The sequence below is a fragment of the Mustela putorius genome, unplaced genomic scaffold, assembly GCF_011764305.1.
Source record: "Mustela putorius furo isolate JIRA1106 unplaced genomic scaffold, ASM1176430v1.1 tig00000874_pilon_pilon_pilon, whole genome shotgun sequence".
Taxonomy (NCBI): domain Eukaryota; kingdom Metazoa; phylum Chordata; class Mammalia; order Carnivora; family Mustelidae; genus Mustela; species Mustela putorius.
Window position 1 is genome coordinate 8784372 of NW_025421505.1, and position 63403 is coordinate 8847774.

Here is a 63403-nt window from a genome sequence, read left to right on the forward strand (position 1 = left end):
ACAAGGACACTAGTTCTGTCAGACTAAACTAAACCTTATTTAACCTTAATCATCTCCTTAGAGGTCCTAGGTCCAAAAACACCACATGGAGGGAGGGGTTAGGGCTTAGTGTATGAATTGTTTCATCCAAAGCCAGCATTTAGTCACTGATTTAGTCCTGCCTTCTGCGCACTAGGGGGTGGGCAGTGTTGAGTTGGATGGTGGTCTGAGGACAGTTTTGAGATCTTTGAAACAGATCTCACATCCTATTTCTATCAACTGTGCACCTGACCCACCCCAGGGACCAGAGTGTGACCACAACCCAGATACCCCCTGCATCCAGGACATATTATAGCTCTTTGGGTGTTTAGCCTGGGCGGGCCCTGGGCTATGGGAATCGCTTGGAGCCTGTGTGTGGAGCAGGGCGTGGGCTGGCGGGCTCTGGGACTCTGCAACATGGATTAGAAGCAAGAACAGAGGGGGAGGCTAGGGGAGCACGGAGATGAATGGAAGCCTCTCCTGGTCATGGGCCCCCAGTGAGCTGAATCCCCAGGTATTGACCAAGAACATAAGAGAAAGCAGTGGAGGCCTCTGAAGGGCATGAGCAGCCCATCTGCCTTGGCAAGTGTATTTTGTCCAGAGGACCCCAGGGCATATGGTCATGGGCTGTGGAGCTTCTGGAAGCCAGAGCCAAAGAGGACCACCAGGAAGAGAGTAAGCCTGAGGCCTGGAGCTGGATGCTAGGCTCCCTGGACAGTGGGTCAAAAGAGTGGCTTCCAGAGTCAGCCAGCAGACCTTTGAGATCTGGGAGATACATCTCAGGGGACGGCAGGAATTCATTCCAGAAGGGGGATGGGGTAAATGAGCCTATTTACTTTACTACCTCTTTACTACCTTTCCTCCCAAACTTTGAGACAGGAGAGACAAAGGTGCCTAGGCCTGGGGGCAGAGGTGGTGGAGATGTGCTCAAACAGGCAACCTTAGGGCCAAAAGCCTACCCTGACCTACCTTGGCCCCATGACCTTCGTTCAGAGTGGATCTCTTTTCTGAGCCTCTGTGTAACCGAGTGGCGCTTTGTTTGTGCCGTTCTTGTTCCTGGGCAGTCTTCTGACAATCCCTGCCTTGGCCTGGCCAGACAGCAGCTGGGGGATGGAGTCTTCTGTGGCCAGACTATGCTCCCAGTCTAAGCTCCTGGGGTGGAGCCCACGTCCTGGGACCCCAGGCCTGCTAGCTTGCCCACCACCCGCAATGGTCCTTGCGAGCAGATGTGGGGCAAGTAATCCTTGCTCAGCTGAACTCTGGGGCTGTTGAAAAAGCCTGATGTGTGAGAAGGCCACCCAGGGGCATGACTGGGAGGGGCCCCAGGAGAACAGCAGAACCACTGAGAAAAGAAGACCCACGCCAAGGAAGCAGGCCAGAGAGGCCAGGTGGCCACCTGCAGCTGTGTTTATTGTTCTGTTTTCTCCAACCTCAGCAGAGCAGAATGTGAGGCCAGTGGCAGCTAGGCCAATTCCATGGTACTATGGGGCCAGCCAGAGTCATATGTGAGTGGGGCCAGAGTCCATAAGATAGCCATTGGGAGGAAGACCCACCATTTAGGGGCCTTGGCACTCCCTCTTCTGCACACTCCATGCCCAAAGCCCCTGGTGGGATTCATATGTGGGAAGCATGAGTGTGCGGGCCTCGGAGGGGGCAGCCACAGGGATCGAGCAGCCATTGGAAGCTCCATGGGAGCCTGGGCAGGCCTTGGGAGGCTGCTGGGCACTACCTCTTGCCCTGGAGCAAGGTCGGGATGCTGGGCCAGCTGAGATGGGTCAGATACAAACAGGACCTCCCCAGGCCACTTCTCCCTGAGCTGTCCTCTTCCCCATGGTCCCCATCCCCTGCTCCTGTCGCCTGATGGTCCGGTCTGCACAAGGTCCATCTCTTCCAGAGGAACTGACCCAGTGAGGAAAACCCAGCATCCCGGGACCCCCCTGGGATGCTCTCCTGCTGAGAGCATCAGCACAGTGCTAAGGCTTCCGACCAGCCCCGAGGAAGGGAGGTGAGAGAAGCCTGTGGGACTGGAGGCCTCAAGCACAGGGTGGCCTGTTCAGGCCTTTGGGTGGATGTCCGCCCGAAGCCCTGGCTCAGCGTCTGTCTGTGCTGCCATCCAGGACGTGAGTGTGTATCCCAGAGGAACCTCCAGTCCGGGTTCAGTGGGGGCAACACTGGCAGACCTGGTGGGGAGAGGGAGACAAGAAAGTTCTGGAAAAAGGCTGGCTGTAAGGGGACAGGAAACCCCTTCTCTCTGCCTGTTCAGCTTGGGCCACTGGGGTGGGGAGGGGGAGCTGGCTGTGTGGCCCTTACAGCTGTCTAGACAAGCCCTGGAGAGAGAGAATTGGACCCCAGGGCCCCACCCTGGGTAACGTCTTCCGCAGAGTCTCCTGCAGAGTCTCCGCAGGGCCAGGGGAGGAAGCAAGGCCCAGCTGGAGACCTACCATGATTAGGAGTATGCCAGGCCCTGAAGCCCCCGGGCTGAAGAGTGGAACTTGTCGGAATCCTCAAAAGGCTGGTCTGTGGTAAGCAAAGACAGGAACCATAAGCTCCGTGCAGCCTGGGGACCTTCTCTGCCTGTGTGCCTCTGGGCGGGAGACAGCACGCAGAGCTACAGGGAGCCTGGCAGGTGCTGGGCTGTTCCTGTTCCTGGCAGACAGTTAGGTGAGGCGAACCCCTCGGACCTCTTAGGTGCAGCCCCAGGCCCTTGCCTGCCTAACTCCCTCACTGAAAAGAGGTGACTCTGGGCTCCACTTTCCAGCCCTGCTTCCTCCGCAGGGAGAGGAAACAGAGTACCAAGTCAGAAAAAAGGTCAGCATCTTGGAGAATGGACCCCCCTCATGCAGCAGGGGCATGTCTCCTTCCCAGACATCCACAAAATTCATCACTTCCATCCTCCCCTCCCCTGCCGAAACCTCTGCCCCGCACCGGTTTTCTCTGCTGGTGGGAGACATCAGTGGCTCCCTGCTCCCCAAAACTCATATTTGAAGCTCCAGACACACTCAGGTTAAGAATAATTATCCAGGGCTCCTGGGTGGCTCAGTGGGTTAAGCCGCTGCCTTCGGCTCAGGTCATGATCTCAGGGTCCTGGGATTGAGTCCCGCATCGGGCTCTCTGCTCAGGGAGAGCCTGCTTCCTCCTCTCTCTCTCTCTGCCTGCCTCTCTGCCTACTTGTGATGTCTCTCTGTCAAATAAAAAAAATAAAAAATCTTAAAAAAAAAAAGAATAACTATCAAAACTTGGAAACAAGGCAAAAAAAAAAAAAAAAAAAACCCAAACAAATCCAAAGACCAAAAGACTGTGCGTCCTTTGAAATCACCTAATGAACCCACCCTAAGAGTCATCTTATTCGAGGGCAGGTGACTCCCTGACTCACTCTATACCCCTGGTATAGGGCCCAGGCTTTGCTAAGTTGGATGTGGACCTGAAAGAGATCAATAACTGACACATGACCACCATTTCACTAATGGCATGTGGCTGGGGTAACATCGTCTCAGTTCTACACCCATAAGTGGGGAAGTGGGAGCTGGGTTACACCTCATCTAAAGTCAGTCCCCTTCCACCCGCTCAGTGATCCAGACCCCCACAAGGGTGCCTACTACCTTCCCACACATGCTGGGAGGCCCAGGTCAAAGGCCTGCAGCCTGTGTGGGGTCTCTCGAGCTCTGAGTGGAGGATCTTTGCTCTGGGCTCAACCAGGTGGGGATGGGGCCTTGGAGTGCTTTCCAGCCCTTCTCTAACAGGATTCCAGTCTTCTCCTTGGTCAAGGGGCCAATGGACAGTCTCTGGAGTGGTGATCACCCAAAGCGATGGGGACCAGGGAGGTAGGAGCCAGATGGACACCCCGGGACTCCCGCAGAGCTCCCTGCTCTACATCCTCCAGAGACACCTGGCCAACCAGCCTGAGGCTCTGGTGACATGTGAATGGAGTGAGCCCCTGAAGCCTAGCTGCTCCACCGGACCATAGCAGGGCAGCACAGGTCACCCACCTGGAAGTCCCTCTCCGTGGGCTCTCGGGCAGGCCTGGGGTGGGGAGCTGGGTGGGCGCAGCACAGGGGCGAAGGCGCTCCTCTGTTTGACAGCGGAGATCATGTTGACAGGCGAGAAGGAGAAGACGCTGGTGGTGGGGGCAGCGGCCGGGAGGGACATGGAGGAGGCAGCGGCCAGCGGGGGGCTAGAGGGCATGACTCCGGGGCGGGGCAGGGAGGGGCAGGCGCAGCAGGGAAGGCGATGGGAGACACAACAGGGAGACAGCACCAGAGTGAGCAGCTCAGTTGGAGCCCTGGCTTGGGCACTGGGCCCCAGGGGGGCTGCTGACCCAGGCACCAGGCTCAGACCTCACTAGGGGGCTGCAGTGAGGGTCCTGGAGAGACCAGTATTGGGCAGGGTATAGAGGCAGACTAGGAGGCCCTGGGGTCCTGGGCCGGTAACTGCCTTCTGGGGGCAGACCCTTTCTTGGGGCTGCAAACACCAGGGCCAGACTAGGTCAAAATCAAAGCAATAGCAGAACACGCAACAAAACCAAATATTGGGAGGTGCCCTGAAAAGTGAACGACATGGAATAGATGGAATAGAACAGGTCAGGGTTCCTGCTGAAAGCAGCTGGGATTCCAAGATGCTAAGGAACATTCTGGGTGTTGGGGTAACAATGTTAGAGTCAAAGATCAGTGTTCATAGCAGAGCAGGGGCAAGGGATCAGGGATGTTTGGGGGGATACGCACAGCTTCCTGTTATATGGTGTTGTTGCCCAGGATCTTAACTCACACAAGTACCCTAACTTCCTCCACACATATGTTTCCCTTACCAACCTTCCCCACACACCGCACTGGGCACTCTGTTCTCTGCCAGCTTAACACAGGTCCTTGTCACCCCTAGCCAGGGCCTGGAGGCCTCCTATATCTCCCTCCTCCAGCCAGTCAAGTTTAAGCAAAAACACAGAAATCCACATCCTTGCATCTTCCTATTTGAGACCTCCTGGGCACCTAGGGCTGTTCACCGCTCCTCTGAGAATAGCCAGGGAGCCTCCTGCAACCAGGCTCTGGCTGCCCTTCCTTCCTGCGGCCTCCTCTTCTAGGGCTTTGGGCCCTTCTGGATCCTCCTTTCTACATTCTCATCGAAACCCTTTTCCCTGTCTTTCTCTTCTGAATACAAATAAGGCTGTGATTTGAGTGCTGTCCAAGCAGCTGGCATGAGGTGGGCGATTTCTGAAAGAAACCAATGGCTCGAGAAGGCTGCCTTTGGCATCAGAGCACACCACCTCCAATTCCCCTTGGATAAAGTGATGCCTTCAACAGCTACCCCTTTTCCAAATTAATGTTCTCAGCCTCATGGAGCACCCACTCCCAAAGACAGTGCTCACAGCTAATGGATGAGGATCATGGAGCTCTGAGGAGGGCTGGAGACGAATGTCAGAAAGTGTACTGTATCTTTCAAAGCTGGGAGCTCACAGCCACATATTGTAGCTTGGGTAGTACTGGGATTTGTGGGTCCAACTGGGAGTTGCTGGTGGCCAAAGCAGAAAACCAAAAGGAGGCCCAAGCAGACAGATGTCATTTCAGGCATCTCCTGGCCAACTCAATGAGAAGAACACAGGGAATGGATGGGGACGTGGGTAAGACCTGGTTATGAGATGGGACTGACACTTAGGTAAGTGCAGGGTTCCCAACTGATGCTGGAAGCAGGGCTCAAGCCACTTTAGAATTCTTGATTCTCTGGCTGAACAGGGAGATCCCAGATGGGGTGGCTGTGTAGGTTCCCCACTTCTGACTGCACTGTGTGTGTGATGGAAGAGAGGGGTTAGTAGTCTAGACCCCACCAGTTTAGAATTCAAGGGGCACTCAGAATCTTTAAGAATGCTGTTCCAATCTGATGGAAGTGGAAGAAGAGGAGTCTGGCCTGAGCAGAGAGCCAGGAGACACAGGGGTTTAGGTAGAGACAGCAGAGGTTCATGGCCTGTGTAAACACGGGAATATGGGGTTTTGGGTCCCAGAAGCTGAGCCCAGACCACCAGGAGAGAGTCAGGCTCAAGCCCACAGCCAGGAAGAGCAGTACCCAGGATGTGAAATCATGCACCCTTTCTAAGTCTGGGCATTTCACGCACAGTGGCGCATTCAGATCTGAGAACACCCTAGGCAGGGGGACACTGATCTAATTTTACAGACAAGAAACTGAAGCTGAAAGAAATAAAGTAACTTGCTAAATGACAGCTCCTGACTTGGGCTTTCAAATCCTGAATCCAGCTGTCCGACCACACGTACTTCCTTTGCTCTTCCCTAGCTGACTGCAGGGGGCCACATCTTCCCACCAGTCCTGTTTCCCCACCCGTCCCCCAGACAGGTAGAAACCCATTTGGTCTGAGCCATTAGTTCCCTAGGGCCTCCGGCAGGGGGCGCCAGCCTCCCCCCAAAGTCCTGGCGTAAGACGGAAAGGTGGCGATCCACCAGGTTTCATCTGGATACCCCGGCGCCCGGTTAAGGCCCCTTTCAGAAGGAGAGGAGGGCTAGAAACTAGGTATGCAGCTGAAATCGGCAAAGAGACTAAAGGTGCGAGAACTGTCCCGGCCCCAGGGTCCGGGATACTGCCGAAGGGTGGGCTTGAGGGACAGGCCTCCAACAGCAGAGGCAGGTCACACGACTGTGGTGAGAAAGTCGCCGGAAGCCCCCCACCCACCCTGGGCTGGGAGGGGGCAGGACCGAGCCCCATGCAGCTCTCCGGGCCGGGGACACTCACTGGCGAAGGGCGAGGTGGCCGTGGAGCCATTGAGGAAGCTAGGGGACCCGGGCACGCCTAGGCCGGCCACGCCCGGTGTCCCGTAGCCGCCGAGGCCCGCACCGAGGCCGCTGCCGTAGCTGCTCTGCTGAGAGCCGGGGCTGGGCGCGAACCCGCGCGGGGACGCGCTGCCACAGCTGCGCGCGTAGCCTGCGGGAGAGGGTGGTCAGGCGCGCAGCAAGGGCGGGCGCGGGGTGGGGAGCCGCGCGCTGGGGCAGCGGGACGCACCCGGCTCCGGGCCCGGCGTGGCGTCCCCGACGGCGATGGCCAGCGGGCTGCTAAAGGCGTTGATGCCCACGACGGCGGGGTGCGGGTGGCTCGGGGCCAGGGGTCCGAGCGGCGCAGGCGCGCGTGGGGCGCTGTACAGAGCCTCGGCCACGTCGGCCGCGCGCTTCAGGAGGAGCTCCTGCGAAGACAAGAGCGGGGCATGGCCGGGGCAGCCGCAGGCGCCGGGAGGGGGACAGTCCCCGGCCTGGCGGCGCGAGGAGGCAGGCGGAGGCGCCATACCTGGTTGCTGCTGGGCACTCCGTACAGGGCCTCCGCCAAGTCGGCCGCCCGCTTCAACAGCACTTCCTGGGGGCGGGGGAGGAGACAGCAGGACGGAGGGCCAGCCCCGCGGGGCGGCCGAGGGGCCCGGGGTCCCCTCTGCCTCTTCACCCCCGCCAACACCCCCCCGCCGGGGACCACAGGTCACCCTCATCCCCGTCCCCACGCTCCTCTGAGTACCTTGGGCAGCCTCTCGGGATCTCCGGGGTGTCTGGGGATGGCTTTCTGTAGCCTCTGGAATCCATAGTCAATGGTGGGCTCATTCAGGGCTGGGGGAAAGGGCGCCGTTTGGAGGACCCCCTCCCAGCGCCTGCTGCAGGGCCAAGCCCGCCAGCAACCAATCTGGGAGCCTCGCTACAGACCCCCTTCAACCAGCCCAGCCCCAAACTCTCGGCACGCACGGGTCAGCGAGATTCGGTTCGCTGCGTGTTCTCTGTTCCTTTCTTTGCTCATTGATTCAACAGATATTTACTGAGCCGGGCCCTGTGCCAGGTGCTTGGCATTAACACACAAGCACTATACCATCCCATCTGTGGTTCGAAAAAAGGGCAACCATATAGACATATTAGTTTCTATATTCCTAGGGGTAGGACTGGAGGGAGAGCTTTCTGTCTGCATGATCAGGAGTAACATATTAATTACAAAAGTTAAAAACTCCAACAGTCTCCATTTATCACCAATCAGGTGGGCTCCCAGCAGTATCTGGCCGTTAGAAGTGTGTGTGGGCCCCTGGGAAGGGACTGTGGCCCACATCCAGGGCTCTGCGGGCCAGGGGGCAGACTCCTGACTAGGCATCCCCATGACCTCCTTCTCCAGGAGGGTCTGGACCAACTCACCAAGCCTCAAAGCCCTACCCATTTTCTTCACAACCAACTCCAGATTTAGTGAATTTCCTTCTGTTTCCCAGGACAGGGAAAGCACTCATTCCCAGGTCTTTGCATTTGCCATTCCTTCTCCAGGACTGCCTTTTCTTTCCCAGCTCTACCTCCGTATTCATCACTGCAGTCTCAGCTTAGCTCTGTTAAGCCCACACTGCCTCCTAGAGGTCCTTCCCTCCCCTCCACCTGTAACTTCACCCACCTCACGCTTTGTTCCCAGCTCCAGCCACCCCACCCACACCCCCTTAGACTGCAACTCCCTACCAGTAAGTTAGGATCGCTACCGATTGTCTGGTGCGGTGCAGGGAAGGGCTAGGAGATTATCTGTGGAGAGTAGGATGGGGACAAGTGGGTGGCTGGGGCAGGGCAGGAGAAGGAAGGTGGAGAGGGTCCTGGCCAGTGGTCACAGAGGGGATGGGGTATTCTATACTCCAGTCTCTATTAACTTCTCGCCCTGGCTTTCTGCAGGGGCTGTGTGTGTGTGCGCGCGCATGTGTGTGTATGTGTACACACGTGTGCGTGCCCGCGCAAGTGCCCGCTCACCTGTTTATGCCCATACAGAGGGAAGACTGGGGTGGCTTGGGAAACCAAGAGACCGAGGGTAGATTAGGGAGCATCGAGCCCATTTTGGAGAATCTTTGAAACAGATGTGCCGCCGCTGGGAGATATTCTAGACCCTGGGGAGTGTGTGTGTGTGCGGTGGGGGGGATTTGTGAGGGTGAAGAGTGAAGAGTGCCCTGGCGAGGAGGACCATAGGCAAGGAGGAAGTCCGGCAGGGTGGAGACTCGAGCCTGGGAGGGGACTGAGGAGTCAGGCCGAAAAGAGAGAAACGGAGAAGCTCAGCGAAGGAGGAGAGGTCAAGGGATCCAGCGGCCAACTTGAGATACTGGCTAACTCAGAGACCCAGGTTCTGGGGCACCGGGTGGGGCTCCTTCCAGCAACCCTAGGCCTCTCTGCCCCCAACCCCTGTCCCCCGCCTGACTCCTTACCTGTGTAGACAAAACGGCCGGGGGCTCCCTTGCAAAATTGCTTGGACTTGTAGGACAGGGTCACCTCCACCACCCCGGGAATGTGCCGCGGGGGCGTCTGAACCCGTATGGCGTGGGGCGTGATGAGCTGCGAGGGGAGAGGGGAGGCCTGCGGGTTCCAGCCCGGGGCGAGGGGAGGGCCCAGCCGCGAGGCCCCAAGGGAGACTGACGGGGGTGGCCCACCTCGCTCCACACGAGCACGTTCCCGAACACGACCTGCAATCCGTCGAAGAAATTGTCACCGATGACAATGACGGTGGCGCCTCCTGTGGTCCAGCCCTCCCCGGGGCTGATGGCCTTGATACAGGGGGTGGCAGCTGCCAGGCAGGAGAAGAGACAGGTCAGGGGCCTGTACCAAGGATGGGACTGGGGGCTGGCTGGGCCCAAGGGCCGGGGGTCCTGACCTTCAGAGGGGTCCAGCCGGCGTGCCCTGCGACCATGCTTGGAGTTGTTGTGCACAAACATGTTGTCGGACACGGCCAGCACGTGTCCGTCCACACTCACTGTCGTGGATACCACCACCTGCAAGGAGAGCGGAAGCCCGCCTGGCTTAGGCCCTCAGGGGCCCCCTGCAGGCTGCCAAGGCCAGCAGAATTCTGGGCAATTCTGAAGAACTTGGCCAGGGTGGCTGGCGGTTGGAGCTCAGAATCATGGGTGTGGGAAAGAGATTCCCCCAGGGGCTGAACTCATAGAAGGGGAGGTTGGGGGGGACAGGCAGCTAGGTCAAGTGACAGCCCAGATGCACTGTCTAGGGCTGCCCAGGGGAAGTGATCGCCAGGAACTAGAAAAATCCAGAGTCCTGAAAAAATTGCTGGCTCCTTGGGCAGAATGGCTACTATTTTGGGGACATACCTGCATCCTGCACTGTATCCTCAAGGCTCCAAGGCAGGAATGTGTCTTAGGCAAGTAGGAGTGAGAGTGGGGGGAGGCAGCCTCAGCCTGAGAAACCATCAGCGGGAGCCCCCGCCCTTGGGAGGAAACTGGGGCTGCCTCCTTCTCTCCCTCCCACCCTTCCCTGAGAGGGGTGTGCAGGTTGGGGATGTACTAAGGGCAGCTGCTCTCTGCTTCACGCTATGCAAATTAGCTGGGTCGTTAATCATGTAAAAATGTCACAATTAGCATCTCCTTAAGTGGGACTCTAATGAAGCCTCCCTTGGCAGCCAGCATAAGCTGAGATGGAACTGCCCCACCCCCAGCAGGCACTGGGCCCTAAAGCACAGGGTTGGGCAGAGAGCTGCCCTGGGGCTTTCCCCGGGGTGGCAGGACCACAGCCTTCCCCACTCACCCCATCAGGAAGGGCTGGGTTTGCAAGGGGACCCCTCTCCCAGGCCCACCTGGAAGCGGCGCATGTCTCGGGGATTCCCTGCATTCTTTAGGCAGTTCTGGTTGCACTTGAGGAAGAACTTGAGGAAGAACCTGAAACAGTGTGGTAGGAGAGTTCAAGGGCTGGGGTAGGGGGTCTGGAAACGGACGAAGATCTAATGGCTTGCGTCCATGCCCCTCCCCAGCAATGGCGACTCCCCTCTGCCTGCTCACACCAGTTGCACGCCTCCTATTCCCACAACCTGCTGTCTCTGCACAGGATGCCTGATACACACCAGGGAGGCCCTTCCCAACAACTATCCCACACCATGTGGCATACTATGTGTGCATCACACGTGCTGTGCACCCACATCACACAGCATACCCCTCCTCCCGAGTATACGATCTTCCACACAGTGTATACTCCCACAGCCCTCTTGTGCACAAATCTTGCTCACACATAGCTCCCACACAGTGTATACTCGTAATAATACATCCATCCTATATACCGTATATGCCTTATATATGATCACTCACAAAATACAGCCATCACGCACTGTGTATACCCTTCACAGAGCATACACAATACATAGTCCACATAGAGGCTATAGTCATCGTACCCATATGGTATACTACCCCCACACAGAGTCTATACCCATATGTGCAGCGTATGCCCATCTCATACAGTATATGCACAGAAAGAGTATATCTATTAATATACCACTTTATGTTGTATATGATTACCCAAAATACAGTCATGGCAAATGCCGTCCAGTCATCACAAATAGCAAGTAGATCGCCTTTCCTCCTTCTCAGCAGATTCCACCCGTCCCCCGCCCCACACCCCAACACAGCCCTCTTGTGCACAAATCTTGCTCACACATAGCAGGCTCCCTGCCACGGCACATCCTGCCCAAACAGATCTCCCATGCATGTACTGTACACCCCAATATACACACAGTGATAACCTCATCAGACAGAGCCTATGCCCATCACACACACGCGGTGTACCCGTCAGACACACTGGACAGATGCACAAGGAATACCTTCTTTTCACATATGGTAATTGGAAAAAAGCACAGTATGTGCAGTGATGAGACTGGTTTTTAGACAAGCACATGAGCAGTTGGTCCTCTGGTCCTTGCAGTTGGCTGGGGGGCGGGGCTCGGCCTTGCCAGCCACCAGGGAGGCAACCAAGCGTAATACTTCGGATCTGTGCTCTTAGTGAGCTCAAAATACTATCACTCTCTGCCTTTGCGCCCCTGGGACCCCACATGCATCCGGGGAGATGCCCTTTACAAACTGCGGCATGCAGGGCAAACATCTGCAGGTGCTGGGGGCCCGGCACGTGGCCTGCCTCCTGGGCCATTCCATGAGCTCTGCCAGTGCATGTCCTCATTTTACAACCACCCCCTAGTTTTGAACCCCAAATCTGAATATCCAGCTTAAATCCCTAAAGTGGCCTCCAAAGCCCACAAGCATGAACTTCACATTCAGAGGAAGATTTGTCACTGGTTTTAAAAGCAAATTCCCAAAGAGGAGGTCCCCAAGGGCTGGCTCGGGTGTCCAAAAGGACCGTCCCTCCTGAGAGTCAGAACCAGTCATTTTCCTTGAGATGTGCCTCCGCCCAGGCCCGGCCTCTTGTCCTCCACAATGCTGACACCTGACCGCCTGTCATATCCCCCCACGGAGTGAATACGCTTCTGGGAACCCACTTTGTTTTCCTTTTTATAGGGATGCTACATCTGCACACATTTACATCCACAGCCCGCCAAAATACTCGTACGAAGTGTAGACCTTCTATACACCCCTACAGAGAAGGATTGTGAGATGCGGTTAACTTATAAGACCCCAAACAGGGCACACCCACCATGTAGACCCTCCACACTCACCCTTACTGGGTACAATGCAGTGCAGACAGCTTACATGCCCCCAAACAGTAGCCAGTCCAGTGTAGATGCCCTGCATACCCATAAGGTCACCCCAAAGTGCAGTCACCTCAAGTGCTCCCCAACAGCACACCTGTTCAGTACAGACAGCCCATTTATCTCTCATAATCTGCCACAGTACTGGTTTCCAGTATCCATGCGAGACACCTCATGGTGTCACCCGTGTCTACATTAACTGTTTTATGTGTACCCCGCATTTACATGACATAAAATGTAGACACCCCCATCACACGTGGTGCAGACCACTTCGCTTAAACGTTCATCGGCTCAGTCCTTTACAAGGTGCTAGAAGGAGGAGGGCAAACATCAGGAGAGGAACAGTCCCTGTCCTCAGGGGCATTCATGCCAGCCCTTGGATATCACAGATGATGCAAGCGTATGAGTGTCCCAAAGGTGACATACACTTCCCTTACATCCACACACATGGCCACTGCACCCAATCCCACTCCCAAACCTCCAGGGTCCAGAAGAAGGGTTCCTGAGATAGGGCCCGAAATGTGGACTTTGGCCCGCGTGCTGACTCACTTTGTGACATCTCTAACCTCCATCTCCAGCCACCAGGAGAACCAGGAGAGTAGCAGCTGATATCCTGAGGCGTCTTCCGGGGACAGCCTCTGGGACATCCTCTATTTCTGACCTCCCACGGCCTCACTGCTGTTTTCTTGCTGCAGCTTGTCCCCCCACCTGCCTCCCGGGAGCCCCCTCAACCTTTCCTCAGCAGGTCTTCCCATCCTTTCTCTTTCCAGTATCATTCACTTCCAGAAATAAGTCACAGGTGGTATTTATTCTGGGTCTGTATCAGTTCCACTCCCTGTCTGACCGGCCTTTTCTGGCCATTCTCGACTTCAGGAAGTGCCCCCACTTAGAGCCCCAGGGTCCAGCCTGTGCCTCCATCTCTGCAGACCTGCCCCAGGACATCTCTGCCTGGTGCACAGCGGTGCTGAGGAAGAATTAGCCACACGAGGCCTGGGCCCTCCCTGGTGGTGTCGAAGGTGAGTCTTTCCCCCTGAACTTTTAGCTCAGAGCTGCACTCAGTCAACACCAGCGATGGTAGAGCAGCTGTCTTAGTCACTGCCCACTGATGGGCCGTGAGGCTGCTCCCAGCCAGATGGGGATGAGCCAATGCCAACAGTCCCCAGGGCCCCCGCTGCTACTGTGGTGTACTCCCTGAATCTGCACCAGCCTCAGGGGTGTTAAGAAAAATTACCCACAAGAGGAAAATAAGGCACAAAGATGAGGAGTCCTTTCCGAGTCATCCTGGAACAGTGGTTTTCAAAGTGTGCCTCCTGGCTCAGCAGCCATGGTAGCACCTGGGAACTTGCTAGAAATGCAGAATTTCAGGTCCTACCCCTAACCCAGCTGAAATGCTTCCAGTGGGGCCCAGCCATCTGTGTTTTCATGAGGCTTCCAGGTGATTCTGATGCCTCCTAAATTTGAGATTCTGATGCCTCCTAGAGCTACACTATCCAGTACATCAGCCACTAGCTCCGTGTGGCATTGAGCCCTTGCAGTGTGGTTTGAATTGAGATGTGAGTATAAAATACACACCAAATTACAATGACTTACTTAGAAAAAAAAAAAAACCCACAGACTATAAAATAGTGACTAGGAACATTGTTGTATTGGTTACATGTTGAAATAATATTTTAGATATACTGAGTTAAATAAAATATATTGTCACAATTAATGCTACCGCTACCAATTCCTTTTCTTGTTTTTAAAATGTGGCTACTAGTGAAAATTTAAAATTACACTTGTGGCTTGCGTATTTATATTGGACAGTGCTGCTCAAGAGTATTATGTTCCCAAAGCCACCTAAGTCTTGTCTAATTCTCTAGGGGGATGTAACTTTGACTTGTATTTGGTATTGATTGGGTCTAGATTCTGTAAAGGTGGTGCTAATTTGCAGGAAAATGATATGATGCAAATGGTTTTCATGGGGAGAAGTAAATACTTTCTATTTGGTAGAAAAATTTGCCCTGAAGTTTGTAATTGTATCATTCTATAGACATTAACTAGCTTTGTAGCTACCTTGGCAACTTTTTCTTTTAAGGTTTTATTTATTTATTTGAGAGAGAGACAGAGATAGTGAGAGCACAGGCAGCGGGAGAGGGAGAAGCACGTTCCCTGTGAGCAGGGAGCCTGATGTGGGGGTCGACCCCAGGACCCTGGTCAAGTGCACAGCCCTGGTTGACCTAAGTATCCCCAAGGAGAGTGAGCATTTTAGGATGCTCTCTGCGTCAGTGAAGGACTTGTGCCCAGGTCCGGACCCATGGTGACCATGAGGCTCTAAGAGGACATGACTCCTCATCTGAGCCTCACAGGAAGAGGAGCAAGAGAGAGGTGAAGTCCAGGAACCTGCCATTAGGTCATTAGAATTACTATAAGAAAAATACTAAAAATACAAGCATGAGTTACAAAGAAAATACAAAACTACACCCATGCAGAAGTAAAAAGTGATCCAGGCCTAATCTGTCAAGCACTTAGTAAGAGCCTGGAACTCTGCTGAGCTCACCGTTGGCATTACCTTGTCTAATCCTCTCATAACCCTGAGGTGGTGGAGATTGGCGATCATCCCCACTCTACAGATAAGGAAACCAAGGGTAAGCATCACTACAAAGTCACACAAAGGCCAAAGTCTGGATACCAGCTCGGGACTCCGTGAACCCCCGGATACTGACAAGAGTCATGGAAAATTCCCTCTAATTGGGGCTCTCGAAGTCCAACCCTGCCCCAGCCCTGGGGCTGGCAAGCAAGCCTCATTCAAAAGGAGCCCCGAGAGGCAGGCTGTACCGGGACATGTTTAGCCATTTCGTGGCCATTTCCCCAAGGTCACAAATGCAGCAAGGTTGCAAAAGAGACTCAGGACCCCTTGCTCCTAATTGGAGGCCTTTGGCTGTTGTGACTGCTGCTCTCAGTCTGAGCAGGTGTCCAAGATTAAAGACCAGTTGCATAAGACAAGCCGAGTTGAAATTCAGTGAAGGGTACTGGTGGCTCATTATTCTCTTCTGGCCTAGATGTTCAACATTTCCATTATTAAAAGTTTAATACAAGACCAGAGGAAGAGCTGTGGTCATCCAGCTAATAAGGCAATTCAAGGGAGGTAGTTAAGCATCATGCCTCAGGCGCCTATGATTTCAGCGAAAGGTAAGAGCAGTTCGCTCGCACACCTGCCCTTACCGCGTCCTGAACGTAGCTTCGCCTTCCTGGTCGTTCCTATAGATGCTTCTTATTCCTCCCTGTACAAACAACGCGAGATGAAATGGAAATGAACCTTCCCTGTCAATGGAATAATCCCTACCAAGGAAGCAAATGTTGGGTTGAATGTGACTCTGGTGCAAACATCTGATGTATATTGTAACTTCGCAGGGGTGTCACCCCTCCCCTCATAAGGAAAGCCCTTCAGCACTGTGCTTTCCATGAAGCAACACGTGGAGGTGAGTGATGGGAGTCCACTTGCAAACTCTGGGTTCTCAGGGGGTGGAAAGCGGTGTCCAGGCACCATGGTGGGGGATGCCTGCTGGATTACTCATCCCCCAAACACTGTGGGCCTTGGCTGTTAAAGGGCTCACAGCTCCCCCAAATCCCCTCAAGTTATCCTCAGCCAGAAGCGTAAGCTCCTCGCCAGCAGCCCCCAGCCAAAGACAGACTGACATCACATGGGGGATCAACTCCCTGTGCTTTTCATATTCCAGAACTCCCCAAGGGCTCAGGCTGGTGCCAGACTCCAGCGGAGACTGTCTCCTTGCTAAGCTGCTCCTGTGGCTGCTGTTTCCCTCTTTTTCCTCCCAGAGCTCTCCTCCAATAAACCCCTTTCATGAGTGCCCCCATCTCCAGCTCTGCTCCTTGGAATCTCATCCTAAGATACCATGTCACAGTTTTGCACCACGTTTGCCCTCCTGATGTCCCACGGGAGACTCCCTTAGAGCAGGAATCACGTTCCCACTTCCAGAGACAAAGCTGTTAGTAAATGAAAGAGCAGGATGAAGCCCAAGGATGCTCACAACCACAGGACTGTCCAGAGTGGGGGAAGGAACGCATAGATCACAAGCGCGGTCCGACGGAACTTTTCCCAAAATGATATCCACTGGTCACATGTAGCCACTGAGCACCTGACATGTGACCAGTGTGACTGAGAAACTGTTTCCAGTTTGGTTTCATTTTAATTTATTTACTTTGCCTTTTTTTTTTTTTTTTTTAAGATTTTGTTTTTGCATTACCTCTACATCCAACGCGGGACTTGAACTCACAACCCCGAGATCAAGAGTACCATGTGTCACTGAGAGCCAGCCACGTGCCCCATTGTTTCATTTAAATTTAAACTGAGAGAGTCACATGTGCCTCAGGGCTACTGACTCTATGGGACAGTACGGATCAAGAAAGAGGAATTGGTGTGAACAGATGAACAGGTTGGGGCAGCAACTTCCAAACAAGTGTCCTGCAAATACCTTGGGAGAGAAAGCAGATTGGGAGAAAAGCGTAGAATAAACCTGGATATTTATTTCTAAGTCCACAGTTGGCATTTCAGCCTGGGATGGGAAATGGGGGCCAGGGGAATCCTCTGCTCATTTTGACTCCAAAGGGCTTGCCTTTGAGCCCATGAACCTCCAAAGAAATAGAATGTCTTCCCGAGGCAGGGTCTGTGTCCTGTTGTTCCTCCCTGTCTGCTGCTCCCTGACCCCAGCTCAAGGGCAGAGGAATTTCTAGAGGGCTGGACCATTCATTTCCTCATTCATTCAACATGCCCACTGGAAAAGATGTACTAACCACCTTACATGAGTCAGGCAGTGCAATCTAGAGGTGAACAAGGTCTTAAGGAAAACTACAGTCCAGCAGGAAAGAGAGAAACCTGAAGCCCAGTTAATACCACAGAGTAGTGGACACAATTTGCTCAGTGTAAGTGCCCCAGCCACTATGCCTGGTAGAGCTGGGCGGGCTCCTACAGGTCGCATTTCATCTTGGACATCTGGGGTCTTGAAAGACCAGGGGCATTTTCCCTGAAAGAGGAGGAAGAGGCAAGGGCCCTTCCTGCAAAGGGAATAAACAGCCTAGCCCAAGGACTGGGGGCATGCATGGCACACTTTTCCCTGTGGTACCTGACAAGGTGGAGCAGAATGGGTGTGGACCATGGTCTGGGGGTTTGGCATCAAATCCTGCGGGATTATGGAAACTGTGAGTGATGGGGAGTCAGCACAGTGTGCCTTATTGCCTGTGTCATTGGGAAGTGTCTTGCCTCCAGGGAAGTGGGCACCTAGGGATGGTAAGCAAGGAGGTTGGTGTGATAATCCAGGCCCAGGTTGGGGTGGCCCAGATGGGGGTGGTGTATGCTACTTCCTGATCTTGGCCTGGGGCAGCAGCCAATGCCGAGTGTCCCCAGGGCCATAGCCACCTGCCAGGCCTGGACCTGGCCTCCCCACCATGATCCCTACTTGGGGCAGAGGTGGCTGCAGTGCAGATGGGCTGGGGGACTATAAATAGCCGGGGCGCATACATTAGCATGCCAATGCACCCGCACCCCATCCTCTATGCTAATGGCCCACCATGGGCCTGAACACCTTCTGTTCCCCTGCATGCATTTGCATGCGCAATTAGCATAATCTTGTATAATTAATGAACAGCGTCAATTTTAGCTCCTAAGTAATTTGATTAACATGTTGATAGGGCACTTACTAGGCTCTCCAAACCGCAGGGCTGGGCATGGGGCCTGAGGAGAGGGGGAGAGGTGGTAAAGAGACTGATATGGGGCCCCCAGCTGCCCATGAAGTGCGGTGGTGACTCCACTTCCCTGAGGGAGGGATAGCGGGATAGAGGGGCTGCTAAAGGGAGGCCTCTGGGTGCCCCACGTGAAGCATCGGGTCCAGGCAGGAGCACAGTTACCGTGGGTCACCTGAGCATGAAGCCCATTTTGTGCCCATGTGGACAGAGACATACATACACATGTCCTGCATCCCCCCCACCCCTCTAGCCTTGGGAGTCCTCTGAGAATGCAGGATGCTAGACTCCAAGGGAAGAACAGAAGAGGAGCAGGGATGGAGAAAAGGTGGGAGGGATAGGGAACGGGAGGGATGGACAGATAGACGGAATCCATAGAGGAGGGAGATGTGCTTGTAAGTAACTTGGGAATATGAAGGGGAACGGAGGGGTCTCATAGCCTGAAGAAAAGAAGTTGTGAGTTCTTCTGGCTTTTTTGGGTGGGTGAGCCAGGCTCCCAAGCCAGAAACCTTGGTGCCTCCTATTTATGAATCATGAGAGAGGCAGAGGTTGGAGGTCAGGAAAGCTGGACACTTTCCTTAATGTGCCAAACGACCCAGGACAGAGAGGACAGAATGCTGAGTGTTGCTCCCTTCCCATTCAGAGGCAATTCCATTCCAGCCCCAGACCTCCCAGGACCCCTGTCAGAGGCTCAGACTCCTTTCCTGCTCATCTGTGACTGTGGTCAGTTAGCTCTAAGTGATTTTCTTGGTGCTATTGAGGCTAGTTCTCTGAGATGGGCCATCAGGGTGAAGGTAGGCTGGGGTAAGATATGATATTATGGCAGGCCCTGCAAAAGTACATCGGACTTAACTTCACAGCATCCCTAGGGGGTGGGTTAAGAGTCAGTTCCTTGTTAGAAATGAGGAAACTGAAGCTGAGGGACGTGGGGGCCTTGCTCCAAGTCGTCTGGCCAGACATTCCACATTGGCTTGAATCTCCCAATTCCGAATAACCCTTAAATTTACAGAGAGAGTTTATCATTCAAATTGCAGACAGGTGATTTGCTAGCCACCTCCCACTCCACCTATTGCGGTCCTCCACACTTCCTCATGCCTGCACTTCTTCTCTCCTCCTCTGGGGGCACTGTCCATAGCTCCCCTCCTGCCTTAGCCTGGGGGAGGTTTTTCCAGAAATCTCCTTCTGAATTAGGGGGTGGCTTGGAGACCCTTGTCCTTGGATGGCCCCCCAGGGGTGGTTTGGGAGCCCTAGGGGTCATGGGGGAATCTCACATGAACCCTCTCTGCTTCTCTCTCAAATGCTCCCAGCTCTGAAAGGAGTGGGGTGGGGAAGGAAGTGCAGTTCACTCTGCAGGCAAGAGGGGAACCTCAGTCCCACCTCAGCATTGACCCAGCAGTGAGGTTCCAGGACCCCAAGAAGAATTGCCAGAATGGGCCCAGACAGAAGCCTGTGCTTGCAACATCACCGTGGGTGCAAAGAGATCCTACTGGAAAGAGTGGAAGGAGATGCACACTACTGTGAGCTTGTTTTTTGGCTGTGGAGAAAAACAGTGATTCCTGCATTGACCATTGGGTTAAGAAGGAAGGCTGATTCTTTTGCAGCTTTCACAACCCCTTGCTATCATTGCCTTTGTCAGGTTGTGCCTGACCTAGAGACTGGGGTTTAAGTTTGCCCACAACAGGGGAAACTAAAGCTTATCTCCTCTAGGTGGCTCAGGCACAGCCTGTTTCAACAGTATCACTACAAAATCCACTGTGCACCAGGCACAGTCACATGCCAGAATGCATCATAGCTCACAGCTCCAGTCCATCCCTCAGAGCCAGAGGAGAAGAGCTGTAGGCTTCCCACCCACTCTCACACTAGGCTGATCAAGAAAATCATTAGTCTGAGAGCTGTGATGTCCAACACGGTAGCTGTGTGTGATTGAGTTCGAATTAATTAAAATTAAATAAAATTAAAAATCCAGTTCCTCAGTCATTGTAGCTATATTTCAGGTGTCCAGTGCCCAAGGTACATGTGGCTGTTGGCTACCTCATTGATCAGTGCAGAATATTTCTATCCTTGCACAGAGTTCTATTGATAGCGTTGTCTTTAAGCTTTACGTTGATCTCTATTTCCTTATATCATATGTAAAGGCTTAAACAATTATGTTTCATGTCTTCAACTGCTCCGTAAGCTCTCAGAGGGCAGGAATCATTGTTTAAACTTTCCTGTTTTCCCCCAGTCATCCATTACAGTACCTGCCTCACACTTGGTGCTCACTGATTCATGATGGAATTCAACAGTCAAAATTAACTATATGACTGGATGAATACTGGACCAAAGCCCCCAAATCACATTTAATAGGAAAGTAAAATCCTGTACTTAGATAAAAAAATGTCAGTTGCAGAGACAGAACTTTGAGAACTGTAGGGAAAAGACCTGTGAAAATCTATTCCTTGATAACACCAAGAGGAAAACAGGCAAAAACTGTTGAAATAGGGGTGACTGGGTGGCTCAGTGGGTTAAGTCTCTGTCTTCAGCTCAAGCCATGAACTCAGGGTCCTGGGATCAAGCCCCTCATTGGGCTCTCTGCTCAGCAGGGAGCCTGCTTCTCTCTCTCTCTCTGCCTACTTGTTATCTCTTTCTGTCAAATAAATAAAATCTTAAAACTATTAAAATAAACTTTTTCAGAACTTGAAATTAACAAAAGTTTTGCACAAACCAAGGAGTATTTACTCAAGAGAAATTAATGAATCTTAATAACAGAGAGCTTTGCAGTATTTTCATTTGTCCTACTACCATCCCCTTCTTTCTAGCTCTGTAGTAGATTTGAAAACCAGCAGCACTGCAACCATGGCTGCTGGGAAAACTAGTGCCTAGTAGCTACTATAAGAAAAAGACTAGAGCTTCTCAACATGTATTCTCAGACAACTGTCACTATTTGATCTGTCTGGCAGCTCCCTGACAACCCCATTCACAGGAATAGTCATTTGAGCTGCACCAGAGCTTGCTTAGTGGGAAAATCTCTATCCTGAGGGTGTTTGTTGAAAACAACCATTGGCAATTGTTTAACACTGCTGTTGCTGGAGGCAATGACAGTAGTTGGGGCAAACAAGAGTCTGGCCAAAACCTGTAAAGAAAAAAAGTGGGAATGACATGTTCATAGGGGGATTCTGAAAAACTTTCATATATTCCTGGAGATCTAGGAGGTCATGTGCATGTGCAAGGAAGAGCACATGTTCAAGAAAGATCTTAGAATGCCCTAGTCTCTCATCTCTGGCTGATCCTAAAACCTGCACAAACAGGAAGTAGAGGTTAAGTCAGGGTTGTATACTGCTAGAACACTGACAACATGCATATGCAGGAATTGATGCAAAACATATGCAGCAAATGATCTAGCAAATGATTAATACAAATTGGTTTAAGGCATTTAGAATGCTTGTCCAATCATAAGCTGACCACTAAGCTAACCGAACAAAAACTTTAGCGGCCACACACAAAAAGATTTTATAGAATTAGTCCACAAAAGTCATTAAGTAAACAAAGATTAACAGCAACAAACATTGGGAAGGAGGAGCTGATTTCCATGTATTACATTACATTATTAAAATGCCCAGTTTTTGATGAATAATTTTGAGATATTCAGAGTAACAGTAAAGTATGGCCCATACACAAGAAATAAAGCATTAATATGAATGGTCCCTGAAGATGTCCACATATTAGATTTACTAGACAAAGACTTTAATCAGCCATTCTAAACATGTTTAAAGAATTAAAGAAAACCATGTTTAAAAGAATTGAAGAAAAGTACGAGAATACCTTACCATATAGAGAACACCTATAAAGAAATATAAATTATTTTTCAAAAACCCCCACATTTAAATTCAGGAACTATGGGACACCTGGGTGACTCAGTCAGTTAAGGGTCTGACTCTGGCTCAGGTCATGATCTCAGGGTCATGGAACTGAGCCTAGAACTGGGCTCCCCACTCAGTGGGGACTCTCCGTGTCCCTCTCCCTCTGCCCCTCCCCCTGCTTGTGCTCCCTCTGTCTCTCTCTCAAATAAATAAATAAATAAATAAATAAATAAAGTCTTTTAAAAAAATAAATTCAGAAGCTGAAAAGGACAACTGAAGTGAAAAATTTCTAGATAAACTTAACAGCATATCTGAATTGACAGAAACAAAAAAATCAATGAATTTGATGATAGGTCAGTTGAGATTATCTAGTTCTGGAGCAGAAAGGAAAAAGAACAAAGAAGAGTAAAAAGAATCTAAGATGTTGTGGAAAACCATCAAACATAGTAACATATTCATAATGGAAGCCCCAACAGGAAAGAAGAAAGGGAAAGGGGCAGAAAGAATGTTTGAAGAAATAATTGAGGGGCGCCTGGGTGGCTCAGTGGGTAAAAGCCTCTGCCTTCGGCTCAGTTCAATCCCAGGGTCCTGGGATCAAGCCCCAAATCAGGCTCTTTGCTCAGCGGGGAGCCTGCTTCCCCATCTCTCTCTCCGCCTGTCTCTCTGCCTACTTGTGATCTCTGTCTGTCAAATCAATAAATAAAATCTTTAAAAAAAAATTTTAAAAAAAGGAAATAATTGACAAAAACTTCCTGAAATTGGTGAAAAACATTATTCTACACATCCAAGAAACTTAATGGACTCCAAGTAATATGAACTCAAAGAGATCCACAATGTAGACACATCATACTCAAACTGTCAAAAGCTGAAGACAGAATCTGGGAAGCAACAATTACCTACAAGAGAGCCTCATGAGATTAAGAGCTGACTTCTCATCAGAAACTATGGAGGTCAGATTATAGAGGGATGACATTCAAAGCAGTGAAAGAAAATGACTGTCAACAAAAAAATTCTACATCCAGCAAAACTATCCTTCAAACATGAAGCATACATTTTTGAAAATTTAAATAAATATGAAAGATGAATTGTGACATTTTCAGATAAACAAAAATTGAGAGAATTCCTGACTTGTTAGTGATCTTTCTTGAAGTTAGATCTTTCTTGCAAGAAGTATTAATGGGGATGGGGTGCCTGGGTGATTCAGATGGTTAAGCATCTGCCTTCGGCTCAGTTCACGATCCCAGGGTCCTAGGATCAAGGCTCACATCAGGCTCCATGCTTAGTTGGGAGTCTGGTTCTTCCTCTGCCCCTCCCCTCTGCTCATGCTTTCTCCCTGGCTTGCTCTCTCTCTCACATAAATAAATAAAATCTTTAAAAAAAAGAAATATTAATAGACACAGTATTTATAAAACTGTGCTGATGTGTTTATAATGTGTAAAAATACAATGTGATTGACTGACAAGGCTCTAACAAAGGAAAATTAAGGCAATGGAGCTGTATTAGAGCATTATTTTACATGTATTGAAACTAAGTTGATACTGTCTAAATTAGATTTTTTTTTTCTTAAAGATTTTATTTATTTATTTGACAGAGAAAGTGAGAGAGCACAAGCAGGAGCAGCAGAGAGAGAAGGAGAAGCAGGCTCCCCACTGAGCAAGGTGCCTTATGTGGGGCTTGATCCCAGGACCCTGGGATCATGACCTGAGCCGAAGGCAGATGCTTAACAACTGAGCCACCCAGACACCCCTAAATTAGATTGGTTTTTAAAAGATTCTATTTAGGGGCACCTGGGTGGTTCAGTGGGTTGAGCCTTTGCCTTTGGCTTGGTTCATGATCTCAGGGTCCTAGGATAGAGCCCCGCATCGGGCTCTTTGCTCAGCAAGGAACCTACTTCCCCTCCCTCTCTCTGCCTGCCTCTCTGCCTACTTGTGATTTCTGTCAAATAAATAAATAGAATCTTTTTAAAAAAAGATTCTATTTATTTATTTGAGAGAGAGAGAGAGTCCAGTGCACACAAGTAGGGGGAGGGGCAGAAGGAGAGGGAGAAAGAGACTCCCTGCTGAGAGTGGAGTCTGATGCTAGGCTTGATTCCAGGACCCTGAGATCATGACCTGAGCTGAAATGAGATGCTTAACCAACTGAGCCACCCAGGCACCTCTAAATTAGATTGCTTTAAATCAAGATATTAATAGTAATTCCCAGAACAACCACTAAGAATATTACTTAAAAATACAGTAACAATAACAGAATTAAAACAGTACACTGGAAAATATCAATTTAACACACAGAGAAGAGCAATAATAGAGGAATAGGGAAATACAACAGATAGGAAACACACTGCAAAATGGCAGACATAAATCCTACTTTATCAGTAAGTACATTAGATGCAGATGGATCAAGTACTCAAATTAAAAGGCAGAGATTGGCAGAATAGATTAAAAAACATAACCTAAGGGCACCTAGGTGGCTCAGTCATGTAGGCATCTGCCTTTGGCTCAGGTCACGATCCTGGGATTCTAGGATCAAGCCCTGCTTTGGGCTGCCTGCTTGGTGGGAAGCCTACTTCTCCCTCTCCCACTCCCCTGCTTGTGTTCTCTCTCTTGCCATACCTCTCTCTGTCAAATAAATAAAATCTTAATAAATAAATAAACAAACAAACCCATAATCTAACTATATGATGTCTATGCAAGGCACGGTTTAGATTCAAAAATAGAAATAGGAAGAAAATAAAAGGATTGCAAAAGATATCAAGAAAACCAACCAGAAGACAGCAGGAGCAACTTTATTAATACTATACTAAATAGACTTTAAGACAAAATTATTATAAGAGATAAAGACATTTTATGTTAAAATGTCAATCTGTCAGAAAGAAATAATTATAAACATATATGCACCTGATAATAAAGCTCCAAAATATAAGAAATAAAAAAATGACAGAATTTGGAGGAAAACATAGATAATTCAACAGTAATTGAAGACTCTTATGCCCTACTTTCAGTAACAGAACTACTAGGCAGAAGATCAACAGGGGAATAGGAGACTTGAATAACCCTCCTTATTCCCACTTATACAATAAATGAGCTACATTTCACATGATACTTTCAAGACTTAGCATCGTGAAGATTTCATTTCCATCTAGGTTAATCTGAATTAAACACAATCTCAGTAAATATGACACACAATCAACAGAGTGGAAGGCAACTTACAGAATGGGAGAAAATATCTGCAAATCACATATCTGAAAAATAGTTAATATCCAGAATATATAAAGATCTCCTAAAACTCAAAAACAACAAAAACCAAATAACCCAGTGACAAAAACACATAAATGACTTTATAGAGATTTCTTCAAAGATGGTGTAGAAATGGCCAAAAAGCAACTGAAAAGATGCTTAACATCACTTATCGTTAGAGAAATGCAAATCAAAACAATGAGATACTGGGGCACCTGGCTAGCTCAGTTAGTAGAGCATGTGACTCTTGATCTTAGAATTGTTGAGTTTGAACCCCATGTTGTTGAAGAGATTATTTAAAATAAAAAATATTAAAGAAAAGACAACGAGATATCATCTCACACCCATTAGAATGGCTACTGTAAAACAAGAGTGTTCGTGAGGAAGTGGAGAAATTAGAACACTTGTCTGCTCTTGGTGAAATGGTAGAATGGTGCACCTATTATGGAAAACAGTATGAGGATCCTTAAAAAATTTAAAAAAGAACTGTCATATGATCCAGCAATAGCATTTATGGTTATATATCCAAAGAGTAAGGTCTCAAAGAGATATTTTCACACTCATATTTATAGCAGCATTATTTATGATAGCTGAAAGATAGAAGCACCCAAATGTTCACTGATGGATGAATGTGGTATGTATGTAAAACGGAACACTATCCAGCCTTAAAAAGGAAGGAAATCCTGTTATATGCTACAACATGGATGAAGCTTGAGAAGAGTATGTTAAGTAAAGCAGGCCAGTTGCAAAAAGACATACTGTATGATTCCACTTATATGGGGTATGTAAAGTAGCCAAATTTGGAGAAACAGAAAGTAGAATTGTGGCTACCAGGACTGGGAGAGGAGAAAATGGGAGCTGCTGCTTGATGGATACAGAGTTTCAGTTTTGCAGAAAGAAAAAGTTCTGGAAACTTGTTGCCTAACAATGAGAATATATTTAACACTACTGTTTTAAAATGATAAAGATAGTAAATTTTATTAGGTGTTTTTTTTAACACACCTTAAAAAATGATATAAGTAAGTAATTTTTATGACCTAGACAATCTAACTATAAAGTTAATATAAAAAATAATTAAGCTGGGGGGACACCTGGGCAGCTCAGTCAGTTAAGTATTCAACTTCTGATTTTAGCTCAGGTCATGATCTCAGGGTTGTTAGATCAAGCCCCAGGTCAAGTTCATGCTCCGCACGGAGTCTGCTTGATTTTTTACCTCTGCCCCCACTACTTCTCCCCCCAACTTGTACTCTCTCTCTCTCTCAAAAAGAAAAAACAAAAACAAAAACAAAACAAAAAAAAAAAACAAACGGCGCCTGGGTGGCTCAGTTGGTTGAGCAACTGCCTTCGGCTCAGGTCATGATCCCAGACTTCCAGGATCGAGTCCCGCATTGGGCTCCTAGCTCCTTGGGGAGTCTGCTTCTCCCTCTGACCTTCTCTTCTCTCATGCTCTCTCTCACTCATTCTCTCTCAAATACATAAATAAAATCTTAAAAAAAAAAAAGAACAAAAGAATAGTTGAGAAAATTCTAAAACATAAGAGTAATGCAGAGAAGCACTAGATCTGTTACTAAAAAGTGTTATGCATATTCAAAAATTAAAACAGCATTGTACTCCCACATAAATAAGTAGGAATAATGATATAGGATGAAAATAATTGCATTTAGAATACGACATGGGTGATATTTACAATTGGTAGGGGAAAGATGGATTATTCAATAATTGTTGTTGGGGGGCACCTGGGTGGCTCAGTGGGTTAAGCCGCTGCCTTCGGCTCAGGTCATGATCTCAGGGTCCTGGGATCGAGTCCCGCATCGGGCTCTCTGCTCGGCGGGGAGCCTGCTTCCCTCTCTCTCTCTCTCTCTCTGCCAGCCTCTCTACCTACCTGTGATCTCTCTCTGTCAAATAAATAAAATGGAATCTTTAAAAAAAAAAAAATAATTGTTGTTGGGACAACAGGAGCTATCAGAAAAAAATATAGGTGGACGCATATTTCTTTTTTTTTTTAATTTTATTTATTTATTTGAGAGAGAGAGAGTGTGAGCAAGAGAGAGAGCACAATCTGGAAGGAAAGGCAGAGGGAGAGGGAGAAGCAGGCTTCCCACTGAGTAGGGAGCCCCATGTGGGGCTTGATCTCAGGACCTGACACAAAGGAAGATGCTTAACTGACTGAGCCACTCAGATGTCTGAGGTGAGCCCATACTTCCTAACTTTAACCAGAGTAAATTCCAAATGGATGATTTCCTCTGCCAGTATTATGGCAGACTAAATATCTTTAAAGTGCCTTCCTGGGACACCTGGCTGGCTCAGTCAGTTAAGTGTCTAACTCTTGATCTCAGCTTAGGTCTTGATCTCAAGGTTATGAGTTCAAGTGCTGCACTGGGCTCCACAATGGGCATGGAGTCTACTTAAATAAGTAAATGAATAAATAAAGTGCCTTCCCAATATGACCATATCCTGAAGTTTTAGCCAAAAGTAAGGAAAATCCAAGGATTAAAATAGGGGGGAAAAAAAAAAAAGAAAGAAAGAAAGAAAAGAAAGAAAAGAAACCAAAAACAAGAAGTTGAAATCTAAGTGGGAGCTATGAACTATGAGCTAGCACAAATATTAGGGTTGTACTGGTGTCAAATGGCAATACGAACACACTGGGATGGAGAATAGGGACCACTTCAGATGAGGGCCCTGAATCCTCTAAAGATCCTAAAAAGGTCTCAGTTTGGTAGCACTGCCTCCTCCTGGTAGAATCAAACAAATCCTTCCAGAGGAAAGCACAGCTTATTCTGGTCCTGATGTGATTCAACCAAATGTGGGCTAAAATAAGATAAAATAATGACCACCACAATAATAACAACAAAAACATCAAAGAAAGAAACAAGCCATCACAAATAAGAGTCAGCAGAAGTAATGAACAATAGCTATAGAACCCAAGGACTTCTGATACTGGAATTATCAAGTACTCAATGTAAAATAACCACAAACATTTTAAAGAAACAAAAAGTTAATTAAAAAAAAATTAGTAAGCACCAAGAGACACCGACCCTAGTAACCAGTCATATTTGAAAAAGAACTAAATAAAACTTTTAGAAATGGAAAATAAAATCACTGAAATTAGTAGCTCATTGAATAAATTAAACAATAGTTTAGATACAGCTAAAGGGAATTAGTGAGTGAGGAGATGAATAAAAAAGAATTACCCAGGATGTAGTACAAAGAGAAAAATAAGACATACACAATTGTTTAGGATATGTGGAGGATAGGATTAAAGGTCTAAATTGGAGTCTCATTTAAAGTGCCATAAGGAGAAAATAGGACAAAGCCAAAGAGGGAGATGGGCCATATTAGACTCTTAATTGCAGGAAACAAACTGAGGGTTGCTGGAGTGGAGGGGGGTGAGAGGGATGGGGTGGCTGGGTGATGGACACTGGGGAGGGTATGTGCTATGGTGAGTGCTGTGAATTGTGTAAGACTGATGAATCACAGATCTGTACCCCTGAAACAAATAATTCATTATATGTTAATTTAAAAAAGTGAAAGTACTGTTAGATATTTTTTTTTAAAGATTTTATTTATTTATTTGACAGAGAGAAATCACAAGTAGACGGAGAGGCAGGCAGAGAGAGAGGAAGGGAAGCAGGCTCCCTGCTGAGCAGAGAGCCCAATGCAGGACTCAATCCCAGGACCCTGAGATCATGACCTGAGCTGAAGGCAGTGGCTTAACCCACTGAGCCACCCAGGCGCCCCACTGTTAGATATTTTTAAAAAGTGCCATAAGGAGAAAAGAGAGAATACAACCAAGATGTAACATTAGGCAAAGTCTGAGCAATTTCCAGAAGTGATGAAAGATATAAATCCACAGATACAAGAAGATCAACAAACTCTAAGCAGGATAAAAAAAATTCACAACAAGGCACATTAAAGTAAACTGAAGAACTCCAAAGACAAAGAAAAGGGGCGCCTGGGCTGGCTCAGTGGGTTAAAGCCTCTGCCTTCGGCTCAGGTCATGATCCCAGGGTCCTGGGATCAAGTCCCACATCAGGCTCTCTGCTCAGTGGGGAGCCTGCTTTTTCCTCTCCTTCTCTCTGCCTGCCTGTCTGCCTACTTGTGATCTCTGTCTGTCAAATAAATAAATAAAAATTTAAAAAAATAAATACATAAATCTTAAAAAAAAAAACAAAAACAAAGAGAAGCGCTTCTATACAGACAGAAAAGATTTGCTGGCAAAAGAATGACATTTATGCTGCACTCTTCAACAGCAATAGTGGAAACATTTTCAAAGTGCTAAGTAAAAAACTATCAGTTTAGAATTAGGTTCCCAGGAAGGCCACCTTTCAAGAAAGACAGTGATATAAAGACACTGATAGTAAAACAAAAGTGAGCATGGTGTTTACCACCACAGACCTTCATTAAATTAGGAACCTCTAAAAGATATACTTCAGAAGGAGAGAAAGGGACCCCAGAGATAGTTATAAGATACAAGGAAAAAAAAAGATAAGCAAAAACAAAACAAAAAACCCACAAAAAACAAAACCCTGATCAATCTAAAGAAAAAAATTCATGCATAATTAAAAATAATAACAATATGTGGTATTTTAAAAGAATTAAAATGTCTTATAAATAGGGCAGGGGTAATGGAACTGTCTAAGATCAGTGGTGAGTTGGTAAATATTTAACAATAATTTTTGGGTGGGGGAACCCATGATTTATAACATTTGTTGATTTCCATGGCTGTATATGTTCCCTCCATGACTGATTTCAAGCTACTAGTGTGATGTCATTGAATATGGAGTTGAGAAGAGATACTAATAATTAACTCTTGTGAACTGATATGAGCCAGCTCCAGCACACCACCATCCAAGATTCCAATATTAGGAAAGAAATTAAGACTTTGTTAAGAATACATACTAAATTTCAAGGGTAATAACTAAAAGAACAGAAATTAAGTGAATAAAGTTCTAAATCAGTAGAGGGAAAAATGCATAAGAAACACATACACTACATCAAAAAAAATTCTCAATTTTTTGTATAAAGTAAGAAAGGAAAACAAAGAAACATAGAAGAGGTGGAACAAATAAAAAGCACAAAGTAAGATAGTTGAAATAAATCAATAATCTCAATAAAGAAAATGGACTAAATTTGTCAGTTAAAAAATAGACTGGATTTTAAAAATAATTACTTTTAAAGACTTCTTCTGCTAATTCTAATATGATTAGAATTAGGTTAGGTGATTGCCTTTGGCTCAGGTCATGATCCTGGAGTCCAGGGATGGAGTCCTGAATCTGGCTCCCAGCTCCATGGGGAGTCTGCTTCTCCTTCTGACCTTCTCCCCTCTCATGCTCTCTCTCACTTGCTCTCTTTAAAGTAAAAAAAAAAAAAATCCAGCAATACGCTGTTAAAAGAGAAATACTTGAACCATAAGGACACATAATGGTTGAAAATAAAGGATGAATAAATGTATATGATCCAAATAGAACCAAAAGTAAGTTAAGAGAGTCTGTAAATAGTATTAGATAAAATGAACTTTAAAGCAAAATATATATTAGAAATAAAGGACCAATAAATGCCAATAAAAAGTTCAACCCAGAAAAGTTATAAGATTCTAAAACTTCTCCACATTCAATAAAATAGTCACCAATATATATAATATTAATTACATTTTGTATATATTAATCTTCCACATGAACTTTTGGCCTATCTTTGTGGGTTCCATCAATTTTTGATATTAATATATATATAAATATTGATATATATATACACACAAATATATAAAATTAAAAGATAAAGATAAGCTGAAAATTCAAGTGAAGATTATAACCTCATCTCTCAATTTTTAATAGGTCAAACAGAAAAAGATAAATAAAGACAGATCTAGACAATATAGTTAACAATATATTTTTTAAAAATTTTATTTATTTGTTTGACACACACAAAGAGAGAGAGGGAGCACAAGCAGGGGAAGACACAGAGAGAAAGGGAGACACAGACTCTCCACCGAACAGGGAGACCAACGTGTGGCTTGATCCCAGGACCCCAGGACCATGACCTGAGCCAAAGGCAGACACCCAATCAACTGAGCCATCCACCACTCAATCTTGATTTAGGGGGACCTGTGGCTCAGGCAGTTAAGCGACTGCCTTCAGCTCAGGTCATGATCCCAGGGTCCTGGGATGGAGCACAGGGTTGGGATCCCTGCCCAGTGGGGAGTCTGTGTCTCCCTCTCCCTCCCCAAATTCATGCTCTCTCTCACTCACTCTCTCTCTCAAACAAATAAATAAGATCTTTTAAAAATATTGATTAAATGAACATACATATAAAGTGTTAGACTTATTAGACACATGATTATGTTAGAAATTAATAACAAAAATAAATTTTAAAATACCGCGTTTGGGAATTAAAAACCATACTTCTGCTTCTGCTTCTAACCGGGATGGAGTAATAGAGACCACAATTACCTATGGCCTAAAAATAAAACAAACAAGACAAAATGTACAAAACATTTTTCAAGGTAATAGACATCAGATAACAAAAGACAGTGATCTCCAAAAGATGGGAAATAAATGAGGTGAACATTGCAAATGTCTCACTATTGCTTTGAGAGTTTCCAGACCACAGCACAAGAGGGGGAACTAAGGTAGAGCTAGGAGACCCCAGAATTGAGGAGATGCACTGAAGAGTCCCAAGGTTGCTAGACTTCATAGGACAGAGCCTCATAGAGGAGAGAAGTACATAGAAAGAAAAACCAGAAAGTTGTGAAGGGTCCCCCTTGAGTATTTAGTAGAGTACTAATCAGTCTGTGCATATGAAGAAACTACCCAAGACCAAGGAAAGAACTACCCAAAAGGAATACAGAGAGCAGTCCTGGTGCTTGCATAGAGATGGGAATAGTGCCTGTTTCTACGAGCTAGACTTGAAAAACTCAGAGTTCATGAGGTATTGGGTAGAGTACTCAAGAAGGTCTTACTCAAGTAGTGGGGAATAATTAGTCCTAGATTGAGTATTGCTGTGGAACCATCTAATAAATCATGAGATCAAGATTCAAAAAGATCAAACTGTTCACAAGTAACTTAACTGCATCCCAGAACAAAGCTCAAGAAGATTTATGGGAATACAAAAATATCCAAAGCCCAAGAAGGAAAAATTCATAATGTCTGGCATCTAATTACAGAATACCAGGCATGCCAAGATGCAAAAAAATAAGGCCTATAATGAGAATAATCAATCAATTAAAATAGAATAGACACAGATATTAGAATTAGCAGAAGTCTTTAAAAGTAATTACAACAGTATTTGGTAAATTCAAAAATTTAAGCAGAGATGTGGAAGATATAAAAAAATATACAAATCAAACTTGTGGAGATGAAAACTACAACATTTAAGATAAAAAATATATTGGAAGGGATTAACAATGGATGAAACAGGACCGAAGAAAGGATTAGTGAACTTAAGGCATGGCAGTAGAAACTATCCAAAATGAAAAACAAAACAAAACAAAATCCTCTAAAGTGAAATGTAAAGTGAGCTGCAGGACAACCTCAAGCAGTTTAGCATTTGTAATTGGAGTAATCAGTGTTCCCAAAGGAGTAGAGAAGGGGATGGTGTACAGAAAGATACTTGAGAAAATAATGGCAAAAAACTGTCAAAAACGGGGCACCTGGGTGTTTCAGTTGGTTAACCCATCTGCCTTTGGCTCAGGTCATGATCCTAGGGTCCTGGGATCAAGCCCCACATTGGGCTTCCTGCTCAGCTGGAAGTCTGCTGCTCCCTCTCCTTTGCCCTGTCCCCTGCTCACACTGTCTCTCAAATAAATAAATAAAAATCTTTTTAAAAAGCCGTTCCAAGTATAATGAAAACTGTAGCCTCATAGATCCAAAAGGATAAATAGCTCCAAACACATGAAATATGAAGAAAAACTATACCAAGGCATATCATAATTAAGTTGTTAAAAATGAATAATAAAGAGGGGCACCTGGATAGCTTGGTAGGTTGGGCATCCAACTCTTGATTTTGCCTCTGGTCATGGTCTCCGGGTTTTGGGATTGGGCCCTGTATTTGTCTCTGAGCTCAGAACAGAGTCTGCTTGTCCCTCTCCCTCTGCTCCCCCACTCACTCTCTCTATCTCTAAAGTAAATAAATACAATCTTTTTTTAAAAAGTTTTTAAAAAAAGATTTTATTTATTTATTTGACAGAGACAGATCACAAGCAGGCAGAGAGAGAGAGGGGGAAGCAGGCTCCCTGCTGAGCAGAGAGCCCCATGTGGGGCTTGATCCCAGGACCCTGGGATCATGACCTGAGCCAAAGGCAGAGGCTTTAACCCACTAAGCCACTCAGGTGCCCCAAATAAATACAATCTTAAAAAAAATGAATAATAAAGAGAAAAATATTAAAAGCAGCCAGAGATAAAAGACATGTTTATGCACAGAGAAACAAAGACAATGATGGTAACAGATTTTTCATGAGTAATGGAAAAGAGAAGACGGTGGAACAACACCTTAACAACAAAAGTCAACCTTGAATTCCATACCCAGTTAAAATACAAACAAATATTAAAGGATGCCCTTCAGACATAAGAAAAATGGAAATCTGGGTCTACAGAAAAGAATGAAGAGCAGTAGAAATGGTAACTACATAGGTAAATGTATAAGATATTTTTCATATTTTTAAAATTTCTAAAAATAATTGACTGTTTAAATAAAAAATCCATGTATTATGGATTTTTATATCATATAAAAATAGAATTCTTGGGGGGCGCCTGGGTGGCTCAGTGGGTTAAGCCGCTGCCTTTGGCTCGGGTCATGATCTCAGGGTCCTGGGATCGAGTCCCGCATCGGGCTCTCTGCTCAGCAGGGAGCCTGCTTCCCTCTCTCTCTCTCTGCCTGCCTCTCCATCTACTTGTGATTTCTCTCTGTCAAATAAATAAATAAAATCTTTAAAACAAAAAATAGAATTCTTGGGATTCCTGGATGGCTCAGTCATTGAACATCTGCCTTTGGCTCAGATCATGATCCCGGGGTCCTGGGATTGTGCCCCGCATCGGGCTTGCTGGTCAGCGGGAGGCCTGCTTTTCCCTCTCCCTCTGCCCCTGCTTGTGTTTGCTCTCTTGCTGTGTCTCTCTCTGTCAAATAAATAAAATCTTTAAAAAAATAGAATTCATGATAAGAATAGCATACTATACATGCAGTAATATAATTAAAAGTAGACTACACTAACCTAAAGGTGTGTACTTTAAGCCCTAAAGCAATCACTAAAGTAACAAAATAGTTTGGCGAATAAGCCAACAAAGGAAATAAATTAAATAATTAAAAAAAACTGAATAATCTAGATAGAAGCTGTATGGATGTCACCATTCTCAGTTCTGATATTGGCAAACTATGTTTTCTCTTTTTTTTCTGATCAGTCTGGCTATAGGTTTAACCATTTTATTGATCTTAAAGGAGCAGCTTTTGGTTTCATTGATTATTGTTTATCTGTTTCCTATTTTAACATTTATTAGTTCCTTTCTTCTGCTTACTTTTGATTTAATTTCATCTCCTTTATCAGGTTTCCTAGAATGAAAGCTGAGGTAATTGATTTAAGATTTTTTAGCTATGACATAAAAAGCATAATACATAAAAGAAAAAATTTATAAACTGGATTTCATGAAAATTGAAAAACTTGTATTCTTCAAATAACACTGTTAGGAATGAAAAGGCAAGTCACTGGGAAAAAATTTTTGTAAAATAGATATTGGACTTGTATCCATAATATATAAAGAACTCCTACAACTCAGTAATAAAAAAACAACCCAATATAAAGGGGGATGATGTAGAATATTTGAGTATATATTTCTTCAAAGAAAATATATGGATGGCAAATAAGCACATGAAAAGATATTCAACATTGTTAGTCATTAGGGATGTACAAATTAAAAATCACAACGAGATACCACCACATACTTACTAGAATGGCTAAAATTTAAAAAGATAGACTATTCTCATGCTGATGAGAATGCAGAGGAACTACAACTCTTATACACTGCTGGTGGGAATGTAAAATAGCACAACCACTTTGGAAATCAGTTAGGTAATTATGATAAAGTTAAACATACTTTTACCATATGATCCATCCATTCTACTCCAAGGATTTTACTTAAGAAAAATGAAAGTGTTTGTCCATAAAAAGACTTGTACATAAGTGTTCATAAAGTTTTTATTAATAATAGTTATAAACTGGAAACAACCCAAATGTCTATCAAGAGATGATGGCACACACACAAAAACTGTTATATTCATACAATGGAAAACCACTCAGGAATAAAAATAAATGAGCTATTGATACAGGCAAAAACGTGGATGAAACACACAAAAAAAGATTACGCTGAGTGAAAACACCCAGACCAAAAAAAAAAGCACACACTGTATAATTTCATTTATATAAAATTTGTAAAAAGGAAAACCAACCTATATTGACAGAAAGCAGAGAAATGGTTGCCTGAGGATAGAGGTAAGGGGAGAGAGGGAGAGATTCCAAGGGAGGCATGAGGAAACTTTTAGGGATGAAGGATATGTTCACTATTATAATTGTGGTGATGGTTTCTTCAGTATATACATATGTCAAAGCTTTTAAAATTGTACACTTTATGTGCATTTTTTAAAAGATTTTATTTATTTATTTGACAGAGATCAAAAGTGGGCAGAGAGGCAAGCAGAGTGCGAGAGGGGGAAGCAGGCTCCCCGCCGAGCAGAGAGCCCAATGCAGGGCTCGATCCCAGGACCCTGAGATCATGACCTGAGCCGAAGGCAGAGGCTTAACCCACTGAGCCACCCAGGTGCCCCCTTTATGTGCATTTTATTGCATACTGATTATACCTCATAAAGCTAATTGAAAAATGAAGAATAAGGAAACACAACACTAAATATCCCGTGCATTGAAAAAGAAGTCATAACAGAAATTTAACAATCCTTGAAACTGAGTGGTAATAAAAATGTAAGATGTAAAAAGGTGAGGTGCAGGAAAAGTAGTATTTTATGGAAATATGACAGACTTAAATGATTGTATTAGTAAGGAAGAAGGTAAGCAGGAGCTACGTATCTAACTCAAGAAATTAGGAAAGAACAAAATAAATCCAATGAATGAAGAAGGGAGAAAATAAAGATAAATGCAGAATTAATGTAATGCAAAGCAAACACACATTAGAAAAAGACTGAAAAACTATAACTCTGTTTATATATATATATATATTTTTTTTTTAAAAGATTTATTTATTCATTTGAGAGATAAAGAGAGAGCATGAGTAGGAAGGGAAGAGGGAGAAGGGCAAAGAACCTCAAGCAGATCCCACATTGAGTGTGGAGCCTAATGTGGGGCTCCATCTCATGACCCTGACATCATGACCTGAGCCAAAACCAAGAGGCAGACACTTAACCAACTATGCCACCTGAGTGGTGCCCCAAAAACTGTTCTTAGAAGACGAATAAAAGTGACAAATTTCTGGCAAAACTTACCAAGGAGAAAGATATGCTGCAAACAATATCAGGAATGGAAAAAGTTCATAACTAAAAATACAACAGAGATCAAAAAATAAGAGAACATTACAAACAACTTTATGGAAATATATTTGAAAACTTTGGTACAATGTACAAATTCCTTAAAAAATATAACTCACCAAAACAGAGTAAAAAAGAAACAGAAGGCCTGAATTGTCCATGACCATAAAAAAAAAAGAAAAAAAAGAGTCAACTGTTTAAAAATTCTCTCCTTTTCATCCCTGAAAACTCAAGGCAAATTATAACAAATTTTCAAGGAACAGATCATACAAGGAATAGATATATTCAAACTCATACAAATTCATCCGGCAAAGAGTAAAAGAAAGAACATTCCCCTTCTAATTATTTGAGGCTGGTATATCACTAACTGTCAAACTCATACCTGGACATTATAAGACAATCACAAGCCAAACACCATTGAACATAAATGCAAAAACTCTAAAAATATTATTAACAGTGCAAATCCTGCAGCCTATAGAGAAGACAGTAAACCATTATCAAGTAAGGTTTATACCAGGAGTAATTCAGGATTAGGAAAACCGTTAATGAAATTCACTACATTAATAGTTTGAAGGAGAAAGGCTATCTCATCAACTCAGTACATACAGAGAAAAGCAGCATGTAACATTCAGTATCCATTCATGATTTTAAAACCCCCAAAACAAAAATTGGTTACCAAACTTTTTTAACCTGGTAGAGTATAGCTACCAAATGGCTACAGCTAACCATGTTTTAAATGGTGAAACATTGGAAACATTTTCTTTAAAATCAAACACAAGATAAGAATGCCATTGCCACTGCTTATATTCAATGCTGTACTTGAGGTTCTAGTCAGAGCAATAAAATAAGGAAAAAAAAGGGGGGGTGTCTGTGTGACTCAGTCCATTAAGGGTCTACCTTCAGCTCAGGTCATGATCTAAGGGTCCCTGGATTAAGGCCCATGTTAGGCTCCCTGCTCAGTGGGAAGCCTGCTTCTCCCTCTCCCTCTGCCTTTCCTGCCAGCTCATGCTCTCTTTATTACTCTCTCTCTCTCAAATAAATAAAATATTGAAGAAAAAGGATTGGACAGGAAAAAAAGTTATGGTTTGCATAAAATGGCCATCTATACATAAAAAGCAAAACAAACATAAAGACAAAGATTCACATGCAAATATCAATTGCATTTCTGTACACTATCAAGTTAGAAAATATAACAAAAGATATAATTTGCAATTGCAACAAAATATAAATATAAATATAAATATAAATAAGCTATCCATACACCTGAGAGGCTCATTCTCTCTTCAGATCCTTCCTCAAATTCCACCTTCAATTTGGCCTCCTGTGATCACTTTACTTAAAAATTACATTTGCCTAATCCCCAAATTCCTGACCAGTTTTATTTTTCTCCAGTTTTTCCACATATCACATTCTGACATACTTAGAATTATTGTTGTTGCCAATCTCCCCTGTGTCTTCTCCCTCCAGGAGAACAGATATTTTTGTCTGCTTTATTTACTCTAGTATTCTTAGAGCCTAGAGCAGTGTCTTGTACATAGTAGATGCTCAATACATATTTATTTAATGAGTAAAATTAAATGAAAAAAAGTTAAGTGCATGTGGCCTTTATTGAGAAAATTATAAACTTTACTGAAAGCATTAGAGAAGATATACATAAGTAAAGAGATAAACCATATTCATGGAAAGGAAGACTCAGTAGCATAAAGATGTGAATTCTTTTCCAAAATAATGCATAAGTTAACTGTAATATTAATCAAAGCCCCCAAAAAGATGTGTGTGTGTGTGTGTGTGTGTGTGTGTGTAATTTTATAAGTGGAGTCTAAAACTTATATGGAAACACAAAAGATAAAAAAAATGCAATACTCTCAAGAACAAGAGAGGATAGGAGACTTGCCCTATACACTTGTCTATATCATTATTATAAAGCTATTGGGATGCCTGGGTGGCTTAGTGGGTTAAAGCCTCTCCCTTCGGCTCAGGTCATGATCCCAGGGTCCTGGGATGGAGCCCTGCATCGGGCTCTCTGCTCACCGGGGGGCCTGCTTCCTCCTCTCTCTCTACCTGCCTCTCTGCCTACTTGTGATCTCTGTCAAATAAATAGATGAAATCTTTGAGAAAAATAAAAGCTATAGTGATTATAAAAAGGTGATTTTGGCACAGGGATTATCAAATAAATCAAAGGAACATAAGAAATAGTCTAGAACCAGACCCACAAGTAGAAGGAAATCTGATTTAGAATAAATATAGTACTTACAGTTCAGTAGGAATGTGTGAGCTACTTAATAAATGATACTACAATAATTAGTGATTCATGAGTAAAAATAATTACATTGATTCCTTAATTTATACCATGCCCCAGAATTAGTTCCACATGGATTATAAACCTAAATGTAAAATGAAAAACTATAAAACCTTTAGAAGAAAATATAGAAGAATATGTTAATGACTCAGAATAGGGAAAGATTTCTTAAATAAATCTTAAATAAAGCACAGAGTAAAAACCACGAGGGAAATACTGGTAAGTTCAACTACACTGTGATACTTGAAATATACTTTCCTGACCAAGGATCAGTACCTAGGATTTATGAAGATCCATTTAAATCAGTATAGTGCTCGCTTCGGCAGCACATATACTAAATCAGTATAAATCCTCCAAACAATTCAAAAAGAAAAATGGGCAAAAGACTAGCATATGCTTAGGGGCGCCTGGGTGGCTCAGTGGGTTAAAGCCTCTGCTTTTGGCTCACGTCATGATCCCAGGGTCCTGGGATCAAGACCCACATCGGGCTCTCTGCTCAGTGGAGAGCCTGCTTCCTCCTCTCTCTCTCTGCCTGACTCTCTGCCTACTTGTGAACTCTGTCAAATAAATAAATAAAATCTTAAAAAAAAAAAAAAGACTAGCATATACTTAGTAGGAGAAGTAAGGCAAATACTAACAAACAAAAAAAGATGCTCAACCTACATTAATAATCAAGAAAATGCAAATTAAGGTGCCCACAAAAGTCCCTGTGTGGCCACTAGACTGTCAAACATTAAGAAGTTCGACATTAGGAAGGGCTGGTGAGGAGGTGGAGCCACAGGAACTTAGTCACTCTAGGTGGGAGCATTGCTCAGGACAACCATCTTGGAAATGGTCTGACATGGACTCCTAACATTAATCATGGGCACACCTTATGACCTGGCAGTTCCAGTGTTAGGTTGTACCTAATACTTGTACCTGTTCAAATCATGAGAGACAGACAAGAATGTTCAGGGAAGTTTTGCTTATAATAGCAAAAACAAAGTACAACCAACTATAAATATAGCAACACAGAAAAATCTTAAAAATATAATGCTGAATTGAAAAAGAACATTTTAGAAGACTACTACAACACAATATCCTTTTTATAAAGTTAAAAACAAGCACGACCAGACATAGTGTTTACAATATGTCGTAATATTTTTTAGAGTTGTGTGTGAACACAGAGCTCAATTTACTTATTACCTTTAGGAGAGGAGTAGGCAGTGGTATGAGATGGTGAAGGAATATAGAGAACTTCAGTAATACTTTTAATGTTCTAATTTTAAGTTTGTTGGTCAGTCCACAGGTGTATAATAATTATTAATGCTTCTCAGTTTCCATTTTATTGTATTTTTCTTTTGTATGTATGATATGAGACACAACAACTTATATATTTTTTCAAATGGACCAAATATTTAAGTGTAAACAATTAAACCATAAAAGAACCAGAAGAAACCACAGGATAAAGTTCTAAAAATGATTTTGGTGTGAGAGAGGGCTTTCTAAATATGACAAAAATCAAGAGTACTTAAAAGATTGAGAGGTTGGGCAAGTTTCACTCTAAGAAAAGTTACAAGATAACAATCAACTAGAAAAAAAAATCTTTACAACTCATGTAAAGGGCGAATTTCCTTAATACATACTTCTACAAATCAGTAACAAAAGCCAGTGCTTCACAGAAAAAGAAGCAAAGGACACGACAAAAGAGTTCCAAGAAAAGAAAAAACAAATAGAATTTAGGTACCTAAAAGCATGCTCAACCTTACAGTAAAAGAAATGAAATTCACCAGGATACCACAGTTCACTTCGATGATGGAAAAAGACAAAAAAGTATGGCGACCACTGCTTGTTGCAGTCATTTCTCAACCCCAAGGTCACTTGCCTTCACTCTGAAGATTTTCCTGCTGCATCACTATATATACTCTTGAACAATGATCCTGTCATAATTCGTGGGGATTTCAGTATGAACATAGAGAATTCTTCCAAAACATTGTCCTCTGTATTCCGCAAGCATCTTTCCTCCACTGACCTCGTATCTACCTTCCCTTGGCTACATCTTACTGATGCAATCTCCCCGAATAAGTCTACCTACAGACAACCCATGGTCTAACCATCCATCTTCTATCCTCCAGCTCAACCCCTTTCTGGTACCACAACTTCAAAAATTGTTTGGCCCCATCAGAACCTAATTCCATTCATCCGGCCTTATCTTCAATCTCCCATATCCTTCTCCCTATCCCTTAAATTTCTTGTTCCATTTTTGCAAACACCATTTGCACATGCTTTTTACTCTCCTGCCCTCTCATGTCTCCTTGTACTCACCTGGCAAACCCTGAACTCTGCATACACACAACCACTCACCTGTCCTGCACCTGTACTCCCACTGCTCAGCATGGCTGAAGAAATTTCTCACTTCAAATTCATGACACCAAACCTCAGGCAGGCCCTTACTGCTGCTTGGCAATCACACAACATTTCCATGGTCCACTAAGTCTCCTGGACACCTGTTTTTGGCCCTAGTGTCTCCTTCACCACTTCCATGCTCAACTACTGACCTGGCTTCCCATTTCACTGAGAAAACAAAGCAATCAGGAAATGGCATCTGCAAGCTCCCACACTGGGTGTCCTGATTTGTCCCCTTTCTGGGCCCAGGCTCCCTGACTTCCTTGTTCTGTCCGTAGGTAGCTGTCTACACTCCCAGCTAAACCAGTCCTCCACTGGTGCATGGATCCCATGCTCTTTGCTGGCTACGGGACATGGCTCCAGCAGTTTTCCTCTCCTGCATCATCATTCCCCTCTTTCCCACTGGTTTTTCTCATCAGCATATGAAGAAGTTGTAATTTGGGGGGGGGAGGCTTACACTGTGCTCTTGTCCCCATCTTATTTCTCTGATCCCTTTAGAGCAAAACTCTCAAGAGTTCCTCTGTTCGTTGCCTCCGGTCTCTCTTCTGTTCTCAGACAGCCTCCTACCAGACTTCTGCCCCTCCACTCTACTGAAATAGCTATTGTTGAGGTCACCATTGTCCCCCTCATTGCTAAATGTGATGGTCAAATTAGTCTTTTTATCATCTCCATGAGAACCATTTGTTGAAGTTGGCTGTTTCCCCCTTTTTGGAATAGTTTGTTACCTGGACTTCTAGAACACTCCAATCCTCTGATTCCCCTTTTGCCTCCCTGGCCACTCTTTCTTGTTCTCCTTCACTGGCTCCACATCTCCATGGCCTCTAAACACTGAACAGCCCAGGACTCAGTTCTTGGACCTCATCTGTTTTCATTCAGCATTCATTCCCTTGATGATTTCATTCATTCAGATTTAGATCTGCAGCCTGAACCTTTCCTTAGAGATCTGTACTTATGTTTTCACCTGCTTTTAATCCCCCGCACCCCGGATGTTTGCTAAGCATCTCAACACCAAACTCCTGATCTTCCTTGCTACCAAACCTGCTTGTTCTGAAATCTCTTTCTCCTCAGTAAATAGGAACTCTGTCCTTCTAGGTTGATCAGGTTGGACATCTGGGATATCTCTGACTCCCCCTCCTTCTCTGTCACTTTGTCTCTCCTTCCATAACAAATCTTGTCAGTTCTGTCCACAAAATACATTCAATCACCTCCTGCCACTACCTCCCAACACCCCCTCTTTAACAGCCTCTACTTTCTCTCACCTGAATAACTGTGCTGGCTTCCTAATTCACCTCTCTGCTTCCATCCTTGCCTCCTACAGGTCACCGGCATCACACGAGCTAGAGTGATCTTGCTAAAATATAAATCAGGTCATTTCATTCTTCTCAAACACCCCTGACACCCCTGGCTTCCATGCCACTCAGAATAAAAGCCAAACTCCCTATAATGGTCTATATGCAACTTACATGGCCCTGTCTGCATGTCTTGCCTTCCTCTGACCCTTCTGTTGGTTTCCTGACACCATCTCCTCCTACAGTGCCCTTCACGCCAGTCACCTGAGCTTTCTTACTGTTCTTAAACACATCAGGTCCGCTCCAGCCAAGAATATTCCTCTCCTGGGTTCAAACATGGCTCACTCCCTTCCTTCCTTCAGGTCTTGGCTCAAATGTCATCTTTTTAGGGAAGCTCTCTGTAAACATTCTAAAATCACACCCCCCCCCCCGCTTCCTGGGCACTTCAGATCCTTCCTGATGCTTGCCTTTTCTCCTTAGCTGTTACCACCATCTAACAGAATCTACGTTTCATTCATTCCATTCAGGTCCATCTCCCCTACTAGATTGTTAAGCCCATAAACACAAGCCTTTTGTCTTGGTTTTGGTCACTGTTTAATCCATAGAATATAGAAGAGACCCTGGCATGGGGTGAATATTTAAAAAAAATTTTGTTGAAAGAATAACATATCTAATTGCCCAGAGTGTGGACAACAGGCATTCTCAAAACTGCTGGTACCAATACCAACTGGTGTAATTTCCACAGAGGGCAAACTGACAGTAACTATTAAAATTACAAACGCACATCTTCTCTGACCCAGCAATTCTGCTGCTATAATATCCTTCTTATGAACGCACCTACGTGCAAAGTGACACAGGGACAAAGTAAGTCACTGCAGTATATTTGATCTCCGAAAAGGAACAAAAACGGCCAAAGCATCCAGCAATGGCAGACGAGTGAAAGAAATTATAGTTCATCCATACGGTGGAATATTTTGCAGTACCAAAAAAGAGGAAAAAGACTTCCTGTGTCCTGATATAACCTCCCAGATAGGCATGTTTCTTAGAGAAAGGAAAGGTGCTGAAAGGTACATTTTGGACGCCAGCATTTTTAGAAACATAAAAGGAAAGGTACGAAAAGAATATGTATCTGTATTTTCTTGTCTATGAGCAGACAATGTCAAGAAAGATGGCTAAGAAACTGCTAACAAAGGCTGCTTATCTGGAGGGCAATGGATGGATGAGATGCCAAGGTGGCGGCCTTTTTGCTTTAAACTCTTTTAAACTTGAATTTCTGCTCCTGTGAATGTGCTCTCTATTAGAAGGAGAATAAGGCAGGGTTTATGTTCCGATATGGCCTGATCTCTAAGACATATTGTTACAAATTTTTAAAAAAACGTAACGGTACAAAAGTCCCTGGTACATAAGGGTGGGGTCCTCTTTTGTACCTTTTGAATTTTGTACCTTACCTATGCATTTGCTCTTCAAAAAGAAAAAATAATTTTAAAGAAGTCATGGTGGGAGAATGCATTTTACACCCGTCACCTTGACAGTCCTGTGACTGAAATGCGCCAAGTATGTCCCCACTTTTCAGCGGAAGGAAACGGAAGTGCAGAGAAGTCAAGGCAAGCAGCGAGAGGTGGAGGTGGACCTGGGACTAGAGCCGGGCTTCCCCTGCCTTTCCCATGCCAGCCTGTCCGTCCTCCCAGCCGCTCTCTGGCGTCGGTTCTTCATCTCCTTCCCGCCCCGCCCTCACCCCAGGCCCTGGCCCTCCGGCTTTCTTCCCCAGGGAGCAGAACTCCTAAGCCCAGCCCCAGGAAGTCTACCACCAGCGGGCTTTCTGTAGAGGCCAGAGGTAGCAGCTTCCTCGTGTCTGGTAGTTTCTCTCTGCTTACAGCCACCAACGGGGGGGGGGGGGGGGGGGGGGGGGGCGACGCGTGTGCCCCCGTGCTCTGCAGCTGAAACCAGCCCGCCCTGGTCTTCCGGGGGCCTCCTTCCCAGCACCTACCTGTCAATAATGACCGGGTCAGAAGGCGTCTCATTCCGATTGCCACAGCTCTTCCGGTCACAGCACCGGCTGGAGGAAGAGGAGCGAGAAGGTGTGTCTGTGTGCGCATGCGTGTGCGCAAGCGTGCACACGTGCTTCCGGTTGGAGGTGCTGCGTCCTGTCTCTGAGTGTGGAATCCCTTTCTGGGGGCCTCACTTTCAGGAGCCTTCGGGAGAAGGGTCCTTCACCGGGACCTGGAGAGCCAGGTTGGCCAGGAGACCCTTGTCCCAAAGGCATGCTACTCCTGGAGGATTCAGTAAAGGCAGGCTGCAGGCCCCCCTCCAGGGTCTTTCTCACATAGCAAAGGGCTCGGATTTTAGCATGCAGCTCAGGAATTACCAGAAAGTGAACCCACCCATGTAACCAGCATCCAGTCGAAGAAAGACCGCGCACAATCAGTGCCACAGAAGCCTCCCCACACACCTTCCTTGTCACTACTCTTCCCCAGGGCAGCCAGGGTCCCAACCAGATTTTTGAACACTGTTCTCTTTTCCATTCAGAAGGAACTGCTTTTCAGGACCCGGTGTGAGGGGCATCTCCTAGGGAGACCTTATCTAGAAATGCCAAGCTCTGGGGGTAATGGGGAAGGGGAGCCAAGAGCTGTGTCCGCCCCACCCCCACCTCCCCTAAGGAGCACCCTGAGGCTCACCCAGGAGGCAGCAAAGTTTCCTCTCTCTAGCTTCTAAGCTAATCCGGGAGGCCCAGCCCTGCCCCCCTCCTCAGCAAGCCTCCCCTGAGCTTTATTAGTTAAGCTTTCCAGTGGTGGCAGGAGGCCTGTCTTACAAAAACACTTGGAGAAGCCACATAAACAGGCCAGGCTAATGGGGCCTCAAGGATCCTCTCTTCAGCCAGCACTGTGCTCAAGGGCCTCCCTCCTCCCGCATCGCCTCCTCCCATCTGGCTTCCCAAGGGAGCTTCAGGGCAGGGCCCGGTGGGGCCCAGAGACAAAGGTGCAAGTGTCCCAAACCTTCTCACCTGCACATGATCTCATGGGTGAGCAGCACGCGGCACATTTCGGGGTTCTTGTCTTGCCCCTCATAGATGATTGCCTGGGGGAGAGGAGGAATGCACAGGCTCAAGAGGAAGGAGGTTGTTCTCAAATCCAAGTGCAGGGGAGAGATGGGCCCTACTCCCAGGGAAGATCCTGCACTCCAACTTGCTCTGGGGCACCCAAGAAGGCAGAGCAGGAGCTGGGACCGGGCTCCCCAAACCAGGAGCCCCAACGGGGGCTGCGGTGGGCAAGGGTGGCATGAGGTGGGTCTATAGATTCTGTTTGTCCACAGGCAGCTTTTTTCAGAGCCAGCTCTGTTTGGGGCTGGGGAGGTCCCTAGTCCACAAGGTTGGGCTGTTGGTGGGGTAGACACACTCCTATCTCCACTGTTCCCATGGCCCTAGGTGATCTCTGTCTCCTGTTCGCAAGCACTGTTCCTCTGGGTTCTCCCCACCAGTCTCACTCCCCATCCCAGGCCAGCATGTCTCCCTTGTGCTATTGGATCAGCCTTCCCACCAGCTCCCTGGTCTCTACTCTGCCCCGCAGCAGAGTAGGGAGCTCCCTAAACTGTAGCTCCAGCTTCCCACTTTATGTCCCCCTGTGCCTCCAGGCCATTCCTCATTGGTGGGGTCCCTCCCTCTCTCCAGACCTCCTCCCACCCGTTCCACACTTATCCCCACACAGTCCCACTGGCCGCTGCCTCATTGCCTCCCAGACCAAAGTGGCCACAGGCTTTCTAGAAAGAAACAATTTCTTCCCCTGCCCTGAGATTGGGTGGAAGCTGCTAGAAGACTGTTGGAAAGCCTGTCTCCACCTTGCATTCCAGGCCACTAATGGGCCCATTTGTGACCCAGCCCTGCTCCTTACCGGCACACACAACTTCCCTGAAAAGCCCTGACACTTGGGGCCCTGTCTTGGGCAGGATCCATCAGGATTTACTCAGGTTTCAATTTCCCCAAGCTCCTTATGCTGGCCTCTCAGCCTCCTGTGACCTTCTAGACCAGCAAGTGCTAAAGGTCTGCAGTAGAAATTCTGGGGCCTCACCCAGTCCCCCTTTAGTGGACCAGGGCACCATCCCCCAGCTGTGGTTAGTGGAGGCTGGTGAGGGCTTTCTCTTGAGAACTGCTCTCAGCAGATAGGAGTTGCCTAGCTTGGAAATGTCTCCCCATGGGAGTGGTTCCCAGACAACCACTGACTGATACAGCGTACAGAATCCTGGCCTCCTTGCCTCAAGGGGGCGTGACTCTGTTTCCATTCCTTCTCTAGAGATCCCTGGGGATCAGGCTGAGACTAGACTCCAGCTGGAACCACATCCTTGCTGAGCCCTGCTCAGCCTTTTCTGGCCTGCTTCCCTCCCTTGCCTTCTCCTGAAAGGTTCACTCCTGCTTCTCAATAAATCACACACACCTGCATGCCCATCTGGCTTGGCCTTCTAGGGGAGATCACCTAAGACAGGGCCTCTGTACAAACATTGTCTTTTTACAGATCGGAGGGCGAGGCCACACAGCCTCCTGCCACAGGAGCTGGACCAGTGGGGATGAGGAGCAAGGAGGAGGTGGGACCAGGGGTGAGGGTGCTCACTCAGATGGGGTCCAAGAGGGGGGCAAGAGGGGCCTGAACATCCCCTGGACTGGCTCACCTGCTTGGACATGGAGTCAATGAGGCGCACATAGAGATCCTGCTCCGTCCGAAGTCCTAAGGGTGGGGAGGTGGAGAGGGCTTGCTGTGGCCTCTAGTGATTGAACCACACTCAACACCCTCCCCACCAGGAGCCACAGGAAGGAGTGAGCCTTACTCACCATTGTTATACACCAGCCGGAGGCGATAGTGGATCCCATTGTTGGTCTTTTCAGCCCCAGGTTCCTGCCGCGCCAAGATGGAGATGCTCAGCTTTCCCCTGGCTCCTCCAGTCTCCCGTCAGCACCTCCTGCCTAATCCCACCCTTCCTCCCTCCCTTCCATCCTTCCCGCCCCCCCCACTTCACCCCTCCACCATGGTCCATCCATCTACCCTATGGGAGGGGGTTCCCTGAACCCACCCCCTTCCTCCCCCCTGCTCTGGTGCCATGAGCCCACGAGCCTCTCACTCGGTCCTTTTCCACGAAATCGATGAAGGCCGTGCGCTCCACCTCCACAGGCTGCCCCTGCCGGTCATACATGGCCAGCACGAAGTGGAAGAAGTTGGATTTCCTGAGGTTGGAGGGTGGCTGCTTCTCAAAATGTGCACGCGCCAGGCCCACGCCACTGTGAGGAGGAAAGGGGCTGCCAAACCACCGGGCACACTCCGGAGGGGGGGGTTGGGGGACGGGGAGAAAGACCTCAGCACCTCCACCAGGTTGTGGGGGAGGCTGGTCAGGGTGCCGTCCTGCCGCGGCAAGAGTCTAGACCAGAAATCAGGTGGGCTGGGGCCCTTCCATCCTTGCCCGGGATATCAATTCCAGACACGGCTCCCCAGACTGATGTCACCCTTGCCTGCTCCCTTGGGAGCAAGGGGCAGAGCGGGCAGCCGCGGAGACACCCCTGCCAGGCCCCCTCCCAGGCTTTTTCCTGGGCCCCATATTTTGAAAGGATGATCTATCTCTAAAATCAAAGGTATGGACCACCCATCTAACTGACCAGAGGCTCCTGTGACTGCCCTTTAGAGCATCAAGGGGCAGCTAGGAGGTTCTGGACCAAATGTCTCACATGGTACCCCAGCCCACGACTGTGTTTGTGAGACTATGGCATCACCTGGGAGATGATGGTGATGTCCCTCAGGCTCTCAGAGACATTAAACTGGCTCAGGGCCATTGCTCTGCCCAGCCCGGACCCCGGGCTATGTTTGAAGGCAGAGGGTGCACCCCTCAGGAGTACAGGGACCAGCCTTCACAGGGTGGGAAAGATATACGCTGGCTCCCTTGGGCAGGGGGACCCTTTGGTCTAGCCTCGCCAAGAGCTGTCTCCTGGCTCATCAGAAATGACTCCTAGAAGGGGTGTCCTGCTGACTCAGACAGTGGAGCATGGGACTTTTGATCGGGGGTTGTGGGTTTGAGCCCCATGTTGGGTATAGCGATTACCTAAAAATAAAATCTTAGGGAAAAAAAAAAAAAAAGGAAAGAAAAAGAAAAGATTCCTACAAGCCAGGGCCAGGCAAGAGCAGGAGGAGAAAAACAAAGGCCCCATTCCCCAAATACTTCCTCAGCCCCAGCCATGTACAAACAAAACAACTCTAGAAGCAAAGGAAGAAAAAAGTGAATTCTTTCTGTGAGAAATGAGGTTCAGAAGCCTTTGTGGAGATGGTAGCTTTCCCCCTGGTACTTGAGGAATGAATGGGAGCTCAACAGAACAGGGAAAGGAGCAGAACAAAGAGCATGAGGAATGGCTGTACGCGTGAAGGTTGGTGTGGCTGGACCACGGATTCTAGAAAGTTAAGTGAAGAGAAGAAGAAGTTGCATTGGAAGTGCCAAGTCTGGAGAGACACAAAAACCAGGCTCTGAGTTTAGACTGTCTCCTCTGGGCCAAGGTCTTGAAAAGATGGTTCCTCAGGTTTCTCATGGCTTTAGACCCTCCCTCTACAAAAGGCAACTATGGGGGCGCCTGAGTGGCTCAGTGGGTTAAGCCGCTGCCTTCGGCTCTGGTCATGGTCCCAGGGTCCTGGGATTGAGCCCCACATCGGGCTCTCTGCTCAGCAGGGAGCCTGCTTCCCTCTCTCTCTCTCTCTGCCTGCCTCTCCATCTACTTGTGATTTCTCTCTGTCAAATAAATAAATAAAATCTTTTTAAAAAAAAAAGGCAACTATGGCCACCACCGTTGCTGAGAAATGAGGCTTCACAGCATGTGCAAGTGTGTGTAGGAGGCCCTGGGACACCCTCCAAGAGTAGACCCTCCATGGCTTCACTCAGGTTGGTTCTCCTCATGTGTGGTAGCCAAGATGGCAACCCATGAGCCCCACTTCCTGGTATTTCTGCTGTTGTGTAGTCCCCACCCAGACTGTATCAGGGTTGGTCTGTGCGGCCAATAGAATGTGGCACAAGTGATGGCAGATGATTCCAAGGTTAGGTCATAAAAGACATGGTGGCTTCTGCCTTGTTCTATTGGATCAGCCCCCGGGGGCAAAGCTGGCTGCCATGTTGTGAGGACACTCGAGCAGCCCTGTGGAGGGTCTATGTGGAGAAGAACCAAGCTCTCCTGCCCCCAGCCAGCACTTAGCTTGCCAGCTGTATGAATGAGCTACCTTGGAAGAAGATCAGCCCCAGTGACACCTTCAAATGACTGCAGCCTCAGGAGAAGCACGAGCTGCTCCCTCACTTCTGACTCTGAGAAACTATGTGAGGCAAGGGGTGTTTGTTGTTTGATACGGCTGAGTTTTTAGCTTTTTTTTTCTTTTTTTTTGCACCAATTTTGCTGAGGGATAAGTCTTGAGCAATACAATGAAGGGCCACCAGAAGGTTCTGAGGCCCAGCAGGGCTTAGAAGATGCTACCCATGGGGAAGGTGCAGTGGGGTGGGGAAGCGAGAAGCCCCTGCAGGGATGCAGAGGAGAGCATGAGGATGGCACGGCTGCCTTGAACCATTCAGACCAGGGTCCCATCAGGGTCACACCATTGTGGAAACATCCGCCATATGCATCACTCCTTAATGCTGTTCTTATAATTTTAAATCAACTTACTCTCACTCTGCTTCATGCAAAAACCATAATGACTGGGCTATCCTGGCTTGAGACGCTTGTGTTTTTACTCGTACATCTTACAGTAAATACAGAAATATTCAAAGAACAATTGTACCACCTCCTTAAGCCTGGTTGGGAGCCTTGCTGGTCCTGGTGAAATGCTGATTTCAGGATTGGGTGATGGGTCTTGCCGGTCTCTGATCAAGAGGAGTTGGAGGAGACCACGGTCACCTTCTCTTTCCCCTACTAAAGGTTCTTTCTACAGGTGCCCCTTTCTCCCTCCAGCTTCGCACCTCCTCTGCCCTCTCCTCCCCTCCCCCTTAGGCCAAGAAGTCCTTTCAAGTCCAAGCCTTGACCCTCCAGCTTCCCTTTTGCCAAGAGGCAGGGAAGCCGGAAGAGCTTTGATCACAGCAGGTCCCTGATTACTGCTGATGAATAAGCTAATGAGGCAGCAATCCTGACTCCTCCTTCTGGCCCCAGGACCAGTTTGGGGGGAGTGGGGAGAGAAGCTCGATTGGTCAGGTTCCAGGACCACCTGAGGGGAGAAAAGGCGGAAGGGGGTGGGCTCATGGAGCCCTCCCAGATCTCCCACTCAGCTAGACCAGGAGAGGTGCCTGGAAGGCTCTCAGATGGCAGAGCTGGAGGGTACAGAGACAGGGGCCTTCACAGGGGAGGGGTCGATGCGGAGCAACAACCCAATCCCCTACACCACTCTAAATACCCTTCCTTCACAGACATCCCCGGACTTCCAGGCCAAGAGTAAATTAGTGATGCTGGCAGGAGTTCCCTCTCTCATCCATCCCTCTTGGCAAATATCAGTCTGTCCTGGGTCCTGGCTGCCTGCCAGCTCCTGCCAGGCTTCTAAGGACCAGACCTGGGGAGTCTGGCCCAGGTCCCAAGCTGAACTCCCTCCACAGGGCTGCCCTCCATGCAAGAGGGGATTCCTGGGGGGAGAGGTCAGGAAACCCAGGGAGAGGATAGAGGGCAGGTACCACTGCCTGCTGCCTGCTGCCTGGGGCCTGTAGACCAGTATCCAGTGCTGCTGGTCCAGGGATGGGGAGAGGGCTGCATTGTCTCACGTGCCGGTCCCACCCCAAAGCCGGAGGGTCGGGGTGGGGGTGGGGGGCTCATTCCGCTTCTTCTAAGGCAGCCCAGCATTGGCATCATCCTGTCTTCCCCACCTTGCTGAATGGGTCTCAGGCACCCTCATCCTCTGGGGCTCACACCCACTGAGGCAAAACAACGGGACAGGTGGCTAGCTTCCAGCTTACAGACAGGGCTACCATCAAGATCAAGGACAGAACAATATGAGTATTACAGCTCCAGCTTCCCCCCACCAAACCACAAGACCAGGAGAGGACCGCAGAGTGGGCAAGACCCAGGGCACACCGAGGGCTGCTGGTCTGTGACTGTCTCCAGTCTCCCCTGTTCATACTCCTGCTGGACCAGTGAGAGAAGCTCAAGGTGAAATAGAAAAAAGTTTTGCTTTGGAAAGTCATTATCGTATTTCCTGTGAACAAGAGACGGACAATGACAGAAGGATCAGGACCTCAGCAAGAACGTGGGGGTAGCTCTGGACTATCCCTTCCTTGTCCTGGTTCCCCCGTGCGCCTCCACCCCCACCGTGCAATAGGGGACCAATCTGCACGCCTAGATACAAGGTCAAGGCCCAGAGGGAGAGGGTTGGGGAGGGGAGAGACTTCAGCTCCTCTCCCCCTTGGGAAGAGCTGATGCTCTTGTAATGAGAAAACAAACCAGGATTAAAGAACAGAAAGAAAGAGAGAGAGATACGTGCAGACAGCTCAGAAAATGGACACAGGGGACGCCCAGAGGTCAGAGAGCCCCTGCTGGGTGCAGACGTGTGGGAGGCGGGAGGTGTGGCTGCTCTCACTAGCTTAGAGACAGAGAGATGTGGATGAAGGCCGGTGTCTCTGATTCTGCAGTCTCCCACGGGCCGTAGGGAGCAAGTGCAAGGATGTCTATGGATAAAGAATCCCTTATCTAAAAGGATAAAGGGAAGCAGGAGTAGAATCCCTGAAGTCTGGAGGCGCAAGGGTTCAAATGCAAACAGTTTAAGTGGGAAGTGATTCCAGCAAACACAGGGCTGGAATTGGGGAATGAGAAAGAGGAGAGGCACTCCGTAAAAGGGTGCCGCAAGTCACCGCTGTGGGCCACTGCAGCTTCTCAGTCCTGCTGGGAGCTCTGGAAACAGTCTAGAATAGAGCAGGTGCTTTGGAGGAGGGAACTGGGGTAGTTATCCACCAACTTCAGTTAGTCATTGGTGGAAGGCGGAGTGGCAGGGGGAGGTCCTGGGCAGTCATTTCTCAGGTACACCTGGCTCTGTGTGCAAGTGGGCAGAGCAGGCTCCGGCAGCCTAAGGAAGTCTCCAGAGCCAGGTGCTGGCAGCAGAAGCAGACCTTTCACCAAGGTGGCAGGGTACCAACCACCAGCCATCCAGAGGCCTGCAGTGTGTTAGAAGCTGGTAAGACTACAGCCCAAGGGACTGACTAAAAAATTGGCAGACAGGTATAAGAACAGCTTCCCCAGGTATATGAGTTGCTGGGGCCTATAATTCAGAGACATCTCGTTCCCTTAGCATCACTAGAGCACGAAGCATGCCACACAGACGCCTTTCTCAGATAAAGCCAGCTGAATGGCGAGAACCGCCACATTCATCACTTTTGTGAGGCTCCAAAAAGAATTACACATCTCTTGGCTTTCTTTAAAAGATCGTTTTCAACAAAATGCTCAAAACAGTTTCCTATCCACTCTGGAGTGTGCCAAGGGCGGGGCATTTGCTCTTGTACTAAAGAACCCAGACACAGGAGGGGGCAGCGCTCGTTTTCATATTTCTACCGTGGCCCGCTCACCCGCGTTCCCATCTTCTGTTCTGGAATGGCCCGTGAGTTAAAAGGTGACAGTGGCAGGTGAGCATCGGTGTGCGCTGCTACTTTATGGTCTGAGGACACGTGCTTTGTAGCAAGTGTGGGTGTGCACGGGCTTCTGGAGTACGGTGCTGGGAATCCAGGTTAAAGTTGACAACAAGGACAAACCTGTCCTTCCCGGCTAGGGCCGTCAGGTGGCCTGTGTCTGGGGGATATGGGTGGGGACATGCTGGGGGCTGCAGGGTTGTCTGGCTGCTATTGCAGGGGTCCCAGTGGTCCCTGGAGACACTCCTTCCCAGGGTGGGGCAGGACCCAGCAGAGCAGCTGCTGGACCCTGCCCCAGGGTTCTAGTATGGAGAGCACTGCGCCACTCAACTGTGTCCTCACGAGGTCACTTGGGGCTCCTTACATGCCTGACTATATGCTTATAAAAAATACAAGTAATTTAAAACAAGCATCCCAAGTCCCTCAGAGGACCAGTGGCCCAGGCTGGAGTTTTGCCTCCCCCCAAAGGCATCCTTGGACCTTCTCCCTTCCCATTAGCCCCTCACTGACCTAACTCTTGCCTGCCTTGATAGCCCAAGTTTCTGAGCAGTGCCTTGACTTGGACCTGATCTGCCTGGGAATCTGGAATGCTAGGGAAATGGGGACAAGCCCTAAGGTCATCTGCAGTGGGGGGAGGCTCCCCCAAGAGGTAGAAGGAACAAAAAGCCTATGTCTCCTGCATCTCATCCCTTGTCTCACCTTTCTCTAAAATTTCTGCTACTAATTGCAGCCCTATCCCAGCCCACTACATAGGTCTCTTTTATCTCTGTGTCCGCTATTCCTCCAAGTGTCCCACTGGCCCTGCTCCCTGCAGGCCTCCCCTGGGCTCCTGGGACGGCTGGGAGCCATCAAACTGGGTCTGGCATTCCTGGCCCCAGCCAAGATCCGTTGGCCTAACCCTGCCCAGCCCGACAGGCCCAGACCCTAGCTGTGCTACAGACCAGAAAGATAAAAGCAGCAGCCCACTGGGGCACACCCACATTGACCATGTGGTCAGGGAGAGGAACTGGAGGCTCTGAATCTGTGTCTGGAGGGGTCTGCGGGAGACGAGGCTTTGGGCTGCTTCATATTCCCTACTTCCGCTGCTGGGCAGTGGGTAGGCTCACCTGCCACAGGAAGTTATCTCAGCCACCCAGGCCCCCCCAGTGGGGTGGGGGGAGGGAAAGGATCTCAGCTAGCTCTTCTTCTTGCCCTGCATTCCACCTAAAGCTTGCCCACTCTGCTTCTCTCTGCCCACCCCCTCGCCACCCACCCACAGGCCCGCCTGCCAGGTCCCAGGCTGAGGAGCGGCTATTAATTATTAAAGCAAACAAAAGCATTTCCTAGCAGGGAGGCTAGCGTGCAGCTGCTTACAGGAAAGGCAGCCCAGCTGGCTTTCTCAGGGCCTGCCTGTGTGCTGGGACCTGCTAGAGGGGGAAGGCGGGTTGGGGTCCTGCAGGAGTCTCCCTGGGCCGGGAATCCCATCAGGAGAGGAGAGTTGCTTCTGGGCTGAGCACCCCAGCAAGAGGAACACGGGCTGGGGCTGGCATGGGGTCCTTGTTTAGAGCTCCCCCCTGGGAAGATCCTGCCAGCCCTCAGGCGCCAGACTTCCCTTCCCTCCCCTCTTGCCTCCAGGGGAAGGGCATGGAGCCCCTCTCTTCCCCTACTCTTCTTTTGCTCAGAACTTCCCTTCCTGTTGGCAGAGCCTCCTTCACTGATCTTGGCAGGTTTGGGGCCGTCTCCTCCACCTCAACCTTCTGTAAAACTTGGCGTCATAAAGCTGGAAAGCAGTCGCCACCCAGTAGCTGGTTCCTAGAGTCAGGTAGATGCTGGAGACCACCAGCATAGGGAGGGGAGCCCAACAGAAAGGAATCTGGGAACTTTTTAACACGCACTCCTATTTCCTTCAGCAGATACTTGTTGCCCCCCTCTCTGCTGATTGCTCCAGCCTGTCCTGGTGCTGGGGACACAAGGACGAATAAGCCCTCATCCTTGCCCTAAAGAAAGGCACGGGCTGGTGGGGCACTGCTGATTCTGGGCTGTGGCCAGGATCTTTAGGCAGCGCTGAGAACTGTTCCTGAGGTCCAGGTGGGAGGGCACACATACAGAAGGTGCTGGGGTGCAGTGGGTCCCCAAGACTGTAAGACTTTATTCAGTGGGTAGGTGGGTGCTGGGGCCAAAAAGAGGCATTGTTAGATGCCAAGTGTTGTGCCAACGGCTGGAAGGGAGTTTGGGATTAGACAGTGGTAAGCCCTGAGTGCTGAATACTCGGGAGGAAGCAGGGGTGACTGAAGTTTTTAATCAGAGAAGGACATGATCAGAGAAGAGTTCTTCAAAAATATTGCTCTGGTCCCCCTGGGACATGGCAGATGGTTTTGGGGGAGAGGTGAGAGCCTGGGGCTGGGGTAGGGGGATAGCAGGCTGCAGCGGTAAACAGGGATAGATTAACCTTCAAGCCGGGGAGGAAACAGGTGAAGGACAGGGGTGAGCCATTGTTAAAAAGTTGACCTCAGACATGAAGAAACATCTAGGAGCCTTGACCATCAGGGGGCTGTGGGGCAAGGCATCAAAGATGACTGTCAGATACCAAGCAGGCTTGGGGAAGAGCTCTCCTGGGCAAATTTCCCAAAGGTGACAGGGACAGAAGTCAGGTAGAGGTTGGATGGAGACAGAGGTAGGGATGGGGAAAGGAATATTTGTTGCTGCTGTTGCAGGATGGAAAGACCTGAGCCGAGGAGGACGGGCTGGACTGCCGGGGGATCAAGACACTAATGGGAGAGACAATGGACCACTTCGGGAAGAATGAGGAGAAAGGATTAGCCTGCTCTTCACTGGAAGGAGGTGGTCCAGAGTCAACCAAAGGGGGCGGGGGTGTGTTCCCAATCTGTGTTCTGAGGCAGAGAAGTCTCTTGACTTGCAAATAAGAAGCCCAGGCCTGAAGAAATGCCCCTCTTCCAACGGGAGGGCTTCTGAGTCCCAGCGATGTGGTCCCCAGGACTCAGATGGGACATCTCAATGCCACTCAAGAACCCCCTCCTCCACGTGCAGACAACATTGCTGATGGTCAGATCCTCTGGGAAAAGGCCCCATCCCCACACTTCTGAACCCATACAGGCTACAAGAGCACCACCTCCTTCTTATCTGCTCCTCCCTCATCAAACCTGCTGGCTTGACACAGGGACAGAGGGTCCAGTCAGAGAGAAACAGGAACCCTAAGCCTCAGGGGTCCCCCTGGAACTCTTCACCCACTCTTACAAGGAGCTCTCACAACAGCTGGTGGTGGACAAAATGACGGAGCCTTCATTAAGGAAGAGACCATCTCAAATTAAATATAAAAACAGAACCAACAGAAAATCTGGCAGGATACAGAATTGTTTGCACAGCCCAGTAAAAAACCCACGTGAATGGGAAAAAGGGTGGGAAGGAAATAAACTAAAGTGTTGACAGTAGTTGTATCAGAAAGGTAGAATTTTGTTTCTTGCTTACCAATTTTTCTGGAATATACTTATATGAGTAAAACTATGTAAATTAATTCATAGCAAGCCCCTCTCCTCTTGAAGAGATGAGCTCCAGGAAGAGCCCCCCCCAGCACTCCCTGCTGACAGTCAGCAAAGGACAGGAGTGCAGAAACAGGTTTGGCTGGCGCAGGGAACAAGATGTGTGTCTGTTAAGGCCTGAGGTTGGACTTGGACTAGAAGCCGCCACTGAGGAACAGGCCCAGGGACGGGAATGTTGGGCCCATATGCCCAGGTGATCCTCCTGCAGAATCCCTTCAGGCTCCTGCTCCAGCAGCGGCTCAGACCTCGGGGAAGCCCAGTTTCCAGGTCCCCAGGGGTCTGCAGAGTCTGCAGCGCCTTAGTCTTAACCACTGAGAACTCCAGTAGGATATCTGACTCCCCCCGCCCCCAATACCCGTGCCCCATGACCGCTCACAAGTAGGGGCACAAAAAAGTCCATGGTCAGGTGCTGTGGGGGCAGGCCAACAAACCATTTAAACTTCCTCTCCAACCCAGGAGTCCATTCCCTATCCAGGCCCTCTGCCCAGACTCCTGCAAGGCTTTGGCATAGATGCTGGGCTCCCAGGGACCCTCTGCCTCCTCCAGGGCCCGCCAGGAAACCACTTTGAGGAGAGGCGGGGCCTGAGCGCCGGGCCTGAGCCCCAATCATTCCAGCCAAAGCGACTGTCCAGCTCGCCTGTTCCCCACTCTTCAGCCCCCAGCCTCTTCTCTGGCTCCACACGCACCCCTCCTTCAACTCTGAGGGGCGTGGGAAAGCAGAAAGGGGGCTGGGTTTTGTGCCTTTCCTGGCAGAGAGCCTCGAATTGGACCAGGAGAGGCACTGGGACTGCCCATGAAGGAGAGGTTGCCTGTTACTTGACGGCCGGTGGCTGTGGGTCATGGCTCAGGGACTGCGGGCAGCGGGGACACCTTTTACTCTAGAGTCATGGACCGCCGGGCCCCTGAGCGACAGTTAGAAATCAGAAATCAGAGCTGGGACAGCGGCAGAGGCGGTAGAAGCCCCGCCCCGGCCCGCCCCAGAGCCTCAGAAGGAAGCAGAGGCGCTCGGGGCAGGGTGGGCGGGAGAGCTTGCAGCGACTGTCCAGAGTTAGGGTTCCCCCACCCCTCGCCCCAGCAGCTCAGCAGGCTGAGCGAAGGCGGTGCGGAGTCGTCCAACCCGAGCGCGCCGGGTCGCGTCCGTGCGCTTACCTCTGCGCCGCGGTGCTGGCGTCCAGGATGCCCGCGCCCTGCATCCAGGAGCGCACCGAGCCCAAGCCGGCGGGCAACAGCGGCTCCTCCTTCAGGTTCAGCCCGCCGCGGGGCAGAGTGTCCTGCGCGGGGAACATAAGGGCGCGCGGTCGGTGGGCGTGCGGTCCCGCCGAGGCTGCGGACGTCTCGGCTCAACCAGACCCGACGGCAGCGGGCGCCTCCAGGAGCGCAGCGCAGCGCCGGGTCCCCGCGTCTCAGTGCGCGCTCGCCTCCCGGGCGCTCCCTCGGAGAAAGCGGGTCCGCGAGCGCCGGCGCTGTCCCCTCCCCTCCCGGGGCGCGGGGCGGGGAGATGGAGGGATTCCCCCGCGGCCTGAGCGCCGGCGGGCGGACTGCGAGCGGGGCGGGGAGGGCGGGAGCGGAGCCGGCACCCGGTCCGCACGGAGGCGCCCCAGAGGCGCGCTCTGGCGGCTGCCCAGGGCCGCGGTCGTCGGAGGGGGGGCCCGAGCGCCCCAGGAGCTGCCTGCCGCGAGGCGGGGGCGCGGGGCTGCCCGCCCTTTCCCCCTCGCCCCCCCCCAATCTCCCGCCCGCCCGCGGCGCCGGCGCGGGGCGCTGATTACCATCCGGGAGGCGGAGGCTGCGGGCGCGGAGCTCCGCGGCGGCGGCGACAGCGGCGGCAGCGGCGGCAGGAGCAGCAGCAGCCGCGCGTCCCGGGGAAAGGCAGGGGCAGCGCCGGGCCAGCAGACGCCGCCGCCGGCGGAGCCCCGCGTGCCCCGGCGCCCCGGCCCTGCCGCAGCCCCGGGCGGCAGCACCTGGAGCAGCAGCAGCAGCAACCCGGCCGACTCCCCCCGGGGCCCGGTTCCCGCGCCGCCCCGCCGCGGCCGCCGCCGGCCGCCGCTCCCCGGGGCCTGGCCGCGGGCCCGGGCCATCCCGCCGCCGCCGCCGCCGCCGCCGCCGCCGCTCCCGGGGGAGCGGGAGTCGAAGGGAGGGAGCGCGGGCGGGAGGAGGGATGGCGGGAGCGGGCGGGCCCAGGGGACTGGGGGCCGGGGGAGGCGGGGGCGGGGCGGGGCGGCGCGGCCGGCCGAGGGGCGGCCGGGGACGTGACATCATCGGGGGAGGAGCGGCGGGGCCCGGATCCTGGCGAGTCGGTCGCTGGGGCTGGGGGCTGCGGCCTGACCGAGGCCGCGGGGTGGAGCTGGAGGGACCCTCGGGCTCTGGGAGGCCCGAGCAGGGGGCAGCCAGGGCTGCGCAGCGAGGGAGCCGCGCCAAAGCCGGAGGAGCGCGACACGCCGCGCTCAGAAACCTCCGCCGCCTCCGGGTCGCGGTGGGACAGTGCTCGGGCTTCTGGCCTCACCTTGCTCTCCCAAGTACCCGCCGGATTCCCCACGCTGACACCCTGTGCCTGCACTTGCTGCTCATGTTGACGCCTCCAAGCTTTTACTCTTGATGTTCTTTGCTTGCCCTTACTGTCCTCCTTGCATTTCCCCTGGCGAACCTGACCTCGCCTTAACCTCAGCCTAGGACTCAAAGCTCCCTCTTTCGGAGCCTGGGCCCCAGACCGCTGAGCGGCCTTCCTCAGCCCCTTCCCCCGGTTGCCTAAACCCAAAGCATTTTCGTTTCTAGCCTGTACCTTTCTGAAACCTCTTGATGTCTGATTGCAAGTTAGACACTTAGGGCTCAGAGTTAGGACTGGGAGCCCAACGCACCTCCTCTTTCTCCCCAGCACCCTCCTTCGCAGATTTGCAGATTTCATTCCTTTTTTTTTTTTTTTTTTTTTAAGTTTCTGGCACAGAAATCATCTCACCTTTGTTCCTAGGGCAGAGCCCCTAGGTGTGTGCCCCTCACCTCACATTCTGGCTTGATGTGTCCAGGCCAAGCTTTGAAAAAGCCAGAATGAGTCCAGTATTTTCCTGCAGAACAGCACAGGGGTGGCCGGCCATGCCTGTCGCTTGCTCTCTCAGATAACCCTGGAATAACACTTTCTTGCCCAAGCTGACTCCTATCCTCTGTTGGAGGGTCTCCAAGTGTGCAGTTGGTGGTCCACCCCGACCTAGATAGGGAGCCCTGGGGGCACTGCCACGCCTCCTATCATCCCAGAGACTCCCCTACCTTCTCTTCTGACTTCTTTCCTCTTTGCCATCCCTCCTTCTCCATGTCCCCCTTCCCATTAACTGCAGGGGCTGTGACTCCCACCCAGACTTCTCCAAGTGTCAGCTTTTACCCTGGGTGTGATTATCAAAGGTAGGTCTCTCCTTAAGGTGAATTCTTCTGCCAGGCTCTTTCTCCACCTCCTGATTTGACTCTAGATCCCTGCTCCTCCCAGTGGGGTCCTGGACCACCAGCAACAAGATCTACCTGGGAGCTAGTTAGAAATGCAGGGTCGGGGCGCCTAGATGACTCAGTGCGTTAAGCCTCTGCCTTCAGCTCTGGTCATGGTCTCGGGGTCCTGGAATCGAGCCCCACATCAGGCTCTCTGCTCAGCATGGAGTCTGCTTCCCTCCCCCACCCCGCTTTCTCTGCCTGCGTCTCTGCCTGCTTGTGCTCTCTGTCTGTCAAATAAATAAATAAAATCTTAAAAAAAAAAAAAAAAGAAAAGAAATACAGGGTCCCAGGTTCTACCCAGGCCTGCTGAATCAGAACCCAATTTTAACAAGATCCCAGGGGATTCATGTACACTTACATTTGGGAAGTGTTGCTTTAGAGACCTTCCCCTGCCCCAGTGTTCCATACTTGATTCTCCCCTCTCTCCAACCCTCAAACATACCTCTTGCTCTCGAAATTTCCAGCAGACAGCCTACCTCTTACTTAATGGAGAGGGTCCGGGGAACGGTGGCAAGATCCCGCTGTCTCTCTCAGCCGTTCGTGGTTTCCATCCATTCTCAGTCTCATTGCCCATTCTATTCTTTCCTTGGACCCCCACTAAACATGCAGGCTCAGGGACCTCTTTACTAAGTCCCAGCTTCTGCATCTCCTGACGTTGCCCCATCTGATCTGTTTGTATCTTGGTCTTCCTTTCCTCAGCTCAGACCTCCCCATTCTTAAAAGAACCCTCCCCTTGTCCCCGCCTCCTCCTTCGACTTGTGCCCCTCCTATTTCTGAGAGTCCCCAGGAGCACTCCACCAAGGATGCCCTGCCAGTCCCCATCAAGCCACTCCCGGAGCCCTAATGGTCTGGCTCCCTTCCAGCTCTGCCGCTGTGTGCACTGCACTCAGGCCTCAGGCCCTCTGACTCCCTGCAGCCCTGGGCTCTCCAGCCCTCCTCCTTCCCACACACACCCCAGGGAAAGCCATCCTGAGGACCAGAGCTCTCTGCCTCTCTTGCTCTTGTGAGTGCCCCAGGCTGCTGGGCCATGCTTCCTTCTCCCTTCTCCCGCCAGAGAACTCATGCTGGTCTGCAGCCTCAGAGGCCGTCTTGGGGACACGATCTCCTGGTGTGGGCCTCCATCCTGCTTCTGCCAGTCCTGGTGAGCACAGAGCTGGCCTCAACTCTCGAGGAAGCACCTGCCTCCACAGGGGGTCCCTAACACAATAGCTCTATATAGCCAGAAATGAGGTCGCTTGGTCTGGCAACCTAGCTCTTCCTCCTGTCCTCCTCCCTGTGTCTGTCCATGGCACCTTCTCCAGATATCCATCAGGCTTAGGAGCAGGAGCTCATCTCTGATACTAGCCCCCTGTCTCCAGCAGACCACCCCAATCACCCTCTGTCCTCCTGCCGTCACTTTCTTAGAAACTTACAAATGTCTCTAGTAGCTCCCCAAGTAGACATTTAGGGGCCAGTTTAGGGATGGTCTAAGCCCTTTGATGCCTGATCCACCTGTCTCTTGCCAGTCTTCCCTCCATTCCCTTTCTTGCCCAACGCTGAAGATCTTACTCTTTCCCAGACACAGGGTTGGAAATACCAGCCCTTTCACCTGGCTGTTCTCTCCGGGGGGTGGGGGCGGTGGGGGTGGGGGGTGGGGAGGCAGTGTCCTCACTATTGCCCTGCCTTTCTTCTCTGGGAGGCTGCAGAGTCCACATTCCTTTTCATGATGGTGGAAGGGCTTTACTGTTGCAGATCTTCGTGGTTCTGGAAGACTCTCCCCAAAGTAGACTTGGGGCAGAAAGAGGACTTAGTGGCACTGAGCTAAAGTCATCTTGGAAGGGCTCTTTACTTGGACAGTTTTCTGTTCTCTATTAACTACACAGACTAGAAAGAAATCAACCAGGATGGTGTTGGTGGCTTCCTAGGGTCTGGATCCCCAGAGAAAGGCTTTCTGGGTTAGAGCCACTGGACCAAGGGGCAAGCCTGCTGAGTGATGAGGATATCAATCGGGCCAGCAGGGAGAAGGCCGGTGAGCCAATTCTGAATCAGTCCCTGTGGTTGGAGGTAAGTATCTCTACTTTAGACCCAGCAAGGCTGGTTCTTGGAGCTCTGCATGCATTTTTATGTTTTGTGTTTTCTGGGTATCACCCTGTGGCAGTGAGAGCCTTATGAACACTCAGTGTTATCCAGAGTGAGTGACCTGGGCCGTTAGAGATGCAGGGGCAGGGACTGGGGCAGCTTGGAAGAAGGGCCCGAGCCTGAGATCAAGACAGTGTCTGTAAAGGTCAGTGGGAGCTGAATGCGTTTGCTGTACCTGCTTCAAGGTGGAAGCCTTTAGCTTTCACCTGCAACATCACAGGTGATGTGGAGGAGCATAGCATTTTTTCCTGGAAACCTGGGTCTTAAAACTGTATTTTGAAGATTTTATTTATCTATTTATTTGAGAGAGAAAGAGAGAGAGCGAGAGCGAGCACGCGTACAGGCAGGGGGGACAGCAGAGGGAGAGGGAGAAACAGACTCCCCGCCAAGCAAGGAGTCTGATGAGGGACTCAATGAGGGACTCAATCCTAGGACCCCTGGGATCGTGACCTGAGCCAAAGGCAGATGCTTAACCGACTGAGCCACCCAGGAGCCCCCAAACAGTGTATTAGAAAACCAGCCGAACTCACTCTCTCCAAACACGCACGCAACGCGACAGAAAACAGATCTAAGGTGGTGTATTAGGCAGAAGGCTCCCGGCCAGGCTGTGTGTTGGGCCATAGCGCCCCCTGGAGGTCCCAGAGCGTCAGTTACTTGGATTCACTTCAAGGTCAAGTTTTCTAGATAGGCATGAACGTGAAGACAGAAAAAAAATATTAAAGCATCCACTAAATACGGTTGTCCACATGTTCCAGGAGGAAAAGGAAAATGCCTGGGGCCATCTCAGAAGATTTCTGGGTGGGTATGCTCCAGCTTTCAGCCTTCCTCCCAGTTGACTTCCTCTGTTGTTAGGGGAAACACCCACACTACATGTGTTAGTCTTGCCCTGGGGTCCCTCCCACTCCCAAATCTAGCCTGAATTACTCAG

The 63403-nt window shown here is 48.8% G+C and overlaps 1 protein-coding gene across 5 annotated transcripts; it reads right to left on the reverse strand.

Moving 5' to 3' along the window:
• Positions 1-1380: 1380 nt before the first annotated feature.
• Positions 1381-58970, reverse strand: EBF4 (EBF family member 4). Of its 5 annotated transcripts, none has more exons than XR_006608399.1 (19): positions 58656-58970; positions 58039-58160; positions 47864-48020; positions 47577-47640; positions 47417-47472; positions 45762-45835; positions 44748-44816; positions 36746-36796; positions 10570-10651; positions 9640-9757; positions 9419-9552; positions 9197-9323; positions 7510-7598; positions 7291-7356; positions 7012-7189; positions 6745-6933; positions 4005-4086; positions 2460-2535; positions 1381-2198 (listed from the first exon to the last, which is right to left on the reverse strand). XR_006608399.1 is itself a non-coding variant. In XM_045086055.1 (19 exons), the coding sequence occupies exons 1-18, from the start codon at positions 58962-58964 to the stop codon at positions 2465-2467; spliced, it is 2154 nt and encodes a 717-aa protein (XP_044941990.1). In that variant the 5' UTR covers positions 58965-58970; the 3' UTR covers positions 1381-2198; positions 2460-2464. The 5 variants fall into 5 exon arrangements, 3 of the variants coding, with proteins under 3 accessions (XP_044941990.1, XP_044941991.1, XP_044941989.1); XM_045086055.1 differs by having other exon boundaries at positions 4005-4202; XR_006608400.1 differs by lacking the exon at positions 36746-36796.
• Positions 58971-63403: the final 4433 nt, after the last annotated feature.

Bases quoted from the DNA above. Each gene is read 5' to 3' on its own strand.
- EBF4 (XM_045086054.1), bottom strand. From the start codon at position 58,964: ATGGCCCGGGCCCGCGGCCAGGCCCCGGGGAGCGGCGGCCGGCGGCGG. The intron at 9,324-9,418 runs GTGGGCCACCCC...CTCCCCTCGCAG, and splicing joins ACGTGCTCGTGTGGAGCGAG to CTCATCACGCCCCACGCCAT. The intron at 6,934-7,011 runs GTGCGTCCCGCT...CCTCTCCCGCAG, and splicing joins CACGCCGGGCCCGGAGCCGG to GCTACGCGCGCAGCTGTGGC.